Source organism: Daucus carota, chromosome 7 (genome assembly GCF_001625215.2).
Source record: "Daucus carota subsp. sativus chromosome 7, DH1 v3.0, whole genome shotgun sequence".
Classification (NCBI taxonomy): Eukaryota; Viridiplantae; Streptophyta; class Magnoliopsida; order Apiales; family Apiaceae; genus Daucus; species Daucus carota.
The window spans coordinates 27,803,042-27,875,130 of record NC_030387.2 but is presented as its reverse complement, the minus strand read 5'-3'; the positions used below and the strand labels follow the sequence as shown (position 1 = coordinate 27,875,130).

Sequence of the window (72,089 nt, the reverse complement as noted above, 5' to 3'; positions counted from 1 at the left end):
ATGTCAATGATATGTTATACATATTTTTTTTATCAAACTTGATGTCTTTTACTCAATATTTAGAATATGTTACATGATTTCCATTATAATATTACATTATAACAAGGTTATAACCCCTTTATCTTATATATCATTATGTGTAATAAGCCATTTGAATCGAATTTGGCAATAAAAATCATGTTAAACATAATTACAAGAAAAATGGCTAAAAGCCACCTTCATAAACCGGTGGATTCATACTTGCAAGAACAAAAAAGGGTTCTACAAAATAAATTAGTTCTTCACCATACCGAGAAGAATTTTATACAAAATAAGCTGTAATGTGCAACGCTCACATGTTGAATTCCGTATATGAGATAGATTCAATGGTTTGCCAAACATCTCACCAGGTTCACGATATGTGCCTTTAACTGTGTTAGAGCACAAAGAGTTCCATAAAGACTCTTCATTAGGGAAACCATCTATCTTCAATTGTGGGTTGAGATCTCATGCATTAGGGCACACATCTGACTGAGGGAGGAAGTAGTCCATCTCAAATAAATGCTCATACATGGACTGAAGTAGGTCCATGAGCTCTTCAACCTTACCTCTTAAGTGAACCGTGTTCACAATACCAAAGATCTCTCTCGCAGTGGAGTCTATATCGGAACGGATGTATATAGATTTGAAAAATAGAAAGGTGAAAGATGAAGGAAGATGAGTGGAGGCCAGAGAAGATAGAATACCAAGATTAAGTTGAACATCTTCCATCAAGAAAAGTTTCTGAGATGAGTTGAAGAAGAGTGACTGAACCACATTGTGCCCAACCGAATAACCAACAAAACCATGAAACTGATCACGTGTGACTTCCATGGGATGGTTGTGGAATCGGTATAAACGGTCCCAATCCAGCTTTTCCAGAACAAACTTGATCTGTGCAGAAGGTCGTTCCCTCTCCCAGATCATTAACAACTTGGCAAAACTGCTAAAATCAGAAGCATCGAGAATGAGATAAGAGAAAATCAAGCTGATCACTTCTGCATGCACGTTCATAAAACTCTGGTTATCCATCTCTCTTGATAAATATATTGATTAAAGTGTAAGGTTTAGTGAACAAGTTTAGCAGATTGGAATATCTGTGGGCTATTGGTATATGATGCAAATTCAATTTATATATGACAGTCCTGTCTATGAAAATAAAATGCAAGAGTCCCATCTGTGAAATTACTGAGTAAAATGTAAGGTTGCTTCTACTGGTAATGGAGAAGCGTGCAAGAGTCCCATCTGTTAAATTACTGTGTAAAATGTAAGGTTGCCTCTATTGGTGATGGAGAAGCGTGTGATTATTATATGTGTAATTGTTGAAGTAGAAAGAAATCAGGCAAAACTTATGATGTCTTCACTCTTGTCTTTTCTAGAAAAACAAAATTTTATGATTTGAATATAATCATTATTGGTCTTTAATTATTAATAGAATATGCGTGCGTCTATATTTAATTTACAACATCATGAATTTATATAAGAGTAAATGATCATCATTATAATTGTGAACAAAAGAAATTAGTTTTGAATGTGTTCTGAAAATTATATTATAAGTATTATTTTAAATTAATGTTGTTAAAATGTTAAATATTTCTAATTATACTTTGAATTGTCATTACTACATCTCTTCTTACAAGATGTATTCATGATTGCAATTTTAATATCTAATAAGAATTTCTTTTTTGTCAATTAATTAAATTTCAACTCAAGACATTGATAATTTTTTTTTGAAATAGTCTTTATGCATGATTAAAATTGCAGATCTATTTCGGTCAATGTAGAATTAAAAATAAAATGAAAAGATGAGGTACATTTATATTAATTCTAAGTCCTCTAATAGAAAAGCAAATTAAAATATAATTGAGAATGTACATAGGTTCTAAAATATCATAAAAATCTTATGAATTGTGCAGGCCATCTCATCCCATATACGGACTTTTATAATATTAATTTATGTCATTTAAAAAAAAAATTAAACTGAAATATATGTGTGGCAAATAATATAACGATTACTAGTATATTAAAATACAAAAACTATATAATGGGCATAGCATAGATTAGAACCAATAAAACCTCTGACGCAAAATGAGAGTTAATCATTTTCAAAATTTTAAAGTTCTCCACCATATATTAAACCAATCAGTATCCTAACCTATTGAATAAAATGGTGGTTCACTTGGAGATAAATCTTTTGCAAAATAGTATATGTCTCTTATGTCATCACCAATTTATGTCTTGACATAACACATGAAACACAAGTGCATGAACATGAAACATGTAATGTGCAACGCTCACATGTTGAATTCCAGATATGAGATAGATTCAATGGTTTGCCAAACATCTCACCAGGTTCACGATATGTGCCTTTAACTGTGTTAGAGCACAAAGAGTTCCATAAAGACTCTTCATTAGGGAAACCATCTATCTTCAATTGTGGGTTGAGATCTCCTGCATTAGGGCACACATTTGACTGAGGGAGCAAGTAGTCCATCTCAAATAAATGCTCATACATGGACTGAAGTAAGTCCATGAGCTCTTCAACCTTACCTCTTAAGTGAACCGTGTTCACAATACCAAAGATCTCTCTGGCAGTGGAGTCTATATCGGAACGGATGTATATAGATTTGAAAAATAGAAAAGTGAAAGATGAAGGAAGATGAGTGGAGGCCAGAGAAGATAGAATACCAAGATTAAGTTGAACATCTTCCATCAAGAAAAGTTTCTGAGATGAGTTGAAGAAGAGTGACTGAACCACATTGTGCCCAACCGAATAACCAACAAAACCATGAAACTGATCATGTGTGACTTCCATGGGATGGTTGTGGAATCGGTACAAACCGTCCCAATCCAGCTTTTCCAGAACAAACTTGATCTGTGCAGAAGGTCGTTCCCTCTCCCAGATCATTAACAACTTGGCAAAACTGCTAAAATCAGAAGCATCGAGAATGAGATAAGAGAAAATCAAGCTGATCACTTCTGCATGCACGTTCATAAAACTCTGGTTATCCATCTCTCTTGATAAATATATAGATTAAAGTGTAAGGTTTAGTGAACAAGTTTAGCAGATTGGAATATCTGTGGGCTATTGGTATATGATGCAAATTCAATTTATATATGACAGTCCTGTCTATGAAAATAAAATGCAAGAGTCCCATCTGTTAAATTACTGAGTAAAATGTAAGGTTGCTTCTACTGGTGATGGAGAAGCGTGCAAGAGTCTCATCTGTTAAATTACTGTGTAAAATGTAAGGTTGCCTCTATTGGTGATGGAGAAGCGTGTGATTATTATATGTGTAATTGTTGAAGTAGAAAGAAATCAGGCAAAACTTATGATGTCTTCACTCTTGTCTTTTCTCGAAAAACAAAATTTTATGATTTGAATATAATCATTATTGGTCTTTAATTATTAATAGAATATGCGTGCGTCTATATTTAATTTACAACATCATGAATTTATATAAGAGTAAATGATCATCATTTATAATTGTGAACAAAAGAAATTAGTTTTGAATGTGTTCTGAAAATTATATTATAAGTATTATTTTAAATTAATGCTGTTAAAATGTTAAATATTTCTAATTATACTTTGAATTGTCATTACTACATCTCTTCTTACAAGATGTATTCATGATTGCAATTTTAATATCTAATAAGAATTTCTTTTTTGTCAATTAATTAAATTTCAACTCATGACATTGATAATTTTTTTTTTGAAATACTCTTTATGCATGATTAAAATTGCAGATCTATTTCGGTCAATGTAGAATTAAAAATAAAATGAAAAGATGAGGTACATTTATATTAATTCTAAGTCCTGTATTAGAAAAGCAAATTAAAATATAATTGAGAATGTACATAGGTTCTAAAATATCATGAAAATCTTATGAATTGTGCAGGCCATCTCATCCCATATACGGACGTTTATAATATTAATTAATTATGTCATTTTAAAAAAAATTAAACTGAAATATATGTGTGGCAACTAATATAACGATTACTAGTATATTAAAATACAAAAACTATATAATGGGCATAGCATAGATTAGAACCAATAAAGCCTCTGACGCAAAATGAGAGTTAATCTTTTTCAAAATTTTAAAGTTCTCCACCATATATTAAACCAATTAGTATCCTAACCTATTGAATAAAATGGTGGTTCACTTGGAGATAAATCTTTTGCAAAATAGTATATGTCTCTTATGTCATCACCAATTTATGTCTTGACATAACACAGGAAACACAAGTGCATGAACATGACATGAGTTCTTAAATAATATCAAATCATAAGTTGAACTGTATTATTTTAAAGGTACCAAATACACGTAAGGATGTGATATGTAAAATTAATGTCCATGTTTATTATAATGGATCATTCCACTGCATATTCTTGAATGTCAATAAATCTTTGGGATAAGAGTTTGACTTTTAAAATTAACATAGATATTTGAGATATTTCATGATGCTAGAATTTGTAATGACATCAAGGCAGTATAAACTTAATCTTTAAAATATCGAAAGGTATATCTCTAAATAATTGAAAGAAGATAATTTCATATTTTTAGAATCTTTTTATGTCATCTATGACATTGACTCCCAAAGAATGATTTCTACTAAAAACTTTATTCACTACTTACTACAAATATATATAGTTATATAGTAACTTTGCATCACTGAGTGAAAAATCAAAAATTAAAATAAGACCCTTGTGACTTTGAATAAGCCCTTAGCACACCATTTTCTATATTAATGATCACATAGCATAAATATATAAAGTGTATTTAATATCACTCCTGCAAATATTACATTAGACTCTCAAAATTTTGACCTATATCATGGAGTGAAATGTTAAATTTATGACGGTAAAAAATCCTCTTTTAACTTATGTCAATGATATGTTATACATATTTTTTTTTTTATCAAACTTGATGTCTTTTACTCAATATTTAAAATATGTTACATGATTTCCATTATAATATTACATTATAACAAGGTTATAACCCCTTTATACTATATATCATTATGTGTAACAAGCCATTTGAATCGAATTTAGCAATAAAAATCATGTTAAACATAATTACAAGAAAAATGGCTAAAAGCCACCTTCATAAACAGGTGGATTCATACTTGCAAGAACAAAAAAGGGTTCTACAAAATAAATTAGTTCTTCACCAGAACGAGAAAAATTTTATACAAAATAAGCTGTAATGTGCAATGCTCACATGTTGAATTCCAGATATGAGATAGATTCAATGGTTTGCCAAACATCTCACCAGAACTGTGTTAGAGCACAAAGAGTTCCATAAAGACTCTTCATTAGGGAAACCATCTATCTTCAATTGTGGGTTGAGATCTCCTGCATTAGGGCACACCTTTGACTGAGGGAGCAAGTAGTCCATCTCAAATAAATGCTCATACATGGACTGAAGTAAGTCCATGAGCTCTTCAACCTTACCTCTTAAGTGAACCATGTTCACAATACCAAAGATCTCTCTCGCAGTGGAGTCTATATCGGAACCGATGTATATAGATTTGAAAAATAGAAAGGTGAAAGATGAAGGAAGATGAGTGGAGGCCAGAGAAGATAGAATACCAAGATTAAGTTGAACATCTTCCATCAAGAAAAGTTTCTGAGATGAGTTGAAGAAGAGTGACTGAACCACATTGTGCCCAACCGAATAACCTACAAAACCATGAAACTGATCACGTGTGACTTCCATGGGATGGTTGTGGAATCGGTACAAACGGTCCCAATCCAGCTTGTCCAGAACAAACTTGATCTGTGCAGAAGGTCGTTCCCTCTCCCAGATCATTAACAACTTGGCAAAACTGCTAAAATCAGAAGCATCGAGAATGAGATAAGGGAAAATCAAGCTGATCACTTCTGCATGCACGTTCATAAAACTCTGATTATCCATCTCTCTTGATAAATATATTGATTAAAGTGGAAGGTTTAGTAAACAAGTTTAGCAGATTGGAATATCTGTGGGCTATTGGTATATTATGCAAATTCAATTTATAAAATGCAAGAGTCCCATCAGTTGAATTACTGCGTAAAATGTAAGGCTGCGTCTACTGGTGATGCAGAAGCGTCTAATTATTACATGTGTAATTGTTGAAGTTGAAGCAGAAAGAAACCAGGCAAACATCCTGTAAAGGTGGAAAACCTATGTCTTCACTCCTGTGTCTTTTCTAGAAAAATAAAATTTTATGATTTAAATATAATCATTATTGGTCTTTAATAATTTATAGAATATGTGTGCATCTATATTTAATTTTCAACATAATGAATTTATATAAGAGTAAAAGATCATCATTATAATTGCGAACAAAAGAAATTAGTTTTGAATGTGTTCTGAGAATTATATCATACGAATTATTTTTAATTAATGTCGTCAAAATGTTAAATATTTCTAATTATACTATGAATTGTCATTACTATGTCTTTTTTTACAAGATGTATTCATGATAGCAATTTTAATATTCAATAAAAAATTCTTTTTCATCAATTGAAAAAATTTCAACACAAGACCTTAACATTTTTTTAAAAAAATATGCTTTTATGCATGATTAATTCTGGATATCAATGGAAGATCACTCATGATAAGGAGCCGGGCAAGAAGTGTCTAGTGGGGAAGGAAGGTAAATATGTAGAGTTAAAGCTCATGCTCCTTCAAACCATTATGTGAAGGAGTTGACCACAAAAATAAAACCTGACCTTCAACATGAACCGGAATCCAAGATGAAGGAGAAAGTACACAAGATTATGGCATGAGTCCTAAAACAGCGGGGACACACTAAGTACCGTCTTAAACTGAATATCGGAGACTTCTATCTAGCCTTGTCAGGTGAACAAGAAGACAATGGTACACCTATGACTCAAGATGGCACGATTTCGTAAAATTTTTTATATCTATCTATGTCTAGTATATGTATTTTTGGTAATTTGGTTTTATTTAATTAGATTGAGTATTTTGGTGTATAGATTTGATGACTAATAAGGTTTTATGATTGGGCGAGTAGATTTGTTGTGTATGCAAACAGTTGTTGGATTCCAGTTCGTATTTCGTGTTTGGCTAGTCTGATTGTTAGTGTAACGACTTGTTTAAATGTAGTTGATCTTTTTAAGAGGACTTGATCGATGTTACTTTGTATGGGATGGTGTACATAGTTATTGCGAAAAATTTATGAAAGTGTTGCCTTTATCTATAGCTCATTGTTATATTTATCTTTTTTTAGTGTTTAATTTTGAAAGTAATATTGCATTATCATATATAAAACCTGAAATTGCTTATAACATCTACAGAGTATGTACAATTGAAATACCGAATAAAATAAATTTACTCATAAGTTAAATTATTGATACTTGAATTTTTGCTAAAAGAGATAATTAAGGGAAATAAAAGGATATTAGTAGAAATGATACATTCGAAATTCTTGTCTCAAATCCTTCACATTTCAAGTTGTGATCTAGGTTCGGTAGTTGCTTGCTTTAGGGTGGAGCTATGTTACTCTATCTTAGTCATATGATATATTACAAATTAAATGTAATTAAGTAGTTGAGAGAATTTTTTTTAGCTTTATAACTTGTATAGTGAGTTAGGGTTTTGCCCACTTTTCCATTTTATAGAGTTATGAATGAACATGCCGAGTACAAAAATGGCATATGCAAATCATATTGACTGCATTAAACATATAAAGGTGAAACATATCATCAAAAATATACTTAATTGTAACTCACATCTCATAAAGTACCGGTGGATTCATACTTGCAAGAACAAAAAAGGGTTCAACAAAATAAATTAGTTCTTCACCAGAACAAGAAGAATTTTATACAAAAAAAGCTGTAATGTGCAACGCTCACATGTTGAATTCCATATATGAGATAGATTCAATGGTTTGCCAACATCTCACCAATCTCACCAGGTTCATATGTGCCTTTAACTGTGTTAGAGCACAAAGAGTTCCATAAAGACTCTTCATTAGGGAAACCATCTATCTTGAATTGTGGCTTGAGGTCTCTTGCATTAGGGCATAAATTTGATTAAAGGAGCAGGTATAGTCCATCTCAAATAAATGCTCATACATGGACTGAAGTAAGTCCATAAGCTCTTCAACCTTACCTCTTAAGTGAACCGTGTTCACAATACCAAACATCTCTCTCGCAGTGGAGTCTATATGGGAACGGATGAATATAGATTTGAAAAATAGAAAAGAAACCAGGCAAACTTTATGATGTCTTCACTACTGTCTTTTCTAGAAAAATAAATTGTAAAAATTAAATATAATCATTATTGGTCTTTAATTATTAATAGAATATGTGTGCATCTATATTTAATTTACAACATCATGAATTTATATAAGAGTAAATGATCATCATTATGATTGTGAAAAAAAAAAAATAGTTTTGAATGTGTTCTGAAAATTATATTATAAGTATTATTTTAAATTTAATGTCGTTAAAATGTTAAATATTTCTAATTATACTTTGAATTGTCATTACCATGTCTTTTTTTACAAGATGTATTCATGATTGCAATTTTAATATTCAATAAGAATTTCTTTTTTGTCAATTCAAAAAATTTCAACTCAGGACATTGATATTTTTTTTAAATAGTCTTTATGCTTGTATAAAATTAAAGATCTATTAATTAAAAATGAAATGAAAAGATGAGGTACACGTATATTATATTAATCGTAAGGCCCGTAATAGAAAAGCAAATAAAAATAAAATTGAGAATGTACTCAGGTTCTAAAATATCATCAAATATCTTATAAATTGTTCGCGTCATCTCATCCCAAATAATGACTTTTATCATATTTATGAGATTTAAAAAAAATTAAACTGAAATATATGTGTGGCAACTAATATAATGATTATTAGTATATTAAAATTCAAAAAACCTCTCACCCAAAATGAGAGCTAATCATTTTCAAAATTTCAAGGTTCTCCACCATATATCAAAAGTTAAAAAAAGTTATTCATGAATATATTTAGTAGAATCAGTATCCCTAACCTGTTAATTAGAATAAAATGGTGGTTCACTTGGAGTTAAATCTTTTGCAATATATATAGTATATGTCTCTTATGTTATCACCAATTTATGTCTTGATATAACATAGGAAACACAAGTGCATGAAGATGACATGAGTTCTTAAATGATATCAAATCATAAGTTGAACTTCATTATTTTAAAGTTACCAAATACACTCCATGTGGATGTGATATATAAAATAAATGTCCATGTTTTTGAATTTTGATAATGGATCATTCCACTGCATATCCTTGAATGTCAATGAATCTTTGAGGTAAGAGCTTGACTTTTTGAAATTAACATAGATATTTGAGATATTTGATGCCTTTCTCATAGAATTTGTAATGACATCAAGGCAGATATATAGCATATGTAATTTACAAAATTAATTATAACATAGTTATATAGTAACTTTCTATCACTGAGCGTAAATCAAAAATTTAAATAAGACCCTTATGACTTTGAATAAGCCCTTAGTCCACCATTTTATATATTAATGATGACATAACATAAAGGATAAAGTGTATTTAATATCACTCCTACAAATATTACATTAGACCCTCAAAAAAAATTGACCTATATCCTCGAGTCTAATGTTAAATGTATGGCGGTAAAAAATCCTCTTTTAACGGATGTCAATGATATATTATACATATTTTTCTTATCAAACTTGATGTCTTTTATTTAAAATTCATAATACGTTACATGATTTCCATTACAATATTACATTATAACAAGTTTTAAAACCCCTTTATCTTATATATCATTATGTATAGTAAGCATTTGAATGGTATTTAACAATAAAAATCATGTTCAACATAATTACAAGAAAAATGGCTAAAAGCCACCTTTAATATGTGGTTGCTTTTAGAGATAGTAGGTGATTGCTTTTGACTAAAAGTCGGTGAAACCACGTCGTAACTTATAATACTGTCACTTTTATCATTTCCGGTAGTTTTTATAAGAAAATAATCGTTTTTGGTCGCTTTTATAAAATTTTAGATTAATGATTTCAGTTTTATTTTTTAATGAAAATCTGAATCTCCAACTAAAAGACATTAAATTCTATTAATATCGGTTAAATTTGATAAGCGACCCTGGTTTCTTCATGTCGCTTTTATATGGCTAATTTAAAACAAAAATTTGTCTATTTTTTTGATACCTCCTGTTTATCGATCATCATACAATAAGGAAAGGGAATTATTAACAAAATAAAAGCACAACTAATAGCACGGATCGAAAGTAGGAATAGAATCAGACATGATTATTCAAACCTCAATCGAAATCCATATAAGCATGAAACCCTAAATCACCTTAAAACTCCAAATTAACGCCATATAGAGGATGATATCCCAAATTTAAGGATATAAATATAAATTAGCTGAAGAAAGAAAGCCGAAATGAGAGAATGAGAGAACGAATGTGCGAGAAAATGTTCAGAGAGAAGTTGAAGTGTGTTGGGGGAAACGAAAGTGGGAAATGGCACTGATTTTCGTTTGGGGAAAGAAGGCGGCCTGATTCTTTTACCTACTTTACAGAAATATCTTCTTATTTTCAAATTATTTATAAAAGTTTTAAATTATACATACAATTAATAAAAAATTGATTTTTTTATAAGAAAAAATGATGTGATTATATGCAATATAATAAAATTAATATATATTATATATTATATTACAAAATAAGGAGTAATAAAAATGCATCATACGTTCAACAAATTTTACATAATGTCTTAGAGAGTCCAATTTAGTCAAACTTTATAGCCAACCCCATTGGAGATACTCTAACCAGTACTTTCGCAACTTTGATTAATATAAAATTACAACATTGTTATTCCGTCACAGAGAACCATATTTCTTGCAGTGATAATTATAGGAAAAAATATAGATCAAAATACATCTAATTTTGGTATTAATTAAGAAGAAGAGGTTTCAAATGGTTGAAATTCTTAAAATCATTGAAGGAGACAAGAACAAACATCTTTGTTTTCATATTTATAAATATTATGGACACAACGGTACTCATGATTGTAGGAAGTTCAACAATATATTTAGACTATCGCTAATATGCCAAGGTATTGGTTTTTGATTAATAACTCACAAACTAAATATAAATAAAAGAAATTTATATCCTTATATCATTTAAAAGACATCTAAAACAAGAAAGATCGATATAATACATGTCATAAGAAACAAAATTACAAGAGTATATATAGTTGAATAGGTAGAGATGTTGGCCACACTTGTTCGTAATATCGTCTTCAGCCCACTTTTCTTTTAAGTGCTCTCAAAACTTATGTTATATTCAACCATAATAAATTGTATTATCAAAATTTATATATTTTTTTCAAATAATTTAACAAATTTGACATGTAATTTATCATATGTACTAATATATGAATATGCGTGGAACAAAAGAAAAAAGAAAATGGGGACTACAATAATGGGACGGTTGAGTATATTATCGTTGTTACTAATTTGTAGTTGTTGGTTTTTATATTAGTTTATATTGTTAGCATTTGTGATAACTTGATTGTGCAGACATTTGTGATGGCTGTTAGTGTAGATTAAGATGATTGTTAAGTTAGATTAAGATCTTTGTGATGGTTATTGACTTGGATGGTATTGATTTGCTACAAGATTTTAGTTTAGATTAATTATTTGCAAATGGTAGAAATTGGTAGGTACTAACTGTAGGGAAAAAAAAATTAATAAAGACTGATCTACAAGAATAATGACCATTACTTTTCCACAAAAACGAGAAAAAATAATCAATAACAACCATCTTCGTAGAATGCCAATTGTAAGTAATGATCGGTCGAGCCTATTAAACATAATTATTATCTAGCCCGATAACGATCGTCAGAACCAAGTGACCCAGTTATGATTGAGAAGACGATCACTATAGTGTTCGTAAGTCTGAAAAAATGAAAAACTATTTCATTTGTCAGGTGGTAGGACCCTCTCACGAGGCATTGACGTCTCAGCGTGGGGCCCCTACACGTGGTGATCAAATGTCAACGATGTGAGCCAAACATCGTGGAAAGGGTTTCTACTATCAACGCTAATAACGACCAATACAACTAATAAAAATAAGGGTTAATACGACTGAGTGAAATAGGTCTTTTTACAGTTTCCAGCCTGACTTTTCTTTTAACCCTCTCAAAACTTATGTTATATTCAATCATAATAGATTATGTTATCAAAATTTATACATTTTTTTCAAATAATTTAACATATTTAGCATGTAATTTATCATATGAACTCATATATGAATATCCGAGACAAAAACGATAATTAGAAAATGGATATTACGAAAATGAGACAGATAGAATACATTATTGTAAAATAATGAAAACTTAATTTTTGATTCAAAAAAACTAGGAGTAGCATAAATTTAATCAAAATATAAAATATTTGTTATTATCTGTTATCTATATCTCACACTTCCCCAAAATGATATGCTATCGAATTCTCGTCCTGCTCAATGCTTCGTAATATCACTTTGCTACCATTATTTATTCGAGTTTTTGTTGTTTCCGGCGGAGGTAAGTCTCGCAAAAAACAGCACCTGTGAAGAATAATATCAAAACAAATCGTCAAAGGATAAAAACCACATTACAGCTTTCCTATCCCTACCAAAAAGATGGGACCGCAGAAGTGTGGAAAAATTTGCAACTTTTTAGCCCTACGTTTAAATAATACTCCCTCCGTTTCTTTTTTCTTTTCTTGTTTATGATGTCGGTACTGTTCATAACATGAGACAAATTACTAATTTACATCTAATCTATAAAACTAAATATAGTCATGAGTGATCTTGTTAGATTCGTATTCACGAGTACTTTAATACGGTGAAATTTTTATATTTAATGCTACTACGAAATGAAAGATATTAACGATCAAAAATGTGTGTTGGCAAACGTGAAAAGTACAAACAGGAAAAGTATTTAGGGACGGAGGGAGTACACAACAATGTGACGGGACAACCTAAATAAACTTTACTCGTACATGCTACCAACAAGTGGAAAAAGAAACTGTGATTTCTATGTATTTCACTCGTACAAAATCTTGGCAAATCTCAACCTTTGTCCGTGGCTAAAAGGTATGGACCCGAACGAAGTACGCTACTCTCTAGTTTAACACGTGCATAGCACGTGGGTCTGCAACTTTCTGTGTCATATTTCCACCTGCAAAGCTTTGAAGAAGGGCATCTTCTTCGCTTATAAACAGTTACAGTTGGCGAGTAGTTTGCATGCATTAAAGATTTGGGCCCTCTGTAACTGTACATTTTCGTGTATAAATTTTTACGTATGGCGTGTGTTCTGCGGGTCCAATTTTATTCCAGATCAGACTATACAAAACATCTGTCTAGGACTCGAGTGTTGGGTGTGTTTTCATGAATTCTCTGAACCCAAATTTAATTTTCGAAGTAATCTTTTATTTAATTGTTACAAAGTTTATATATGTGTCGGATAGGTGTGAGAACAAGTCAATCGGGCTCTAAGATTTGAGAAATCCTGGCAGAAACCAAATTATGAAATTATGAGACATTTATAATTAAAAAAATTATAGAATATTCATCGAAAAGCACATACACTTACAAAAAAAAACACTTTATGTAAATTAATCGTATTAACTTATTTAAATATAACATGTCTTTCGTTTTTTGATGCAAAAAAAAAAACAATCAAATTTACATAATTAAGTTTTTCTATCATATCCTTTTCTATTATTAACATTTCTAAGTCACTAAGTCTTTCCTAAGAAATAATTGAACGGAGTTGGGATTTTATCGGCTTCAATTTTGAAAAACTTCATTCTGCATAAGGAACAATAAAAAATGTGGTTAAAAGATTCTTATTAACAATCCAAACATTTAGATAACTACCTTCCATCTCTTTGATGTATGTCAACATGCCTACTAGGGCTGAGCAAACGGTCGGTTCGATCAAAAACCGAACCGAACCGAAATAACCGAAAACCGAACTTTCATATTTTTGAAAACCGAACCGAACCGTAATAGTGTTTCAAACCGAACCGAACCGAACCGAAAATATTTCGGTTTTTTCGGTTCGGTTCGGTTAAAACCGAACTTTATTTTTTAAAAAAAAAGGCAATTTAGTGAAGTCTTCCAGAAAAAAGCAATATATTACCTTCTGAAAAAAAAGTCACATAGAAACAATTTTGTGTATATTTCAGTGACAACCCCAAATGCTTGCCGGTTGATCTGAAAACCACAATATGCACTGGACTTATAAAGTCTCTTTGTGCTTACACTTAGACAAACTTACCCTTAGACAACCAAATAAGCATAGACAATCAAACCAGTAGATCAGAGAAATCTAATATTTGGAGTTCAGAATTAAGATTGAAGAAACAGTACCCAGATTATTAGATATCAAATATGAAGGGTGAAGCTTGAATCAGATGTGAAGGGTGAAGCTTGGATCAGAACTCTGGAGAATGGAGTGGAAGGCGGAGGCGCAGTGGGTGGGTGTTGTCTGATTAGGATTAGGTTTAGTGATTCAGAGGACCGACGAGCTTTAACATTTACATATGCTACTTATGTATTATTTTATTATTATTATTATTATTATTATTAAGTATAAATATTATTAATATTATATATAAATATAATTTAAAAATATATATAAAAAAAACTTCGGTTATTTCGGTTAAACCGAAATTATACTTTTCAGAAACCGGACCGAACCGAACTTTTAGTTCGGTTAAAACCGAAAACCGAACTAACCGAAATTTTAAAAAATTCCAAACCGAACCGAACCGAATTTCGACGGTTCGGTTCGGTTATTTCGGTTCGGTTCGGTTTTGCTCAGCCCTAATGCCTACCGTGCTCTTTGATGTGTGTCAACACATATTGTTATATTTACAAGATTATTACAAAAGGTCTTCAATTTCTTCAAACTTTACAATTGATATACTAATGTATTAGTGATAAATCTCATAAGTTTAAAATAATTGAAGTATATATATGTGTTTGGTACCAAATGATAAAGTAGCTTGATCAATAATGCACGGAAAATAAATATGTGCATTATATCAATGACAACGTAAGGTTATTTTAATAAATCTTTGGCTTTAAAATAAGATATTTTTCTCCTCAACTAGTATATTTATGGACTAATTAGCACTTCACATCCTTATTTTTAGACCCTTTTGGGATTTAATTTCAAACTATGTTCTTGTCATATTATACGTCCCCGGATTCTAAACTCATTTTATTTTGCATCCGTTTAACCAAAATCTAGTCCAAATTAACTATTATCATTTGTATGAATTGTGGTAAAATATTACAAATTTATATCGTTATCATCTAAATTTAATAAATCTGACATGTTTACCTCTTTTCATGTTAAAAGTAAAAACAAATTTGTACATGATTTAGTCAAAATAGTATATGGTGAAGCGAGTTCAAAACATAGAGACCAAATCAAAAATGTGTACAAAAATAAAAGATGCAAAATACTAATTACTAATATATATGCGTGCCAAATAATAATGAACAAGAGTTGACGTGCGGATTTATTTTACCGGCTCAGGCTCAACTTCAAAATAAAAAAATTTATGACCGAATACTTAGAATATTGTACTTAGATTGCGCTCATTTAGATTGAATGAAATGAGAAAAGTATGGATGGAATAATATAAAATATGTAGAAATAAGAGAGTATAATAAAATAGTTGTCAAATATGAGTGAGTCTAAATTGTATATGATGAACATTATAGGAAAACATAATTTTAAGTGGAATAAACATTCTTTCTAAAATATGTGGATTAGATTTATTATTCAAATAATTTGGAATAGAATGGAATAAAAATAATTATATACATTTTTGTTAATAACCTCTGAATTAGAATACAAATTTCATTGTATTGCGTCTAAGTGAACCTCATCTTTTTCAAAATTTTACGGTAGGAAATAATTTTCTCCAACTAATTAATCGAGCATATGTATATTGGAAAAATTCTTAAAGTTAGGTATTCTTTGTTAACTACGTATGCTTCAAAAATATCTGACAAGGGTCCTAGAGAATTATACTGTGGGTAAGTCGAAAGCGACTCTTCCTCAACCTCTTTTCCATTGGGTACAACTTCAAGTCTGAAGGTTCGCGTCAAGCTTGATTCCACCTTCGCCAGCGATTTCATTAACAAGACGGCGTCAAGAGGGATAATTATGCCTAATTCCACAATATTTAGAAAAAACACAAACTATCTAAATCAGTACTTCCAACTTCAATGATGTAGAGCAAATAACTGAGCATTTCACTGCGTAAATGTTTTTCACGCACAAAACACTGTTTAGAATTTAATAAACACATTAATGTGCATAGTCTTCGGACTTAAAATCCTATGGCATCTCCTTGTCTAATTTATCCCCAATTCAACATTTATTTGAGCAAGTTGTTTTCTATTTTGCACAGGTTTATTAGGACTGTATTTATTTATACAATTTTAACAAATATAAAGAGTATAATAATAATTGGTTCAGTCCGATTTTTAACGGATGGTTCAGAATATATAACTAGACCTCCACCGTACATAATAATTTGGTTTATATGATATTTTAATATCTCAATTTATTTCTTCAATTTCTATCGATTTTACTTCAATTTTTGACATAAAATTTTTTTCCTCAATTTGATGAATATATGATTTCGGGAATGTACTCTATTTTTTATCTCATCCCCCATCTGATGATTGATTTAAACTTTGATCGGAAAAATATATATATATATATATATATATATATATATATATATATATATATATATATATATATATATGTTCTATGCAGACCATATATTTTTTGAGTATTGGAGTCTCAGATCTCCACCATTCATTTGATTGTAATCCGACGGTCCATTTGTTTTGATAGAAAGAGGTATAACGTGGAGTAAATGAAACCAACCAATATCCCGCCGACCCGTCAATAATACCGATTCACATCATCGACACTTTTTGTTCTCAATTGTTGGCGGTTGCAACTTGATCTCAAGTCATGTTAATTATGTTTTTGTTCTTCTCGCTCTTCTCCTTTTCTCCACTCTCTCTTTGAATGCTTCTGTTCTGCAATTTCTCTCCACTCTCTTTGTTGAATTGTTCAGCAGTTTCTCTCCGCTTTTCAGTCAAAATTTTACTCTCTTTGTTGAATTGTTCAGCAGTTTCTCTCCGTTCTTCCGTCTAAATGTTGTCAGATTTAATCTTTAGAAATATCCCACAAGCATCTGTACAAGTTAACTACATGCAGAACATTCATAGTGTTAACCTTTTGAATATAATCAAGAAACATATCTAAATTCATGTTCTGCGTCTTGCAAACTAGTCTTACTCAACTTCTTAAATCGATCGTCTTTGATTTTTGGCCAACAATGTTCTTGGTTTGCTAAGAAAATAAGTATGATTTTACTGTAATGTTTATCTAATTGAGCCCAGTAACGAAGTTAATTTGAAATATGTGGCGGGTATATTTTGGCGTATAGATTAGTTTATCAATTAAAAAAAAAACTATTTCAATCTACCTTTAATCCTGACCATTAATTGATATATTTGTTTAATGGTGGATCTTATGGTCTCCAAGGACTCCAAATTTTGGAGTCTCCCGACTAGTTGGATCGATTGGTTGCTTGCTGTTGATGGGCTGTATATCTCATTACTTACAATTTTCAGGTTTGATTCGAGAGCGAGTTGATGTGCATTGGATTTGGAGTTCGATAGTAGATTTGGAGAAGTTTGACATGTTGATTATAGATTGTTAGTCGCGCTTTTGTAATAGATATTTTTGTAACAAGATTTTGGATTAATACAATGTGTTGTAATTTAGTTTTTGATTTATTTTTAATATTCTGAAAATTCGGAATGTTATAGCCGTAATTATAAATAGTGGTAGGGAAACTGGTTTTTCGTTTATATTTCAGAGTTGGTTTGTGTTTGATCACTTGCCCATACATACACACATACATACATACATACATACATAGATACATACATATAAACTATACTTTATATACAACTTAACATAGGTGCCAAATAGATAAAACTGTGAAGTAAAATAAAAGTAAAGGAAGAAATAACTAATTATGGGGCCGTTTGAGCAAACCTAAAACAATGACTTTTTGCTTAAAGTAAATAAATGAATTAGAAGTGAGAAGTAAATAAGTTAATAAAGTGTTTGGAAAAGAGATAGTAGCTCTAATAGAAAAATTATAAGCATTCTCAACTTGTTAAAAATACTTCAACTTATTTAAACAAACCGGTCAAAGAACAGGAGAAACTAAAAGCAGATTCTACCTCTTCAAAACAAACACCCCCTATATATGTAGTTTTTAAAAACACTTTTATTCAGAAACACTAGAAAATAAAATGACATAAGTACCATCTTCTATTATTGCAGAGGAAAAAAAAAAGAATTTGCTTTTCAAACTTGTCCTACAACATAATTTTCCCTGACAAAAAAAGTCAATGAACACAGGGGCACTACTCGGACTAAGCTGTTGGGCCCCGTATACTTCCCCAACAGGCTAGGCCTTGCATAAGCTAAGTTGCTAACCTTCGAATACGGTACAGATAATTTGTTATTTTTCTTTGTCATAAAATAGGCATATTTTTAGCTGTTTCATCATTTATTTATATTTTGGAAATTACTTTATATCAAATAAAATATTACTCCCTCCGTTTCTTTATACTTTTCTCGTTTGATATGTAGGGACGGTTCATAGCATGAGACAAATTATTAATTTACGACTAATTTATAAGGTTAAATATAGTCATGAGTGATCTTGTTTGATTCGTATTCATAACTGCTTTAATACGATGAGGATTTTATATTTAATATTATTACGAAATTAAAAATATTAACGATTAAAAATATGTGTTGGCAAACGTGATAAAGACAAACAGGATAAGAAAATAGTTAAATGTATTTGTTAGATTAGAAAAATTAAAATATTTCTTGACATATACTTTCTAATGATATTAATTCTCCAAAATAACTTCTCTCATCGGTAAGAGGAGAATAAATTGGATATAAAAGTATTAACATCAAAATTAATTTAATATAAATAATATTTCTTAAACTCATGAGATAAATCTTATTTTTAACATTTTCATTAAAACTTATAAATGATTAAACTTTCAGGAAAGGAGTAGAGGCATTCAAAACTTTTTATAAATCCTGACTTTTTCTACAAACGAATCCAAAAAAATAAAATCCGACCTCCTTTAAAAAGAACCGGAAGTGGGTCTTGTCAAACAAACACGAGATCTTTTAAATTTTACCGTTGAAGCGTTTCCGCAAAAATTTGGTCACAAGGCTTGAAATTGGTAGATTCTCGCACTACACGGTTGCTGGTGTGATGAAACACAGCCAATCCAAACCAGCTGTTACCACATCAACATATCTTGAACATCTCTGTCACTCATTCATTCTCTCTCCTCTCCCCTCCTCTCATTATCTATATACTTGGGACAGATAGCTACCGTTCGATCTTTTTCTTTGTCATTCGCGGGACCGCAAGTAGTAATGATTAATGTTCGATCAAAAATAGCCTCCTTGCAGGAGACAGCTTTACTTTTCTACCTTCTTCTTCAATTTAGGAAATTTTCTTTCCATCTTGTCAAAATAATATCTCTTGCTACATCCTACATGTAAGGGTGGTTTGGGTGAACTTAAAATAAGTCTTTATTGCTTAAAATAAATGAGTGGAGTAGAATTTAGAAGCAAGATAAGACTTATAAGTGATTAAAGTGTTTGAGAAATAAGCAGAAGCCCTGAAACAAAAGCTACCATTCCTAGCTTTTTATAAGTACTTCTTGACTTATTACACAAACGGTACGAATAAGTGCTCATAACTTATAATCCAGAAACTGGACTTATAAGTCCTAAACAAACACCCACATAATAAGTAGAGTAGATCTGCTTATATTAAAACCTTTGATTGCTCCAGATTCATAATATATATGTTTGGAGTCATGATTGAGAAATAAAAATTGAAACTAATCGGTTAATTTGTCGATTCAAAATTTATTGAAGATTTTTTTGTTGAATCATATATTTTTAGTTAAATCAGAGGAAATTGGTAAAATATATTTTAAAAATTAATCAAGAATTTTTTAATGAATTGATATAAAAACTTGATCCAATTTTGGGGTTGTTTGGGTGAGCTCAAAATAAGTGTTTATTGCTTAAAGTAAAAAAGTAAAGTAGAAGTTAGAAACAAAAGTCATGAAACAAAAGTTAAAATTAGTATTCTCAGTTTTTATAAGTATTTTTTGACTTGTTACACAAACGGTACAAAATACATGCTTATAACTCATAGATCCATAAGTCGGGCTTAAAGGCTGGGCCAAACTCCCCTTTATTTTATTAATTTTTTTGACTAGAAGTCATTTGATGGCCATTTTCTCCTCATCCTAATTGCCAAGTATGTAATGTGTATAAAAATTTAAGTTCAATAAAATCAAAATGTTTGGACTAGATTCGAGCTCAATATAATTGAAAAAGTTAAGAAAAAAACTCCTGGTCAGCCTCTTCAAAGAATTTGAGTTAGTTAAAGAAAACATTTTTTGAACTGCAAAAGTTCAAAATCAGGGTACTCGTTCATAATTCAATGTTCAGGCTGTGTGCCAAATCAGCAAATATATATATTAGTGAAAGAAAGATTAATTACTAATTGATGATAAAATAGCTACATGCATGTTAAACTTGTTCCGTGCATACACCGATCGCTACAAGAACTTCTTGGTAGTAAAAGTAGTTTTGTCCTAGCAAACTTAAACAGAATGTTCGATTGATTGCAACTCGTACATAACTGAGAATAAAATCATTCATTTAGAAAGCGAGAGTTTGTTGAAGAACTCGAGCCTTGATAATTTAATCTCTGCCGGAACGAATCCAGTGAAATCCGTGGAGGGGAAATCGGCATTGTCACTGATGAAGATGATTGCAGACTGGAATCTGGGGGAGACCCTAAAAGCAGTTAACAAAAATCAATTAATAATTCAATTCAAAAAGGAATAAATTAATTCATTAGATAAAATGTAGAAATTGTAAATTCTATTTTACTTGTAAGGTTTTCAGATGATGAATTATGGGCATTTTCGAGCTGAGACTTGCTGCTCTGATCTTGGTTTGTTTGATGAGTTTTTCGCCTCCTGCGGTTGTGATCGGCTAGCCTCTTCCGGCAGCTTCGTTTTCCATTGTCGAATTCGGTCAAGAGATGAAATCTGTATTTATTTTTCATGAAAAAATTTCATTATTAGGACGAAAAGTTAATGAAACATTTTACAGGACCGATCTGCCCTTGGAATTAGCCTAGGTAAGAAACAAACTAAACTACTCATTAGCAAGACAATTCAGAGGGCATCATCGTCACATCAAAATGTAGAAACATGCTTAGATTCGATATCAGATGATTTAACTACCAATTATGCAAAATAATTTGAGATATGATTTAGTTTCAGATTTAGTGAAGCAAACGAATATTTGCATGGGAAGGGTTTATTTTTGTAAAGTGCACAAACGAACCGGCTACACTGTTGGCAGAACCGCTGAGTTAGACCGGAAGCAATGACGGTGGCGGCTTTGGAGTGAAACTCACAGACCTTATGGCGGCGGTGGTAGTGTTTGGCGTGGGTAAGATCAGCATTACATCCCTCAGCTTGACAGCGAGGAGCATTGACAGAACCAGTTTCAATTGCCCTAGACCGGCGGTACAACCGGTTCACAAAGTCATCCTCGGAGGACGAGAAATAAGTCCTGCCCCCCAAATTAAGTCCAATTCTGCTAGTGAACTCCGAACTGGCCGGTTCAGTCTTGGGCACTATAATGAACCCGGTCGGGTCATGGACCGGGTCAAACGATATCATTCTCGGATCCGGGTTTGGGTATGAGCCCGGATAAGAGTTGGGGTCATAGAAGGTTTGGAAATGGTTGGTTTGGATGGTTGAGTGGTGGGTGGGAGTTACATAGGCATTTTGATGGTGATTGTGATTAGGGTTTATGAGGGTTTGGTTAAAAGTTTGATGAGAGTAATGATTGTACAGTTGGGTATTTTGACCCGAATCTTGGGCGGGTGGGTCATCTCCGGTTACCATTAAGTTTGATGGGTTTCCCCATTCATAGTCCAACATTTGGGTAGATGAAAGTGGTAGGCTTGTGTTTATCTTTTTGTAGAAAATCTTATAGGTGAAGAAAGAGATCAGAGAAGTACTAGTGTATTTCCATCTTCAAGTGCTGCACTATCTGAAATCAAGAAATGAGACTCAAATCAAGACCCTGATGCATCCATATATATAATCAAAAATGTGAGTGTAGATTAGTATGTGCTGCAGAAAAGCTGCAAGAACTGAGCTATCTCACCAGTGGTGAGTGATCTTGTGTTAAAATCAACAAGAGAGAGGGAGAGGGACTGAGGAGTAGTGTGATTTGTGAATTTGAGAATGGTAAGATATGGTGAGTGTAAAAGAAAATGTGTGTGATGTGTATGTATAGTTACAACTCATGTAGATAGAGATAGTTTCTTGAATTTACACAACTTACCAAAACACTTGAGAATAGGTGATCAGCATGTAACAGCTACTTTACAGATCTACTAACTGGTTAACCATGTAGGTAGCTAGTGCCTAGTGGCTAGCCTACAACTACTTTCTTTTTCTTTGCTTTCTTTCATTCACTCTTTCAATCCCTAGTCTCTATATATAGCATGGCATCTCTTACATTCAGTCCCTCTCACAATAGACTCTATAGGTGGGAGCTGAGAAGGAACTGATTAATGATGCTGCTGTGGTCAGAGAAATAAGGTGCTTGTGTGTTTCACTATAAGTCACCTCAAGTTACCCTTTTACCCTGCCTGCACTCCATAATTACATCAAATTCTAAACTTTATTTTGATTACAGTAAAACACAGAGAAAATATTAGAAACAACACTGTAATACATTTGTTTTGTACTTGTAGATTTGATTTATCATAGAGACAATTCATGCAGAATGATTGAAGAAAAATTTTCATTTTATCTGGAAACTGTTTGCACCGACTAGGTGTTAACAAAATTCATACTCCATTGATTTACAATTAAGGGTACCGCTAACTATAAATTGCCTTATAGTTGAAATTTCTTTATGATGTTGATACTCGAACACTTTGATATAACTCTAGAAGACGTTCGGATTATGGGTGAAAATGAGAATCAAGAATGGAAGTGAGTATCACATGAACTGTGAAAGAAATGATTTACTCACTAAGTGAGAATGAGATCTCATAAATTTGGTAATCCAAACATGAACACATGTGTTTAAGATTCTAATTTCCGTTAACCAAGTTCATTATTCATGATCCAAACACACTCCCGGTATATTTGGCACTGTTGAAATTTGAAAAAGAAGATAAAAGTTGTTTAAGGATACTTCAGTACTTCACTTAACTAAAATCAAGAAAGTTCTCACAAAGGGTTGGATCTGTTTATCTTTTGGACAACACAAACATCTTGAGCTGCACTTGATCCAAGGATTAATGTTTGAGAAAAGGGGGGGAAACTCAAGCAGAGCCAAAGTTGGCACCATCGACAATTGACATGCATGTGGGATGGAAGAAAAGCTGATAAATTTGCTAACTGAATTGTACTTAGCTAGAGGCCAGCCAGCTGCTTCTCACTGTGATAATATTCAACACTTGGTAGTAGGTAAGGTTATGGCTATATGGTACACCAAAATTAATCTTCATCCCTCTACTTTTGTGGACTTACTGTTTCACATTTAGTAGTAGTTTTCTATGTTTTTCACTATTTTATTATAAGATTGCCATTATACCGATAACTGTACACTAAGATATACCAGATACGTCTGATTTAATTTGGATACACATAGATTTTTCCAGGCCAATTATGCAACCATGCATTTTTACAGCCTAGGCAATAGGCAGTACCTGTGTAATTAAGATGTAGCCTTAAATTGCATATCAACATAATCTAGTGTTTACTATCAGAACACTGATAATATATGCTGTGATAAAGGTACATTATTGTTAAAGAAGTATCTATTCTTGTTCAATTTTCATGTGCAATGTTCTTGTGTCTGCATGTACTTGGGTTCAAAAAGGTACAATACTTGTTAAGGTACACTAACAAAAAACAGAAGCCTGTAATCAAGTACCTCCCCCGTACTTATCCTCCAATTGCATCCTTCTAATATACTCTAAGTAACACATACTCATCGGCATAATCAGGATTAACAAAGGTTAAACATTTTTATCGTTAATTATAATACACACGCCTTTTGTAATTGTTTATCTAATAATCAAGATCCAACTTTTCTTATTTTTCTTTTATTTTGGAAGAATTGTTCGATTTAAAATTCAACAGAGGGATGGGAGGGGTTTTTTTACCTCAGTAAAGTCAATTTAACTGTTTACTGGAAAGAGATAAATTTGAATATTTTATGCAGATACGGATAAGGAGCGGTGGCAGAGGGTAGAAAAAGATTGGTCCGGAGAGTAAAATAAAAATTAAAGGACAGGAGAAGATAATGATCGTATCTTCAACGTACGATGAATCAGTTTGTATGAGGTACATACACAACATACTCTCGCGTCTATGATTTCTTCTTCTTACTCGCTCTTCGCACCAAAAACAACTTGTATACGGTGTAGCAAGAGCACTGGATAGACATGTATGGCAGTATCACATATTGCTGAGGAGTGAGGACTGTGGTCTCAATTTTGCCACCTATGTTAAAATATTTTTATACAATTATCAAATTATATTTTTATAAAATAAAATCAGATAAAAGTATTATGTGGGGAGGGGTCTCTGACCTCTCCTAGATTTGTGATTTTTTTTTCTGTCTATAGTGCGTTTTGAATCCAGGGGAAATTACACCAAAACTATATAATTTATATTTGTTTAATTATATTATGTATAAAGAAAACTGCATCATTTATTGTAAATTTTAATAATATGAAATGTCGAGTCGAGGAGACATTAGTAGTTTTGATGCACCTCGTATACTCTTTTTCTCTCAGTTCTCCATCATTGACGACAGCAATTAAATGATTAAATTTTTTGGTGGAATGGGAAGACAATAATTAAATTTTAAAATAAAAAAGGAACTAGATTTTTGTTGATGACGCTAGTATAAAATCTGATATATAATATTGAAACTAAAAATTGGCAGTTAAAATTTTATATTGAAAAATTAATTTCAATTACAACTCATCAAATTAAAACTTGCAATTACAATACAAAATAAAGAAAATGCATTTAAGAAATTGAGAAAATGATAACAAGCTTCTGCAACAAAATATGTTACAATACTGATGTTCAATATACAAGGTAATGAATACGAGGTGGAGGATCAGCCACACATGAATTCAATCACTTGGAATTCTTAAAAACAAGAGATCATTGAAATAATTAAGGGGTCGTTTGATTTTGGAATCATACATTTCATTTCAAATGATGTATCTCAAATGACAGGATTTGCGTTGTCATTTCAAATTTTCACATTTATATTACCTTTTGAATGTGTGGATTTCAAATCAAATCCAAATTCAAATTCCCAAACAAGTTGTTTGATCAAATTTAGAATTTGAAATGAAATCCTGATGCATAAACAGCCATTAAGAATTGCTAGCCCATATTTACTCCAAGGCCTAACCCGAACATCAATTGAAAGTATAATAGCAAGGTACTCATAATAAAGCAGGAAATTGGTATGTCAACTAACCGAAAAGATTATCCCAGCGTGAAGTATCTGCACGCTTGTACTAAGCTTAACTTCTAATGTCCAAATAATCTACAGTGACTAGTGAGCCTCTACACAAACTACTAATTTGCCAATCACATGTAGAGAGATTTATCATGCATGCATTATTTCTGAAAACGTTGTCCAAATAAAAAGTCTACTAGCTAGCTAGAATTATAGAAATGAGAAGCATGCAAAAGATAGGAAGTCATGTCCCAATATAATGCAACTCAGCAGACGACATGGTGCTTGGATACAATTAGAACCACTAGGTTTTTTTGATATAGTAGGTAATTTTCAACTAACTAGAATTATATTGTAGAATTACCTACCGTTTAGGATGAGACTGCTTCATTTTTAGTGAAGAGTTCTTCTTTAATTAGATAAAGATTGTTCAGTCGAAACAACATTTTGTCTCTTTTTTCTGCATGGAGATGAGCCTTATAACATATACAATATCTCTACTGCTGCCCATTTCAATAGGAATATCCCACAATTTTGCTTTATAAGTATATGATAATGATCGTAAAATGCATTTAGTATTTCATTAAACTTTCAAATGCTTGCATTTGTAAAATCAATACTATTCCCCAAATTAATATTAAGGCTTTCAACTTCATCTACACCGGTCCTCAGATTTAAAGCGGTTGCAAAACATAATCTTTACTGTATTTCCTTGTAATATTTTAAAATTTTGGTTCACATATGATATACAACAGTTTGTCAAGTATCACTATTATGGTAGCTTCCGGAAATTTCTGAAATCAAGTAAAATTCTTCTAAAACTAATTGAGTGGCATGATAATAAACATCAAGGAATTTTTTCGTTGACATGTAAAAACATGTAATTCTAAGCTAGTTGATATTTCATAACATCTCTTTGTTATGTTATGTTTTTATCTTGTGATGGATGGTAAAATAATAAACTACCCTTGACAATCAACGCATTTATATTGTATACGAGGTAAAGCACTCTAAAGGTGAAAACTGCAACGAATTCGAAACTTGCATACGCAATATGATTCATTTGATACTTAATATACAGAGTGCAATTCGTTCATTTCTAGGGGGATGAGTAATGCATTGACTTTAGAGTTTAAAAATGTCCAATAACAACCAACAGTTATGCAGAATTTAACTTGCAACCATTTTGTGTGGGCTCCTTGGACAATGCTGGAACCACGAGACCCACTCACCCCAGGCTCAAAAAATATTCGGGACCCAAATATTTAACAACATTTGATTGAAAGAAAAATATTAGTTAATACAAAGATTTTTGAAATTTATTCGGGGCTCAAAAAATTTCTTTATACCATTTACTGATTTTTTTTTGTGGCCGGCCCTCCCCCCAGTAATACAGGCTAGCTATGACATTCCTCTAGCACTCTACAATAAGATCCCACTAATTTTCTGATTAGAGCCCATCCATATCCCTGGAAATTCCTCGATCCCTAAGCACCTTCAGATGATTAAGTGCTTGAGTTTGTTTCAAGTCAAAACTATACCTATATATTTATATCGATATGCATGAGTCCTTTGACAACCAAAGTTGTAAACAACAGGATTTAATTAACTTACCAAGTAACAACCAAAACACTAACTGCACAGGGAACTACCACATATCTGCTCCAACAGCCCAGGGACGATTCTGCATTACATATAGACTAAATTCTTTGCGTTGTCAACATCATACCTGCATTATAATCCAGCCCCACCATTCAAACACTATGAAACTCAATTTGAAGTGCTTCTAAACATTTGGACCACGTTGTAACGCAGAGGCCGCGCAGCACAACAAAAAACTTTCAAATGGTCCCAAACTGATTTCATAATTGTCACAAAACCCTTTCTCCTATTGGCTACGCTACGTCGCAGCAAAGTTCAACCTCGAATTGCACATGGCGATATGCATTTAGTCCAAAATTTAATGTTCTCTGTACATGAATTGTTACTTTATATTTTCCTTTCCGAGTAATGCTAGGTGCACAAAAGTGTGTATAAAAAATTTGTACATAATGACATCACAATTGATGTGGTGAGTTTTAATTGGGGTTGTTGATGTAAATACAAGGAGCCCATTCCAATTAAAACCCACCACATGTCATCCATCATGTACAAAATTTTGTACACAATTATATGCACAAAGCATTTTCCTTTCCGACTCTATGAAGCTTCGCAGTGATCATCTCTAAAGTTTTCTATAGGACATGACATCATATAAGTTTTACAAGTTTATGCAGAAGACCGGAGAATTTCGATTACCAGAATACCAGAACCAGGGTGATATAGATATGTATATACACGCTAACATGCACCACATATCATCGACCCTTCTGCAATTATGAGCCTCCTATGTCCATCACCGCCACCTGTCACCACCTTATTTCATAGTTTACCACTATAGCTTGTCCCTTCCGTTTGCCTTCACTACTCGTCTCTATATCAACCACATAATTATGAGGAGAGTCTATAAACTTTGGGAAATAATTATATATCTTGTTAAGGATAAGTTGAGTGTTATACGGATATTTTATATGTTGATTCTCTGAGTCTTTATGATCCCGGACAGTCTACCATGTATGAATTGTAGTTTGTTTTCCTCGTTGGGGTATAGGAGCATACTATTGGGCTGGGCTTCTGGCTGATTCCAGAGGTCCCACACAGGCCTTGGACCACCGCTTTTGTTTCATGGGCAATGACGGGTGTGGAACCTTATTCTAGCAGATTTAAGTTTCTTGCTCCCTATTAAGTATGTGATCTGGATCATTATGAACAAAGGAGTTGGATGTTGAGAGCATGTGAAGCAACTAGAACCCGTTTTCATATTAGCCCCAAAAAATACACAAAATCACCGCCCTCTAGCAGATTTTTCAATAACAGACGACTGTAATATATCTTGTACGTTTCAGGTGATTAAAGCTTAAACTCAAAAGCTCTAGTCTACGAGGTACCTATAAATTCTGACATTCCTTTGACTGAAGTTAAAGTATTTTATAACAACTCTAATAATGAAGGTTTATTATATATTCTTCTTCCAACACCGGATTATGATGCCACTTACTAGACAAATAGGTATGCTACCATAACCCGGCCAACAAGTGAGGAAGATGCTACTCTAAGATTGCAGAGAGAAGGTCTTTCATATCACAATTTCATTTAAGAAGGCCCAAAATATCACAGCTCAAATAAAGGCCTTTTATGTCACTGAAAAACGAGTTATTATGCACGATCAAGCTTCTTTTAGTATGGTGATTGTGAGCTGATGCATATTTATATATAAATCCACAATATATTATTAAAACTAAACATGCAATAGTTTGATCGTTTGTTTGTAGTTTGGTACACTGAATTATAACTGTTAGATCACTTAAACCAAAATGATTATCTAAGGTTCGAATCCGTTCAATAACATATTAATTTAAATTACATAAGAAAATTATTAAATATCAAAAAGCTTCCGGAATCGAACGAGCTATAGACTAGTATATAAAATATATATTTTAGTGAAAAGTGTTGCAAATACTATACCGGTAGCGCCTAGTAGTGGACTCCATATATTTATTTATTTCTCCAACATGCTATTGAAATGAATATAATTTATTGTGTTCAGTAGTGTTATTTATTTATTCCTCCAACATGCTATTGAAATGAATATAATTTATTGTGTTCGGTAGTGTTACTGATCAAACATGTTATTTCTCTAGAATTTCTTGAGAATTCACGGAAATTTTCCATAATTGAAACCTTCCATAATAAATTTATTGATTTTGTTCCATTTTTGACCTAGTTAAGATTGAATTAATGGGACTTTAGTCCATCCAAGTTGATGTGGGATCAAGGTCGACTAATCAACCTTGAATGCGGTCAACTTAAGGCCATTAATTCCAATCCTGTTGAACCTGCAGGATGGAGATCTACCAATCGACTTGGAATAAGGTCGACTTAAGGCCCCCAAGCTTAACGAGGTTAAATCTAATTCGACTTAACTAGTTTTGTTTGAGCTAGGTCGATCTTTATTCGAGATCGATACATCCACGGTCCACCTAGTTTGAGGTTGAATATATTTGCTATTTTTCTTCTACATTCTTTTTTTAAGATGCTTTATAAATGTCACTTGAGGTCAATTTAAGGACCTACAATGCAACCAGGACGAATCAACTTTGAGCTATTTGTTGGACTTGAATAGAGACGATTTGAAAACTAAAATTCCATTATGGTCGTATTGAGTTTGAGATTTTCATTCAATCTAAGATCAGATTGACCGAAATTGAGCTTCAAATCAGATTTTAATTCGAGTCCCCTTACTTTTAGCTTGGACTGAGGCGGACAAACTTATACATGTGAACCCTTGTTAAGCCGCTTCTCATTTTAGACTTAAATGGGACTTGGTATGAAATCATTTTTAAACAACTTTAGATACTATATTATTTTTGTTACCCAATTACAATTTATAAAAATATATTATAAAAACTAAATTTCTAAATGAAAACATGATCAATGATTCAATAATATTTAATATCAAATTTAACTATATTATCATAGAATTTCTTATGAAAATATGATCCAACAATAACAAAACATTAATAACAAACCATTAATAAAATGAAGTTAAAACTGAATTGCAAGTAAGAAATTTGAAATTATATACTCCTGTTTTTACCGGTTTAAAGCTAGTATAGTTGATGTACCAAAAAAGAAAAAGGAAAACTGCACTTGGTAATTAATATTTTTACAGGGTTAAATGGCATTTTGGTCACTGAACTGACCGAAAACTTACAATTGGGTCATCCAACTCAAAATGCTTTCAGTCACATCATTATACTCTTAAAAATTTTCATTCAGGTCACTGGCCATTACACTCCGTTAAAAATTTGACGGAAATCTGACTAAGCGTCGTGATTTGGCTTAAACAAATCCACCGTGGCATGTACAGTCAGCTGAAGCGGCATTTTGGTCACTCAACTGACTACAAATTTGCAATCGGGTCATCAAACTCAAAAAACTTTCATTTAGGTCACTTATCGTAATATTCGTTATAAATTGAAAAAGAAAGAATTAAACGTTCTTATGCAACACCTTTTTTTCTCTCTTAAAGATTTCAAAACTTATTAACAAATGCACACATATAAAATCAATAGTTTCACCCACGAAAACTTAATCTTTTTTATCTCTTGTCGTTTTATATAACTTAATTCCATTTGAAAAAACTCATTAAATTTTTGATGGACTTCATTTGTAAACTTCATACTTATCAAAATTCGTGTGTGTATTTGTTTCATTTGTTAATAAGTTTCGAAATTTTTAAGAGAGAAAAAAAGGTGTTGCATTACAGCTTTTAATTCTTTTCTTTTTCAATTTTTAACGGATATTATGATAAGTGAACTAAATGAATTTTTTTTTAATTTGATGACCGGATTGCAAGTTTGTAGTCAGTTGAGTGACCAAAATGCCGCTTCAGCTGACTGTACATGCCACGATGGATTTATTTAAGCCAAGTCACGACGCTTAGTCAGCTTTCCGTCAAATTTTTAACGGAGTGTAACGGCCAGTGACCTGAATGAAATTTTTTAAAAGTATAATGATGTGATTGAAACCTTTTTGAGTTGGATGACCCAATTGCAAGTTTCCGGTCAGTTGAGTAATCAAAACGCCATTTAACCTTATTTTTACATGAGAAAGAATTAATGAAAAGAAAAGGAAAATCTATCGGATATTAATGAGATTTTTTTCTTGAAATCATTAATGAGATCTATTTTCATGGGCATATTAGGTGAAGATATTAGGTGAAGATTACAAAATTATGAAATCTTAATTAAGACATCTTCCAAATGGGTCATGTGTATATAAATATCATCTTGGCTGAGGAGCATCACATGTTGATATAAAAATTCTTTCTTCCATCACAAACTTTCACAATTTACTTCTTCCTTCAATATCATATTCCTAAGATATTTTAAATGGATGAACGGTATAGTGTACCACCGGTCGGGTTTCAGGTAGTTGTTTTTAATGGTGCATGAGCTCTTGACAATGTCTCATCCTATCCAGAAGGTGAGATAGCAGTATTTAGGGTGCCCTGGTAATTGTCTGTATGTATAATGATTAGATGTGGCTGGAGATAGGTTTCCTTTGGATCCTATCTCATACCACGTTGAGTCATTACAAGGACAGTTACTTAATTTAGCACTCTTCATCCTGGCATCACATCTTTGTTGAATGAACAAAGAAAGAGAGCTTGGCCTGCTTATAAACAACTCTGAAACCCGACCTCTAGTGCATTATATGGGTTTAATTATACAAACAAGTACAATGGAACGGATAGCCAGACACCCATCTGTGAGGTATCATCAAGTTAGGAAAAGAATATTTTATCGTAATATTATCGCATGTTGTAGAACCAATTGTTGATTAATTAGTTCCTTGTTAATTTGGCCTGGTGCAGAAGAGAAGATACATATACTGTATGTTGTTGCTGAGTTGTAGAATGGTTTATTTGGGTATTCAACCTCGTACTGTATAAAAAAAGTAGAAGGCCCACAAACATTCACCACCTTAAATGTGATAAATATCGGGCAGAGGAAGCTTGGGCTCATTTGTCTTTTTTAGATTTAACACCAGAAAAATAAAATATAATTTTATTGGTTTCTAAAATACATTACTAACACTTTTAAATAACACTTTTAAATGAAGAACCCAATTATTTTTTTATCTTCTATGATCAATTTCATATTTGACACATAGAATCAGGATGATAATATCATTTATGCAAAACACCGCCATATGTATATAAGGTCCGACTCCAATATAAACCAAGAAAATAAAAATAAAATAGAAACTAATGTAATGAAGTAGACATGGGAGAGTTGTGAGGCATCTCCGTCGTGGGCTTATATTGGGCCTCGTTGGGGTGTTGTAGTATAATGATGGGACCAAATTTTTAGTTATTTGGATCGGTGATGTAATATAGGGGTGAATAATCTCATTTAAGGATACACCTTTTAATTTTAATTGTGATTATTTGTATATAAGCAATGCGTGTGTATATATATATATAGGCCGTGATTCAGCTGAAAATATTTTGTTTATGACAACAATAAGAACAATTGTTATGCACTTCTTAGAAAGTGCAGAACAATTGTTTTGAATTTTTAACTTTTTGAATGTTGTATTGTTCTAATAGTGTTCTTAGTGTTCTCAGGTTAAAAACTGTTGTCAACTAAGCACGACCCTAAGGAGAGAGACGACAATCTTTTTATTATATATAAATATTTTTTTGTATAGTGTTGCACTTTAGAAATAACACCTTAAATTTAAATGAGAAACAACAATATCTCAATATTTCATTTTTCATAAAAATGATTAGTTGAGATTATATTATATATTAATTCACCAATTAAACTTAATCTATGAAATCTAACATCCAAATTATTAATATATATTATAGAATCCAAAATAGAATATATATATATATATATATATATATATATATATATATATATATATATATATATATATATATATATATATATATATATGGTAGCACTCCATAGCATACCCGGAGTTACGTGTATATATATATATATATATATATATATATATATATATATATATATATATATATATATATATATATATATAGGGTTGCACTCCACACAGAACACTTTAAAAAAAGAACAACACAGAACACTGTCATAACACTTCATTTTTCACAAATAATTATTTGTTAAGGTTATAACTACATAGCTAAACACTATTTAAACTTAATATATGAAATCTAACATTCAAACTCATCCAAATTATTGATATAAAATATTATAGAATCCAGAACATAATCCTGAATAGAATCCAGAATAGAATCATATAAATATATTTTTTGCACAATTATTTTACATAGAATCATGTTATTTTTAATAAATATTTATTATTAAACATGGTGGATACTATTATCATTCATAATAAAATGTTATTCAGCTTAAAATTTGAATTTAATTTAAGTTTTAGATGAGATTCTATATTTGATTCTAAAGTGTTCTGTGTTGTTCTTTTTTTAACAGTGTTCTGTTTTGAGCAATGCCCTATATATATATATATATATATATATATATATATATATATATATATATATATATATATATATATAGATATATATATGGGTAGCACTCCATAGCATACCCGGAGTTACGTAGCACACCATTATTATCATATACATAATATATATTCTATTATATTTTTTATGGAATATAATTACAAATGTTGATTATTAAACCAAAAACGAAGTTATACTATTTTTTTATTCCAAAAATCATGTAAAATTATGCAATATCTCAACATGATTCTATAACAGAATCATAATCATCTAGAATTATTCTGTTGTAGAAACAGTTTCAAATAATAAAATTTTAAGTGTTAAATTACTTAAATTAGATATATGTTATAGTATAATATATTAAAATCATGTTTTATATGAATTCTATAATAAAATTTATAATAAAATTGATGATTTATAGTGGTGTACTATGTAACTCCATATAAGGAGTACCTTCATGAAATGTTGGCATATATATATATATATATATATATATATATATATATATATATATATATATATATATGCCAACATTCTAGACAGGGACTCCTTATATGGAGTTACATAGTGCGCCACTATAAATCATCAATTTTATTATAAATTCTGTTATAGAATACATATAAATCGTGATTCTAATATAGAATAATATAAAATAAATCTATTTTAAGTAATTTAACACTTAAAATTTGATTAAAAAATTATATTTTCGAAACTGATTCTACAACAGAATAATTCTGGATGATTATTATTCTGTTATAGAATCATGTTGAGATATTGCATAAATTTAGATGATCTTTGGAATAAAAAAATTGTATAACTTCGTTTTCGGTTTAATAATCAAAATTTGAAATTATATTTCATAAAAAATATAATAGAATATATATTATGTATATTGTGCTACGTAACAGGGTATGCTATGGAGTGCTACCATATATATATATATATATATATATATATATATATATATATATATATATATATATATATATATATATATATATATATGGGTCGTGCTCAAGAGAGAACCGATGCTTAAATTAATGGAACCATACAACCACTAACGTTCTGTGCAGAACCCTATTTTTTATTAAGATTTTCAGGATCTAAATGTAAATACATGTTTTTTGCATCATTGTGTGTGTTCAAAAGTAATTTCAAAATATAATACATAGATAAGACAATTTTTTTCAACCCTGAATAATACTAGAATTAAGATAATGGTTGTAAGGGTTCTATGACTAATGGTTTTATGTGGAACATGACCATATATGTATGTAGAATAATATTGTTTTTAATCCATAATTGTTGCTTAACATGTGAGATACTATTACAATTCATAATAAAAAGTCAATTAGCTTAAAATTAAAATTTAATTCGAATTTTTGATATATATATATATATATATATATATATATATATATATAGAGAGAGAGAGAGAGAGAGAGTGTTAAGTTCTATTGAGTAAAAAAAAATTGGAGTATTGGAGTATAAAGTTTGATAAAATGTAATCTAGTCATCTAAATTTCAATTTTTTTTGTCCAATAATATTTGTAAATATTTGACAACCTGCACATTATGTTCAGCAACATAAACATCGTGATCAAATGGTAGAATAATTACTTTTATAAATCTTAGGACTCTATGTTCTGCAATATAACTAATAAGCAGAACAATAATCTTAATACTTGTTAAAGTTGAAAGATATTAATGATTGATTGACAATTATGTGCAAGAGAACTTATAAATGATAGATTATATCAAAATTTGGATAATCAAAGATATTATATAGGATCAAACCAACAAATTATGATTTGTACTCCAATACTTCATTGTTTTTATGTACTCCATAGAACTTAACTCTCTCTATATATATAGTCTTACTCAAATACAAACTACTACCTACAAACTTTAACGCGACCAGTTTTTAAAAATATGGGGAGGTATATGGCCCTGAGAAAAAATGGGGAGGTTTATGGCCCTGAGAATGGAGCCTGAGGTGGGCCTTGGCAAGGCATAGGTGGGGCCTAGTGGACGGGGGTGGGATAGAGTATTGTTTCTTGAGTTTGTCCGGAGCCTCACTGGGTCCTATCCGCAGCCTTGGTGAGGCTTTAGTGGGCCGAAGGTTGATTTAGTGCGGTCCGGAGTGGGTCTGAGATGAGTGATGACATCTAGGGGTGGGTGATGACATCTAAGGGCCGAGTGGGTGATGTCATATACTAGTTTCTCTTGGTTAAATTTTTGACTTTCACATTTAATGATTTGTATTTGATATTATAACCTATATATATATGTGTGCGCCCCACTATGTGTCAAAGAAAAACATTTAATCCTTAAGTATATGTAAACAAAGGAGACACCATTTTAGCCACCAAATAAATATAAAATTTATCATAAACATATCCAATTATTATTTTCCGATGTATGAAAAAAATTGTACTAAATGCGGACTCTACCTCTTACCCACCAATATACATTGTGTCATATTTTAATTTTCTTAAATAGGTTGATTTATAATATTGACATTAGTAGATTTAATTAAATCTAGTTAAGCAATCATAACACCATATTATTTTTCGGAACACTCGGACTATGTCGTCATAGACAACTAAAAATTGATTAAAGTATATATAAGGAAACGTCAAGTTTGAATGTTGGCCTTGATGTCAATATATGTTTCATTAAATTCAATTAGACCTAAATACCAACGCGGCCGGGATTGTTGCCATCTATTTAATCTAAGCAATGTATTATTTCAATATAATACATCTGGTTGGCAAACACATGTATAGGAGTTTTATGACAAAAGTTAGAGAGTTGTGTGAGGGAGACACAACAGAAGACTTTTGTTATCAAGTTGAGGCGTTTGTATTCAAGAGTGTTGAGTTAGGTGCGACTCCAATTTTGTAATACATTCATAGTTAGTAATTTGTGGTTTTACCCGCTCTTGAGCGATTTCCACCTTAATTGTTCGTATTCTTTACTTATGTGTTTGTTCATATATTATTAAATTGTTACACCTTGCTACTTTGCTTTCTTAATTGATTTTCCGAATATGGTTAGCCATAATCATCCCTCCCTATCTAATCTAAAACAATATTTGTAAATGATTTTATATTTCACTAATTCAAGCTCATTATTGGCCACTTATATTTTAATATATTAAAATACGATTTTTTTTTTCATTATAAAAAATATATTTTAAATATATGGTATGGCATTCAAGCGAACTTCTTGGTATTAGATACATTCAAGATGGTTATTAATAATTTTTTAAAATTTTATATATTACTTTCAAGAAATTAGAGTAATACGTTTTTAAATTTCATTTTAGAAGTAATGTTTAAAAAATATTTTTGCTCAAAGAGCAAAACTTTAAACCATTATTTTTATAAGAGAAGAGAAGGAAACATACAAGACAAGATGAGTACTAAATATTGATTGGGCTCTAGAGATATGCATTAATGAGGATTTTCTCTAAAATGTCCAATATTTACTCTTACAGATATTGGGTGGAAGACCACAAAATCCAAAATTTCTTGAGAAATCAGTTTGATCTATATAATTTCATATTATGGCATCACAATCCATCACAAAACATTGAAGTGCTCCCTTGAATCCATTTATTCTTCAACCCACCCTCTCCAAACAATTTTTCTGATCATGGATAAAATTGATTCTAGGCCTCACTCACCTGTTAATTCTCCCGAACCTAAAGGATATACACTCAATCCAAATGCAGATGAATGGGACCCTCGCACTTGTACAGCATCTGTAAGGAAGAGAACCAAATATATTACATTTTCTGTATTTGATCGGGTACCACAAGCAGATGAAATTTATACTCATTTGAACAGGTAAGTTTTCCAAAATTTGATAGCATATTGATCTGTATAGTAGAACAATAGTTGATGAAAATTGAGTTCTATTTCTATAAAGTTTTACTATTAAATTGCATATCATTTTTATCCCTATTAATAGTTCAATTAATCCCTTTTTCACTCGGTGGTGAATTAAACAGATTATTTGGAGATGTGGTACATGAGGCTTTTATCTTCGAAACAGCGGAAGAAAAGCCTCCAGCTGGTAAAATAATATTTAAATCATTCACAGTAGCATCCAATTTGCTATGCGAGAGACACTATGTGGATGTTCGTATGAATGGAACACAAATTCGGTCTCAAGAACGTGGCATAAGATAGAGATCTTTATGTGTTGGATATTGTGGTAATTTGAATGTGTAATTCGATTCGGTGCAACTTTTCTATGGAAAATTTGTTTAGGATGGATGTTGTGTTTGTCTTCTTACTAGCTAGTAATATATTTGGATTTGTACTTCTTAATTATTCTATGCAAAGATGTTCTTGTTAATATATTTGTTGGGCTCTGTCCTTGGACGGGGTTATTGGTTTTTGAGTAGTGCTAGATGCACATAATTGTTAATTGTTCTGTACATAAAATTTGTACATAATGACGTGGGAAGTGAGGTGGTGGGTTTTAATTTGGTTGTTGATGTAAATGCATGGGCCATCCCAACTAAAATCCACTATATGTCATTATGTACATATTTTTGTACACAATTATGTGCACCAAGCATTTTCCTTGGTTGTGGTTTGGCATGCATGTAAACGTATCCTATATAAATAAATATATTAGCTAAGCTTAGAAATAAAAGACTGCCCCAAGCTCCTAGTTGGAAGTGATTTCCTAGTGGAAGCTAGGTGTCATTTAACATTTTCCTCATATTTATTCATATCTTTTTAGATATCTATTAACTCAAAAACTTACATTTTCTACTTATTTTTCTTAAGATTTTTCAAATTTTGTTAACTATCACCTTTGCTCCCTTTCTAATATGAAAATAAATTCACCAAATTGACAAATGTGTTTTATATTTCACTAATTCAAGTCCACTACAAATAAAATGTTCAATATCATTGCATTATATACATGTTTACTTATATTTTAATATATTTAAATTTCAAATCCCTTTTCTTTCATTGTGTAAAAACATGTTCTAAATATTTGGCATGACACTCATGCAATTTTTTGGTATTAGATACATTCAAGATGGAAAATTTATTAATAAATTCTGAAAATTTAAATATTACTTTTAAGAAATTACAAATATAAGAATATCATTTTAAAATAAAGTGTTTGAAAAATATTTGGGCTCAAAGCAAAATTTTTAACCATTATTTTATAAGAGGCAAGATGAAAATGCAAATTAAATGATGAGTACTAAATATTGATTTGACCCGGTTAATGAAGATATATTTTACAATATCTTATGTCAAATGTAATACATAGTATGTGAAAGAGGATCACAAAATCTAGAATTCTTGAGAAATGAGATTTGTGTAGATAATAGTAATACCTTATTGTGGCTATCACAATCCATCATAAAATATCTCTTCAATCTTAAATTATTAAAGTTCATAAAATACATACTTGTGATTTTATATTAAACATTCATTCATCCAATTAAATTACCTTCTCTATGTTGAATCCCATACCAGGAGTCCATATAATATATTCTCATTTGAAGAGATAATTTATCTAATTTTGATTTTTTATTGATTTGTCTAATAGCACAAGACAACAGTTAGTTGTATTCCTATAAATTTTGTTATGGAATTGCATATCAATTTTTTTCCAACAGTTAGTTATATTCACAAAGATCTATATTTAAAGGGCTGAAATCCAATTTTTCTTTAATGGATTCGTGGAAAGGAGAACTCCCGATCCACGGATATTATAATATCCGCGGAAAGAGCAATCTCCGTTCCGCGGATATTTATAACGGATAGTTAAAATATAAAATTGGATCTAAGCCCTTGGAATATAGATCTAACGGCGTGTGTTAGATAACCCTTCAGTGACACGCAGTTGTTAGGGACCCACACTTAACAATCACATAAAAAATCAATTAATCTATCAGCAAAATCTAAATTACCGTTAAATGTAAAAACGTATATAAATTTGAAAAAACACTCATATATATATAAAATATTCTCATATAATATCTTTTCAATTCAAGATCTTATTATTAATGCATTCAAAAGATTTTACAATTTACTCATCAAGATATCTTTATTTTGATTATAAAACCAGGTGGGAGGAGGGGCAATATACCTTAGACATTTAGAAAACATTACAAAGACCAGTATTTGTGTGAACGCAGCGAAACAAAATGAATACAAGAAACTCTACATCCCCCCGTAGATCAAAGTTTCACCTGTGATTACTACCTAATTGATATGTACTCTCTTGTCCCATTTAACCCTACTCAACATTACCAGGCTAGTGGAATGAACACACCAGTGCCACCAGGTTTTGGTGGCACTGGTGTGTTCATCCTAATAGACAATTAAAAAATTAACTTAAAAGATTTTAATCATAATTAAATATTTAATAGTATAGAAAAATTAATCAAAAATATAATTTTTTACATAAAAGTGAGTATCCATATTATTTCTAACATGATTAAATTTGTTTAATTTCTTTTACAAAATTTATTACATTAACATATGCAATGATGGATAATTATAATTATGGATATTCTTAAATATCTTTATATTGTATAACATTTGCAGAAGCCAAACTAATAAAGATAGTGGAGAAAATGAACGTGCCAGGGATAACTAGGGACCAAGTAAAGAGTTATCTTCAGGTTTTGTCACTAAACTGTTTTTATTTCAAAAAAAATTCATCATCCTCTAAACCATTGGTTTTCGTGGCAGAAAATTAGAAAAAAGATGTTGTCTAGGGGATCTGCTGAGGAAATGGTTGGGGGGTCTGCTGAGGAAATGGTTGGCTCCAGTAAGTTTTCCATGCTCAATTTCTTCATAAATACATTTTCACTTTGTAGCAAGTATATGAAATAGCATACATATTTATAAAATAAATAGCATGTAATCATCGTTTGTTTATTCAACTATTTTATTGTTTAATATTTATGTCCTAGCCCATCAAGACAACACAACTACTCAGGCTCAGCAAGTCTCGGAAGGGGTGGAGGCATACACCAGCTTGAGGCCCAACTTTCAATCTCCCATTAATGTTCAAGAAGACAGGGTGCCGAGGACTATTGAGGTAGGTGACTTGCATGACAATATATATATATGTCTTTTTGGTTTATAATAGCTCGTGCATTCTCCCAAAGTTTAAATTTAATTGTGTGTATAAATATGCAGGCACCCAATCACAATGAGAGTGTTGCACTTGTAGAGGACCCTGCTACCAATTTCAGTTTTAAAGACTATGATTGGGCCCCCAACCACAATCAAGATTATTTTGAGGATTTTGATTTCCCAGCAATGATGTCGAGTCCATATGGCTATCAAAATGTGGGGACTGCATCCAGGAGTGATTATGCACCATTTTCCGACTTCAAGGATTCGGATTTTTCTTTTCCTGAACCCCATGAATAAGTTATATTCTATTTGCCAATTTAGGGGTTATAATAGTGAGAAGAAAAACCGTTTCTTTTTTAAATCAGATATAAAACTGTCATTGGCATTCTACTGATACAGTAGGCCATATTTTCAATACAGTGTGTGTTTGTATTTGAATATATATATATATATATCAGTTCTATTAAAACATGTCACAACAATAAAGTATGGAAGAGATTTTCTTTTTGTTTTAGGGGAGAGAATTATAAGGATTTCGTTTCAGGCAACCCATATATGCATCCAACAACTACCTGATATGCTAGAAACCTGGGATCCTCCTCATAGTTAGTTTCCTATGTTTGCTAAGAGATTTTATTTATATTACTAATTAAACTTTCCTATATTTTTAATTATATACATATTAATACTAAAAACATGAGGCCTTGAGCTAAGTTTCTTGTTGGATATAATTATAAGCTAAATGCTTCCCAAAGACAGTTTGTTTAAGGTTATATGTATTTGATCTATTATTGACTCATTAGTTTGTTGTATTTTCTTTACATATTTCTAAAACTAATGAAAATGTTCAGGGAAGCTTAGGTATTATTAGAATAATTATATAAAAAGGCAGGTTCACTTTGCAATATATCAATCAAATTAAGTGGTATAAGATCGAGCAAGCCATAATCAGTCAAGAAAGGAGTAAAAATATCTAAAAAAATCACCTTCCAACTAGAGCCCACCCCCGTTCACTAGGCTTCACCTAGGCCTTGCCAAGACCCACCTCGGAGTCCATTCTCGGGACCCACAAACCTCTCGATATTGTTAAAAGCATTGGTTTATGACTGAAAAGAAGTGCTAGATAGATGGAAGGTGGTTTACCACAATTCTAGCTATCACCGACTTCTTTTTATATGAATGAATACACACCAGTGAAACTACAGTACTCATTAACACTAATAGTTGTGTTGTGATTCTTGTGAAGTCTGCATTGCTATTTTAAAATCTCAATCCTAATCTAATAGGTTGGTGATAAATACTAAAATTTGTTATCTATTTGTTAATAAACTGGCATTTCACATTCAAGTAAAAAAGTGAAGGGGGGAACTACCCATAAATGAAGTTTCTTTGAAAATTACATGTTACGAAAGTACTCCACCCATATTGCTAAATAAAACTAAGACAAATACTTGATTGTGGTGTTTCATAGAAAGTTAATTTTCTCCCTCTCATTATGTGATAATGATGTCTTTCTTTGTTGGAGTCTGTAATAGGAGAATTTTGTAACTAGTTAGCTTGTATAAATTTCCTTAAAATCTATAAACCGATAAGTACTCAATATTTTACTCTTAAAGAAAATTTATTTTTAAAATAATGCCTTAAATATCTCATTATTTCATAAGTATTCTACTGATTTTTCGTGCTTCATAATGGGAAGGCCATTGCCCATGATGATGTAGATTATGCCAGAGCAAGGATGAGAGCATAATGTCCGACGGAGCTGGTGGAATGGATCTTTTGCCTCTAATAGTTAGGGGATGCATTTTTTGTTTGTGAACTTAATTAGGGCCTCTTATATATGGATATTTGAAAGTGGGTCAAAATTTGTGTATGATGATTTAGCATTTGCACTTGGACAAATATTGATTTAGTAAGTTATATATAAAACTAGGGTGTTTTTATAGTTGATTATAATTAGGTTGATGAATGTGTTTTTTTCAATAGTTTTAGATTACTCTATACATTGATCATAGATGTGAATGTGTACGAAATTAATAAAACAATTGAAGCAAATCTAAAAATCTAAATATATGCAGCACAAAGGCTACTCGGCATAAAAACTTGCCCTGAAACATTATGCCCTATTTTGGGTTTCCTAGAAATCATAACCATTGTTCATCATTGATATATCATGATAAGTTATTAACTTTTGATTGAAAATCTGTTAAAAAAATTTGGATCACTGTTAAAAAAATATTATATTGGATTTTATTTTGGAATGTGTTATAATTATTATATGACCCTCAACTTTGCATTTACCCTCATTGGTGTAGACAATCCTTGGCCTTTCACTTTCATTGAAACTCATGCCTACCTTGCATTTATAAAGGCTCACTTGTATTTGTTCTCAACATGAATAAGATGACATTCTCTCTTTGTTTTAGTTTTCTTAAATTTCTATTTATTATTATATTACACCTCATCAGCACCATCCTTATTACTTTACTTTTCTGGTCGTTAGAACAAGATTATGGCAAACTTGCTATATATACACAAAGGACAAGATCGGGAAAAGTTAAGCAATCAACACTTGAAGCTCTATCGTTGAAAACTCTTATGCTCATTCAGTATATAAGTACTACCATCATGTTATTTTCCATATATTTAACCCCATGCATGATTAAGCAATGATTCCCTCCCTACAAAAGATCTACTGTGGGCAAAGAAAATTCCAATCAACGAGCTCTGTCCTTTGTGCAATGAAGCCCCCGAATCAATACTGCATAGTACGTACTTTGGTGTTTGTCCGTATGCAAGCATGTGTCTGAGCAAACTGTCCCTTTCAACAATCATAGGAGAATTCTACTCTTTTTCGGAGTGGTTACAGTTATTATTTCAGCAGAAAAGCAAAGCTCAGATTCACAATACAGTCATGGTCTGTTGGATGGTGTGGAAGGGACGAAATGAGCTGGTATGGAATCAGCGTGGTATGGATCCTAATAATGTGGTTCAATCTGCGTATTCTGTTCTTAATCGGTGGACGAGTGCTCAAGACAAAACTTTCCATCGTTTTATTGGTCTTATGACTCAGGAGGACGGACATGAGCACTGGCAATTATCAAAAACAAACAGGATTAAGATAAACATAGATGCAGCCATATTTGAAGAGTCCAACTGCTACGGTGATGCCTTTGTGGTTTGTAACCAAAGCGGTGAGTTTATGGAAGCAGGGTCGAAGTGTTCACGTGGTACAATCAATGCAGAATTAGCCGAGGCCAAAGGCATTCGAGAGGCTTTGAGCTGGGTTAAACAGAAACAAGTAGAAGGAGCCGAGGTCAAAACTGATTGCCCACAAGTTGTCCAAGCCATTCGGAGCTCTGTGTCTAGCTTCTCTTATCTAGGGCGAGTCGTGGAGGAGTGCCGAAAGCTTCTTGCAAGTTTAAAAGATCAAGACATTTTGTTTAGGTCTGTTAAACGATCCGTGAATAGCGTAGCTCACTATCTTGCGAGGTATAGTTGTTCAGTAGCAGATCGTAAAGTAGCAGCAGATGGCGGGGGGAAGATGTTCACTCAGCTTTTCATTCTGTTTTGTTGAGTGGTTTGAAGTAATAAAATCTCTCTTTCTATGGCAAAAAAAAAAAAGTACTGTATAATTTACATGGAATGCCATTGGCCATTTTAGCTCCTCTTTACCGAATCTTTACGAGTCAATTTTCAGCTTGACAAATCAACCCAAAATACTTCAAATACTTCATATGCTTACTATATTTTGTTGATATTATCACTTGAATATTACACGTTTTGGCAGTTTCAACTATACCTGGAGAGTTTTGAATTTTGGGTTTGAGATAATTTAAATGTTATCATTGGACACCCAATTTCTTGCAAAAAGGTTGAATTGATAATTTTGTTAGTAAAAATGCTTGCACATAGAAAAGCATCACTCTTTTTCTACCAAATTGAGAATCTATTATCCTATATGGAAAAACCTTGCTGCATTTGGACTTATTTATCTTGAATTAGCTTTGTGTTCTTGTTAATATATTTTGTGGGATCGGTCTTTGCATTGGGGGTCATTTGTTTTTCTAGCCCTTTTTCATGTGATTTGGCCCGCCTATAAACTTTATATTCCACTTATTTGAACCGAATATAAATAAAATGTTTAATATGATTACATTATATTGGTAATAGTTATATTTTATCTTACTCATGAAATAGTAACCGTCTTTTCTTTCATCATATAAAATATGTTCAAAATGTGTAGTATTGCATTCAAGCAAACAACATACTACGTGCTTGGCATCAGATATATTCATGGTGGATAATCTATTAATAAATTTTGAAAAGTCAATATATTATATTTAATTAATACATTTAAGAAATTATGAATATAGGTTTAAAAATTTCATTTGAGAAATAAAGTGTTTAAAAAATATTTTGGCTCCATTATTTTTATAGAGAAAAGAAGAAAACAGAAAAAGAAGATATGAGTATTAAATATTCATTTGACTCTAGGTGCATGTATTAATAAGTATTTTTTTTATAATATCCAATGTTTACTCTTACAGAAATTAGGTGAGAGGAGATCACAAAATCCAAAAATTCATGAGATATCTGTTTACTATATACAATATCATATTAAGGCATCACAATCCATCACAAAATATCACAAAACTCTCATTCCAATCTATCCCTAAATTTCTTAGTTGATGCAGTACTCTAGATAGATATCCAGAGCATTCGTTTCTTCCCCTTTGAAATTACAACATCTCGGATCTGATTATGGATAAAAATGATGTAAGATCGCACTCACCCGTGGATTTTGCAGAACCCAATGGGTTTATACTTAATCAAAATGCTGAAGAATGGGATGCTCGTACTTGCAGGGCATCAGCAAGGAAACGAACGAAGTACATCACGTTTTCCATGTTTCATCCGATACCAGCACCCCATGAAATTTGTTTTCATTTGAATAGGTAATTTATCTAAAATTTGATCTCCTCTGTCTAGTAGAACAAAAGTTAATCGAAATTGAACTATATGTCTATAAAGTTTTGTTATTGAAATGCATATATATCATTTTATTTCCAATTGAAAGTTTTGTTAATCCCTGTTCTAATTTTTTGTTGGCCAAAAAATTAATATTCGCTTGCTTCTGCTTGAAATAGATTATTTGGAGACGTGGTACACGAGATTTTTCTCTTTGAAGGAGGTGAAGGAAAGCCTCCGGCCGGTAAAATAACATTTAAATCATTCACTGTGGCGTCCTACTTGCTATGCGAAAGACCATATGTGGATGTTCGGATGAATGGAACACAAATTCGTTTGAAGAACTTGGTATAAAATATCTCTAGATTTTCGTGTTGGATATTGTTATAATTTGAAATGTTAAAGTTAACAGCCTGCAACTTTTCTATTGAATAATTTGTTTAGGGATGATATTGTATTTGCCTTGGCACTGGTAATACAATTGGATTTGTACTTATGTTTAATTTATGTGCATATCCATTTATTTTGATGGTTGTGGCATGATATATTTTTTAAAATTTAAGGACAATTTGTTGTAAGAGCAATTTTTTATTATATACAAATACCTAATTTATAAGAAACTAGTTTTTTTTAGATATTTTCATAGGAAATTATTAACTTTGTACCTTTTAAACTTTCACTACAAGAAAACCCGGAATTGCTAACCAAATTTACCAACGGAAATGATTCCGTTCCAATTTACCAACGGAATGCCGACCAATTTTTGCAAGGAACAAGGTCAAACACCTAGCAACAGATTACCAACAGTTCACCTACCGAAGGTTACCAACGGAATACTCCGTTGGCAAAACGGGGCTTTAGCATCCGAATACCAACGGATTACCAACAGCGTGTTTAGCATCCGAATACCAACGGACTTGTTACGGATTTAGCAAAGGACATTCCGTTGGTAACTTGGATCTTAGTTCGTCACTATTTCCGTTGGTACTTCCGTTGCAAATCGGTCACGAAATAATAAGATAAGGGAGAAATCTCATATTAGTATTACCGTTGGTAATCCGTTGGTAAACTAGATCGGTTATAATATTATCCGTTGGTAAACCCGTTGCAAAATTAGATCGGTCAGATGTCATCCGTTGGGAAACCGTTGCTAAAGGAAATTAGATCTGTCAAATGCATTCCGTTGGGAAACCGTTGCTAAAGTAGATCGGTCAGATGTCATCCGTTGGGAAACCGTTGCTAAAGTAGATCGGTCATCATTTTGTCCGTTGGTAAACCGTTGGTAAAGTAGATCGGTCATTTTAATTCCGTTGGCAATCCGTTAGTAATTGTAACATATTAAAAGTTTTAGCAGACTGTATTCTTTCTCTTTCTTCGGTTTCTAAACTCTCTCCACCTTATTTTCTCTCTAAAAACACCCGAAAATAATCAAAATTGCACCTTAATTTTTACCATTTGTAGAGAAGATTTACTCCATTCATACAAATAAGGTTAGTGGCTCTTCATATCTATTTTAGTGTTAATTAATTACTAATTCGAATTGTATATTATTTATGTTGCTAATTTTAATAGTGTTGTAATATTGATTAATCATCTATGTTGATAGCATTATAACTGCTCATAATTAACGAAATTGATATATATGTGTTTGTGTATGGTGAAAATGGTAGTTTAAATATATTTAAACAATTATAATTGTTAAGAAGCATGTGTTTATATTTAATACGAAAATAATTAGAAAATATGAAAATAATTAGCTATTAATTCGAAGGAATCATTTAAATTAGCTTGAAGTAGTAATTTCTAAAATCATATAATTGTTGTTAATGAATTATTATATAGGTGGTCGTCTCCGAAAATGAATAATGATCGATCTTGGATGTATGAGAGGATTGATGATAGAGGATTCTTGAATTCTCAATTTATTGCCGGTGTGGAAGAATTTATGAATTATGTCATATCTCAGCCTACATCTATTGGTGGGACAAGTATACAATGTCCTTGTTCAAAGTGTAAGAATCGAAAATTTTGGAATGGAGATATGGTGAAGCTGCATCTATTGAAGAATGGATTTGTGAAAGATTATTATGTATGGAGTCGACATGGAGAGTCATACATTTATAATGAAAATGACGAACATCCTTCAGCAAATTATTCAAATATTTCGCGGGGCACGGATGGGAACAACTTAATGTACAATATGGTGATTGATGCAGCTGGTCCCAGTTTTGATCCGCATGGTTCAGAAGAGATGCCGAATGCAACGGCACAAAATATATATACACCATGTTAAAGTCTTCAGAACGAGAGTTATATGATGGTTGTGAAACTTCACAGTTGGCTGCCATGGCTCAAATGTTGAGTTTGAAATATGATCATCACTGGTCGGAGGCATGTTATGATCAGACATCACAATTCGTCAAAGGTATCTTGCCTGAAGACAATACATTTCTTGATAGCTTCTATAGCACAAAGAAACATATGGAAGGACTGGGTCTACCTTCCATTCATATCGATTGTTGTGTTAATGGATGCATGATATATTGGAACGAAGACATTGACATGGAGTCATGTAAATTTTGTTCTCAGCCGAGATACAAAATTAGAGTTAACAGATCTACAAGAGAGAGAAAGAAAGTAGCTGTTCAAAGGATGATATATTTTCCACTGGCCCCGAGATTGCAAAGGTTATATGCCTCAGCGACTACTGCAACTCATATGAGATGGCATGCTGATCATTATAAGGAAGATGGTGTGATGCATCACTGTTCAGATTCAGAGGAGTGGAAGCAATTTGATAGAGCACATCCATTATTTTCCTCAGAGGTAAGAAATGTGAGACTTGGACTTTCTGCTGATGGATTTCAGCCATTTGGTAGTTCAGGCAAGCAATATTCTTCTTGGCCAATTATTGTGACTCCATATAACTTACCTCCCTGGATGTGTTCAAAAGAAGAGTACATGTTTTTATCCGTACTTGTACCTGGTCCGAGAAATCCAAAGCAGAAGATAGATGTTTTTCTTCAACCATTGATTTCCGAGTTAAAAATGTTATGGGAAGTTGGCGTAGAGACATGGGATACTTCTTTGAAACAAAATTTCCAGATGCGAGCTGCATTGATGTGGACTATAAGTGACTTTCCTGCTTGTTCGATGTTATCAGGATGGAAAACTGCTGGTCATTTAGCTTGTCCTCATTGTGCTCATGAACATGATGCTTATAATCTCAAACATGGAGGAAAGACAACATGGTTCGATAATCATCGAAAATTCTTACCTGTAAATCATCCATTTCGAAAGAATAAAAACTGGTTTACCAAGGGGAAGGTCGTGTCTGAATTTCCTCCACCAATTCGGACAGGTGAAGATGTCTTACAAGAAATTGAGTCACTTGGTTTGATGAAACTTACTGAATTGGGAAGTGAGGAACACAATGCCAAAATCATTAAAACTTATAATTGTGGATGGAAAAAGCGAAGCATCTTTTGGGATTTGCCATATTGGAGGACATTATCAATTAGACATAACCTTGATGTTATGCACATTGAAAAGAATGTGTTTGAGAATATTTTTAACACTATTATGGCCAGCGAAGGTAAAACTAAAGATAATGCTAAAGCAAGAGCTGATATTGCACTTCTTTGTCGGAGGCCTGAGTTAGCAATCAATGAGTCAACACGGAAATATCCCAAAGCATGTTACAGCTTAGATAAAAAGGGTAAAGAAGCCGTGTGCAAATGGTTACAAGATCTTAAATTTCCAGATGGATATGTGTCAAATATGGGACGCTGCATCGATATGAAAAAATACAAGTTATTTGGAATGAAAAGTCATGACTGCCATGTGTTTATGCAAAGACTTCTACCAATTGCTTTTCGAGAATTTCTTCCGAATAATGTTTGGGAAGCTGTTACAGAGTTGAGCCTCTTTTTCAAGGATCTAGCTTCAGCCACTTTGAAAGTTAGTGATATGTGCATACTTGAAGAACAGATTCCAGTGATACTTTGCAAGTTAGAACGTATATTTCCACCAGCTTTGTTTGACTCAATGGAACATCTTTTGGTGCATTTATCGTATGAGGCACGTATAGCTGGTCCTGTACAGTATCGTTGGATGTACCCCTTTGAACGGTTCTTACGCCACTTAAAGAATAATATAAAAAACAAAGCTCGAGTGGAGGGTTCCATATGTAATGCTTACTTGGTGGAAGAAGCTTCAAAATTTTGTTCACATTACTTTGAACAACATGTTCAAACAAAACAAAAAAAAGTTCCTCGAAATGATTCCAGTGGAGGTGGAGAGAGCTTTGAGGGAGATTTTTCTATATTTTCTCATCCTGGACGAGCATCTGGTTGTGCTAATGTCCGCTATCTTGATGATCGAGAATATATGGCAGTCCACAATTATGTCTTGTTAAATTGTCCCGAGGTTGCGCCATATACTGAGTAAGTGTTGTTTTTGTTAAATCATATATGCATGTTCAAGTTCAATATATATTTTATTAATATTATTCAATTGTTTTAATGCAGGATTTTTATTAACATGGTTCGGGAGTACAATCCTCTATCTCAATCAATCTGTCCTTACCACACTACTAATTTTCTGTCTGATTTTTCTGTAGCTTTACTTTTGTCTTAAAGATGAGTGCTGCACGAAGACTTCGATTGTCAAATAGTCCCAATCCAGGGAACTCTAAGAACACACACCTGGATCACAGCGATCAGAGGCGGAGCACACACCTGGACAATCACCTGGACAATCAAGGGTGCTATCTTCAGCATCTGCAAATGAACCTGCCAATGAATCCGCAAATCCATATTGGGCTGTTGGCTCCATTCATGATGACGGGCGTATACGGATTGAAGTAATCAGTGGATTGTAAGTTCTGCATGATTCTGGTTATTCTATACTCATCTTAATTGTTCTCTTAATTTCTTGTGCATCTTAACCATAATAAAATCGCCAAAATCCAACCATGTACTAGCTTCAACAACTCTACAGTTACACTGTTATATATTTTGTTTCTTCATGTAATAAAACCAGAAGATTCTTGTGCTTGGATATATTGTGATTGGAAAATTAATCAAGTACCACTATTTTAATCAAAGAAAGTGTACGACATCACATGAGTTTAGGACCAGTTTCAAATTTAATGTGCACTAGAGAGTTTAATGTTTAGATTTGGTAATGTTAATTTTATAGTTTGATTCAGCTTATACTCTTCATTGAAGTACCTGGTACTTGTGTATATAACTAATTAATAAAGTTGAACTCTAAAATTATATGTGTGTTTATCCTCAGGTTAGAGCCTTCAGGTAGATGCTCGCGAGCGATTTCAGACTCTATTTCTGAGAGGCAGGATCCTACTGGGTTCAGCTGGAAGGCAGTGTCCGAGGAGGTTAAAGCATTTTATTTTGACGAGTTCAGGGTAAAAAACTCATATTTTCTTTGTGCCAAAACTGTTTGCTAATAAGAATGCTTGTATTTTCTTATTAATAAAATTTTATATATTTTTCTTGAACAGAAATCATTTGTTTGGAGACAAGATGACAAAATAATATATAAAGCATGGTCCAAGAAAGCGAGTCTCCGTTATTCAAGCTTTTGTAGTGATGCCCGGGCAAAATGGGAAAAAGGTCAGCAAGATAATAGAATTGCTATGCATGTATGGTTGCGTTGGGTTGAGTTTTGGAAAACCCCGGATTTTCAAGTTAAATCAACAACTCAAAAGAAGAATCGCAAGGGTGGGGCTGAAAAATACCCTCCTACTCACACAGGTGGTTCAGCCTCTTTAAGGACACATGCGGGTATGCTTGAATTTCAAACAATTAGAATATCATATATATGTTCTGTGGTGTTGCATTGGTTTGATAAAAACTGATTAAGTTTTATATTTCAGTGGCATGACTTACTGATAAAGTAATTAATGAGATATTGATGTTGTGAACCTGTGATCACTGTTGAGTGTGAACCCTTATATATGTGAATTCTGGATTTTGTTGTTTTCCTATTAATCACAATAGCAGATTTAGGCAATGATAATCATGTTTGTTTAACACTCAGTATGTACAATTCTTTTTAATTTAGTAAGTGGAGATCATAGATTATATTGAGTTGTTGGCTGTGTTGGAATTCCACTGCCTTTGTTAACTTTTAGCATACTTTTTTTTTCCTTCTAATTTTGCAAATCAAAACTTTTACTTTAGGCGGAGACTCAGGGTAAGGATCCAACTCCGGCTGATATTTATCTCCTTACACATACAGTGAAACAAGACAAAAAGACTTTTGTTACCAAGAAAGCGGAACAAGTCTATGTGAGTAATATTATGATATTGTTTCAAGCAGGATTGGCATTTATATTCTTGATGTATCATATTCTTTTTGCTTAAGAGTTTATTCACTAGGATGTATTATGTTTATTTTTACAGAAAAGGGTTGTGGAAATCCGGGAGGAACTTTCGGCACCTATTGAAGGTTCTGATGAACCTCGAGTTGTTGACGAAGACAAAATATTTCTTGAGGCTGCTGGTGGACTAGACAAGAAAAACAGAGTGTATGGCATGGGATCATTGCAAAGTGTCATTTATGGACCTGGAACTAGTGGCAGTGTTACCACTTCTCGTTACAGGGGCTCCAACTCCAACAATGAAGAATACCAACAAATGCAAGTTGAGTTACAAGACATGAAGAATCAAGTGAAGCAACTACAAGAGATGAGAAATCAAGAATTAGAAGAGATGAGAAAGCAAATGGAAGAGATGAAGAACCAACTTGCTATGGTATTTAATAATAGGAATGAAAATTAGATATTATGTATGGGACAAGCTAGCTTTTTATATGTTATGTATGACTTATGCCTTATAACTTCGGATGTTTGGATGTTAGTTTTGCTTTTAATTCATGACCTTTTCTTTTATCTAATGAAGCAATTTATTTTTATAATTGTATAATATAGGGATGTCAAAAAGATTTAATGTATCAATAAAAATAAAAAAAATATATTTTATAACTTTACCAACCGTTTACCAACGGAATTTAATTATAAACATTAAAAATTTAAACTTATTCTGGAGCATATTCTGTTGGCATTCCGTTGGTAAAGAGCTTTACCAACGGAATGTCATTCTGTTGGTAAAGTTCTTTACCAACGGAATGTCGGTTGGCAATTGTTGTTGGCACATTACCAACGTTCAATGTCCGTTGGCAAGTTACCAACGGAAAAGCCGTTGGCAAGTTACCAACAGAAAATCCGTTGGGATATTGGGTTTCTTTTAAAAGTCAACAGCCTCCCAGTCCGTTGGTAATCCGTTGTAACATTACCATCGGAATACATATTCCGTTGGGAAAACTTTAGCAACGAGGATTTTAGTGACAGTTTATTCCGTTGGTAATTCCGTTGCAATGCTCGATTGCCAACAGAATATCACTTTTACCAACGAAAAAATCCGTTGGTAATTCCGGATTTTCTTGTAGTGTTTAAGGGTCTCAAGTCATTACTTAATTGACTTAATAGAGACTATATAGCACACATACATATAATACATATAGCACCACAAATACTACCACCTACAATTTCATAACATTGTGTTCTATATTGGGCCCCCTTACTTTTTAATACTATATATTAAAAATGTATACATATATTAATAAATTTAAAGGCTAGAGCCTTAAATATTTATATATACTGCTAAGATTTCTTGGACAATGAGCTTCTAATAATCATTAATATCTATTGGTGTGGTTAGTTGTTAGTAAGTACCACTATAATGATTCAACTAATTACAAATGGTTGGTAAGTACACCTATAACTAATCATCTAATTATATTGATCATCTCATATATTTAAATTGAGTCACAACTTGCTTCATCTCGTCATTGCCAACTAACTTAGCTTTAGAACACACTTAAGTTTATGAGATTTATGTAGGCCTGATCACAATACAATTCATATAGGTTTTGGTATCATGTTATTGTCATGCCACCATGTCAAAGTATATTTAATGGTAGTTATTCAATTTTACAGAGCTAAACATATACACGGACATTAACAATCACAATAAAAATATTTTTATTATGTTTTTCATTTCAGACCATTTAATACATTGTTAACATATTCCTCATTTCTAACGTGATGGGCCAACTCTATTGATCTCTTCCAGACATATTCCTATTGATATTGTAGTAGAAAATGCTGCAACTTAGTAATGGTGGACTGGACATATTTTTATGAGAAGGATACAAAAATGAGTAATCATGAGACGAAACTCGAATGTATGGATGGTGCAAACTCTAGCAAAGGCAACACAATATTAGTCCACTTTTTTTCAATATTTTAGCTATTAAGATGTTGTGTGAAAGGTATTGTACAACAAATTTTGTCCCACAAATGTTTGGAGAATATAATTTTAGACAACACTTTTATTTTTCTTGCCTACTTATTTGTTGGTGTCTTAAACAACAATTTTATTCTTAACACTATGTTGTTTGTAGGTTCTGGGGCACCTTTTCATTTTATCTTTCTTTTGTGTGTTGTTATGTCATACAATGATCTTACATAACGCAATTAAACTAAGGTGAACTTTTTTATTAACAAACCAAATATTAGCAAATAAAACTTTTCATTAATTACCAATGAATAACCACCATTGCAACCAACCACATATATAAAAACTTAAGATCTAACAATGTTCCAATCTTAACTAAATAACGTTGGACTGAGATAAAGATTCAGCAAATTAAACTGCACGAAGCACATGTGAATGTTATTTATGACAAGCTTCCCTTCATTCTTTATATTTTTAAATTACCGAGTCAACAAAGTACCATGACTAGATGCCAAATTCTAATAAACATTCTCGAGATACTTATAAATAGCTTTCCATATGACTTTTATATTCGATACCATGATTCGCATATCCTCCTTTCACAAGCCTAATCTCGGCATCTGCACTTACATTCACCCTCATGTCAGCTAAACATACCATAACCACAACTTATGACTTGTAATACTGACCTTTTAGGAAGATAGTGCACTCCATACCATAACCATGGTAGAAAAAGAGCTAGCAGACCCTTTGGCTGAGAACTATAGGCAGCCATCCACAAGTAAAAATTTTCATATTTCTCAGAATTTATCATGTTCTCCTGTACATGATGATAACAAAATCAGTGAGTAACTAACTACAAACAATTAAATCTCGGTACTAAAGCCAATCTACACAATCATGCATATATACCTTGTCATATTAGTTTAAATTGTATGGCCTCCATACTTGTAATGATAGAACTCTAAAGAGTATAGATTATTATTATTAATAATAACATTACAACAACTACCTTCTCTCTTAAAGTCTTTAACTCCATAGCTATATCTTCTAATAATGTGTGCGGAATTTCCACATGTCTATAAATCTTGAGCTTCGGAGTTGATGTTGCAGTATACTCTGCCATCATATCTCAGAGTCGCTACTGCAGGCGAATACCTGAAACAAAAGCCGACATATTTTTGTAACTTGCTTGATGCATAATTGAATGAAGAAAATAAGGACACAGGTTTAGAACAGAGGTTACTTTTTGTAGGTAGCAGGTATGAGACCTACTTGTTCTCCCAAGAAAAATAAAACGTGAGTTTATCTATTCTTAAAATGATACATTTTAGAAAAGATACACTAGAGAATACAAAGACTTGCAATATCTGTCTTGAATGAGTATAACAAAAGGTTTAAGCAAACGAGGCTTTTCGCACCAGTATTGTATACAATAGCTACTCATGATCATTCATGGAAGTCTTAACACAAATATAGAGAGACACTGAACCAAAAAGCCACGACAATATAAAAGGAGGAAAAGAGAAAAATAAATATATCTAACCTTTAAATGTAATAGATTCTCAAGTTCACTAATTTGCTTCCATTAAAGAGTTTCATCACTTGATCCTAAATCTGAAAAAAGAAAGTTGAAACAAAAATAAACAGATAGATTAAGTATTTTATCCTCTGGAGTTGTCCAGGATCACTGACATTTAAGAACTTCGAAAGTAATTACATATATAGTATTGAAGTAAATGCTTGTGAACCTCTAGTGTTGGTAAGGGAAGCGGTCATCCCTAATATCCTAGGAAGCTGCAAGTTATTAGATTCCTTTCATGGGGTGTATTGTTAATATAAATAAGGCAGATATACAATGACATACAATTTAGATAACTATATCAAACAAGATAACATGGAATTATGTAACAAAATGGTAACATCAACAATGATCTTCTAATCACTACACATGCCTTATCAATCTGCTTACTCTTTTGAGGCATTATGAGAAGCTACCCTTTGAATACATCTATTGCAGTGAAAATACATCCATGGAAAGGGGAGGTTATATTCATTGTACTAAACAGGTACCACACAAAAAACAATTGTCTCATTACTACAATGATTTTAATTTGAACCTATTGTCTTAATTAAGGGATTTTCACACAATGCCACCGAAAATATTTACATGATATGAAGCATTACAAAATACCACTATGAAAATACTACTACTGATTTGATTTATTAGGCAATATTTTTTTAACCGTTGTGTGATACTAGTTTGAGACAACGGCTGTTTCAGGATGAAAATAAACTATTGTGTCTTTTTTTGGAACAAAACTTTTTCCTCTGCATGTTGTCTAATTAGTGTTGTGTGATGTTTTTCTTGTAGTGATTAGAGAGATAACAACCTTCATACATACGAACTCAAAGAAATTCAAAATACATATAAATCATCAATGAACCAACAGAAACAATTAAAGTGAAATCAAACTAAAAGTGAGTCGCAATTTCTAACCCATTAGAGATGGAGAGGACAATTTTAAACAATCCTAAGAATGGTCAAAGTGCCTAACAAAAATCCCATCATGGTTTGATATAAAAAAAATACAATCTGGTGAAAAAAAATCATGTAATTTCTCAAATAGCCTATACCCTACGCCCCAAAGTACGTGAAAAGATGATCTCGCCTAGAAGATTAGTTAATTGGAAAGTAAAAATGTAAGAAAACAAATAATCCCACTAAGTATGAAACATAATCAAGGATATAAAAATCTAAACTCAAAATAATAATTTGAGAATTTATGTTAAATTATTTGAACACATGACAATCACAATTAGCTAGAATCGAAAACAAAACAATTTAGTGATTAAAAAAAAGATAGACAACAAGGAGAGAAGGGAGAGGAGATAAGCCAACACAAGGTGACCATGGGTACAACCAAATTAACTTAACTCTTAATTTCTTTGTAAAGTCGAAAAGAAATGATAAAATTATTTTTGTTATAATTAACTTGTTATTAATTGCAATAAAAGAGAGGGGGAGTTAGTGAACATATATATAAGTAATTGTCAGGAAAGAAAAAATATTATTATTATTCAACTAACTCATAATACTAGAATAAAAAAGTAATATATATTTTAGCATCCCCTCAAACTCCTAAATCAAGACTTTTTCAAACAAAAAAGAAAATCACCTATGCAAATTATATTAATATAACTTGAAATAAATAAATCCTGTGAGTATCCCTTATTTCTAATCATATTCTTGCTTGTAACTCCTTGAAGTGATCCCCAAACTTAGCCACAGGCGTTATTTTTCATAGTTTGTTGAAGGTGTCCTGTATATTGCCATGATTCAGATTTTCAATGGGAGATACCATGTAGGTAGTTAATGTCTTTCAGCTAACGTTTCCTATTATTGACTGATAAAACGGGAGCCTGACCTCAAAGTGTAAACCCAACAGTTTCATCAGCAAACAATCCTCCACCAGCATAAAATCAAAGTATTATTACGCCCTTATTAGTACCTAACCTTTCAGGTCCTGTCGGTCAAACCTGGGATTTCAATTTTAGGATTTGGGTAAAAATAGAGTTGAGCTATAAAATTCTGGGTATATAGACTCGGAGAAGCACACCCATTAAATGGGGAAGCCTGTATCGGGGCTTAATATGTGTATAATACAAGTGATATCATGCTCTCAAACTATTCTCAAAAAAAAAAAAAAAAAAACACCAGCTCATGTTGTTCAAAAACCATCATACAAGAGCTTTCAAACAACTGCCTCAAAAGATAAAATATTGTTAGAAAGGTCATTACACAAGTGCGCTTGTGCTCTAAACCTGTTGTCCTATTCCAAATTTCGTTGTATGATCCTCTTACCAACAAGCTAACTACTAAAACAGTTGTGTGGCTAGTCTTACTAACAACACAAATTTGTAAAATGAATATTGTTATAAATCATTTATAACAATATTTTGTTTAATAATCCCGTCGTTATTTTTGGTATGACAAAACATTTTGTTAAATCTAAACTATTCTCTTGCTAAGTCGTACACAACAGTACACACTGTTGTCGGAAGCGTGTATCAAACGACGTCTCGATAGACCATAGTTTTGCAGGGGTTCAAACAACGGGCAAAAACCGTTCTTTAATGATAATTTTTTTGTAGTGTATTGTTTTTTCTTAGATATTGTTTTTTTTTCCGCTATTTATCATTTTTTTTGTTTTTCAAGTTTTGATCTCTAAGTTAATTTTTTTAACAAACAATGATTCTAGATAGTGAGTTTAGTATATAATTGCAAATTCATGACAATTGTATGTCATGACATACGATTAGGAGGGAAAAATCGATAGATGGATTAACCCTAATTCTTTTTATTCATATTATCATCGAGCATAAAACTAACCCATTAGTGGATTTCTATGGTCCGCCCTTTTCTTGGTATGGACAGATATGTTACAATAATCAATTAGTCCACCATCACCCTTTGTATATAGTTACATAATTATTATAATAGTTTTTATCACAATTAACTTTATTATTGTTTAGATGAAGACAATATAACCCCCTTTATTCAATTTTCTCTAATGAGAGATGTATGCCAAATATAATAAAATCATGTCCGCCCCCTACACTCCTATATATACTAAGTTCTTCCATCGACTATATATTTTACCTTTTCCTTTTAATAATTCTGGGCCTATACTATCGAATTTTATTTTTTAATATAAAAGGGTCTTAATAAAAATTAAATTATTTTATAAGAACATACACTAACTTTATTTCTATTTTTGAAAAGAACTTAGTACACTAATATTACTTCACGTGGTAGGAACAAAATAATAGCATGTGTGTAATGTTAAATTAGAGAAATTTTATTTTATTTTAACTTGTTCATGCATGTCTATTTTGTAGTTTTACTACTCTTGTTTGTAATATAGGACAAGGGTGTATGTATGCTGGTTCTCTCTTAGAAGCCGTTGGGGGCTTCTAGAATGTAACTGAAGAACCCAGTATGTTACTAAAGAGAGTATGTTACATCACGTAACGGTCCGAGATTCAAAATTGCAGCCACTATATGTATTAGAACCATGATATACCAATTTTCCTCACTACAGCTTGATCAGTAACAAAGTATTCTTGACTCAATCGACAAATTTTCTATGGCTCAAAATTACAATCTACATAACCAACCCCCAATATTTTTGTGTGAATTCTGCAATGAATCGTTATTAAGCTCCGTTAGCCTAACTCGTCATATGCGAAGAAACCACCTTCCTCTAGTAAGGTTCAGCACTGATGAAGAAGTGGCTGGTGAAGGAGTCTATCCTCAACAGCTACCTACACCTTTGGTTCGTGAGACTGATGTGGACAGCCCTAGGAGACAACTACCGGTTGAGGCTCGGCCACATCCATCAAGGATACCACGGCAACCTGGCCCTCCAGATACCATGGTGCACACCAGGGCTCCTTCTGACATTGTCTCTGAAGGAAGTAGCAAGAAAAGGTTTATAATAAAGTTGGCCAAAAGAAACCAGGCTGTTGAAGAGGGATCTGTGAGGGCACCATTGCGGACACTATCCCCTGAGGCACGGCATGAACAACCGGCAATGTTGCCACAAGGCGAGATTCAGGTGGACCGTGCCAGTGCTCGTCCACTACTGAATCGAAATAAACTTCCACGAGATAATGAGTAGGGATGATATGAAATTCCTTATTATTCATCGTATTGTTTCCCTTTTTTGATGAATTATTTCTATCGACCATGTTAAAACCGACCACCGTCGGTCGGTTCTAGCTATAAAACTGACCGTTTGTGAACCGACCATTTTCGGCCGTCGGTTTTGTCCTGTTTATTTGTAGTGTGGGTTATATTACTTATGAGATGGTGCATAACATTGAGTAGGGACATGAGATAATATACATGAGTAAAAGGAGTGAAGTGAGATCGAAGTATGGCGTGGAATGAAAATATTGCTTTAGTACTATGGATTTACTTTTATCTCTTCGTATCTTTCTTTATTAGGGATCTAATTTCAATACAATCGATTTCCCGTTCACATTTATTCTGTTCTTGAATTGTTTCGCAACTAGCTGCAAGAATTGGTAACCCATTATAAGTGATATCAAAGCATAAGTTTCTTGACAATGATGCAACTTAATGATGATGGTCCCACATATTTTCGGGAAAAGGGTACAAGGATGAGTAATCATGAGACAAAACTCACTGAGTTGAATATATGGTCACTATACCTGTGCAACTTAGATGGATATTTGGGATTGAAAATTATTTGAGTAAATTAAATTCTTACATTTGTAGTAGGAGCAAATCAAAAAGGTGCATAGCTAAAGGGTACATAGTTGAAGAATGCCTCATTTTTTATTCTAGATTTTTAACCCATGTTAGTAAAAGAACAACGTATTTGTGTGATGTCAAATGTCGGAAGTTGCATCGGTTCTAGGCAAAACAAAGATGAAAAAATCTAGACATTTGGCAGGAAAATTATAGATTAATGTTCATCGATACGTATTACTCAACTGTGGCAACATAAGAATAGAGAAGCTAATCGATCGAGTAATGTCTTCTCCCTAGTTTTTACTCAACTTTCTAAGTAGTTTATAATACAAGTATATTTGACTATTCTAAAATTGTTCTAATTGAAGGGAACCTCTTTCCTTATATGATAATCAAATGAAGTCAAAGTTGTATAAAAGGGAAAGAGACAACAAACACTACACCATAGATGGTCTAAAGCAATGGTCAATACTGTTGCATTAACGGTCATTTTCTGTTGCTAAATGCCCTTTTTTCAAAAAGGCAACGCTTTGAAACTGTTGCCTCTGCGAGCATGGCCTTAGACCCTTAATGCAATGCTTTTTCCGAAAAATGCAACAGCTAGTTGGTTGTTGCTTTAGAGATGTAATGCAACATCAGGTGAACAAAAAGGCAACAACAACATGTGTTGCATTATCCTTCCGGCTACAAGCATAGATTAGTGGGGCCCACATGGTTGCCCACGTGGCAGTGGTGTGGGTCCCATAGAGTGTCCACGTGGCATTGGTGACCCACATGTGGGGCCCACATAGATGTCCACGTGGCAGTTGTGGGACCCACATGTGGGGCCCACAATTAAATGCAACAGTAGATTTTCGATAATGGCAACACTGAAATGTTATATTGCAACAGTACAGAATATTTAATGTAACACTAAAAGGGTCATATGCAACACTAAAATTATAAAAATTTACAATGTCCAATCAGTAGTTACACGATTCCCATATAATCCCAAGCATCCAATACATCCAAAATCAACATCAACCCACTACTACATAAAAATTCATAATTCTACTACTGTTCTCCACAATAAATCAATTAATACATTTATCAAGAGTATCGAAACAACGGAGAATTGCTAAAGTACCAAAAGATGACAATAATCCACCAACAATAACTAAAGTACTAAGGTCGAAGTAACATGATGTAAACCATTCCTTCCCAACAAGCATCCTCGACCATTAAATTTGCCTTTCCAAAGTACATGGTCTGGACCTTTACCAAGGTTTCTTAATCATCTTTTGCAAGTATTATGCCTACAAAAAAGAAGAATGATATGGGTTAGTGAAAACTGAGCTTAAGTGTGAAAATATTCCAATCTAAAACTCTAACATAAAGCTCTTGAAATTGATTATTTTTCGCCTACGAAATTGATTATTTTTCGCCTGTATTTTGTGTAAATTCATTTCAAAATTAAATTCTAATAATAATTACAATTATTTTAATTGAAATCATATACTAAAAATTAATAAAATATATTAGTAAAATTTACATATAATACTATTAAATTATATTTTAAGTTTTAGGTGGATTTTTATCTATTCCGTTTTTGCGGAGTAAATTGTAAATGAACACAATTTTTATTGACATTTCAATTATTTTTTAAAACTTTTATATTTGTGTTTGGTATATTAAGAAATTATTTAATATTAAATATTTGATTTTCGAATAATATTAAAATATAATATTAATAGAATCACAATTCGTGCCAATCTACCTACTGGGAAGATCAGTTGACTAGTGTTTGACTATTATAAAATCAGATCAGACAAATCAGAAAATTTTGAAGAAAAATCACACAACACCAGAATCAATAGGTATCAGCATCTGTACGGTGCGATCGTTGGAAAAGAGTCACAAAAAAATAGAACACAATTCGTGCCAATCTGGCTACTAGGAAGCTCAGTTGACCAGTGTTTGACTATTATAAAATTAGATCAGACAAATCAGAAAATTTTGTAGAAAAACACACAACACCAGAATCAATAGGTATCAGCATCCGTACGGTCGGATCGTTTAAAAAGAGCCACAAAAAAATAGAATCATAATTCGTGCCAATCTGGCTACCGCGAAGCTCAGTTGACCAGTGTGTGACTATTATAAAATCAGGTAAGACAAATCAGAAAATTTTGAAGAAAAATACACAACACCAGAATCAATAGTTATCGGCATCCGTACGGTCGAATCGTTCAAAAAGAGTCACAAAAAAATAGAATCACAATTCTTGCCAATCTGGCTACTAGGAAGCTCAGTTGACAAGTGTTTGACTATTATAAAATTAGATCAGACAAATCAGAAAATTTTGAAGAAAAATCACACAACAACATAATCAATAGGTATCAGCATCCGTACGGTCGGATCGTTGAAAAAGAGTCGTAAAAAATTAAAAATAGCTAAAACTGTAAAGGCAACGCAAGTTGCGAACAAATGCAACACTAAGAAGCAAATGCAACACATGCCACGTCAGCATGCCACGCCAGCATTCCACATCAGCATGGTGGGACCCACTGTGGGGCCCACCTGCCACGTCAGCATGCCACGTCAGCATGGTGGGACCCTCTGTGGGGCCCACCTGCCACGTCAGACTTGTGGGGCCCACATGCCACATCAACTGATTAATGTTTAATATTTTAATTTATTATTAATACTAAAGCAACACTACATATAATAAAGCAACAGAATATTACTTGTTACATTAACGTGAGTCAATTGCAAAATTAGATATCTGTATAATGCAACACAGTTTGATCACTGTTGCAGTTATCCAAAAATATCATAGCTAAGGCAACGCTGTGAGAGCAACGCTTTCAAAAACCATTGCATAAGCCCATCTATGATGTAGTGAAAAAGGAATTCTACAACTGGTTGAAGCATGAGGTTGAAAAAAGGAGGAATGTTCATGTGAGTATTTATTTGATAGCCAGGACTACTAGTATTTCTGATACAAAATACAAAACCCCCGTAGTTGGAGATGTTAGTTACTCCGAGCATCAAAAATAAAACTTTCATATTTTTAAGTATTTTAATATAACAAATTAATTAATTAAGATATGATCAATCAATAATACATATAATTAAAAAAATATCGTTTAAGAATATAAAATAAATTTAACACAAGGTGAATTTATATCAATTAATTTATATAAAATTGGTTAAAGTATTTTAGACGAGCATTGGACGTGGCGTCGCCGACTCACCCTGACGTTCCACAACATCTCTTCTGCCCTCTCAGCCTTTGCTTTCCAAATTTCGGTCTGAGATTTGTAATGCGGTACCTGCTCTTCTAGTTCAATATTTTTCTTTTTACTGTTGTCCGAATCCGCTTTCTTGTGTTTAAGACCTCGTTTAGAGATCTTGTGAGAGCATTAGGATGTGCCCGTCCCCCAATGTAAACAACTGTGGGGGACGGAGGGAGTACATGACTTAAAGATGACTTCAAAAAAAACAGGCAGGTTTTTGTATTAAAAGCGGTGAAAACTTTCTGGTAGAATATAACATAAAATTACATGATCCAACCAAGATTGAGGACCACCCTAGCTAGTCTCCCTAAACGAGGACTGAGCTGTATCCTCCTTGTCTCGAGAGCAGCATTGGACGCGGCGTCGCGGACTCACAGTGACATTCCACAACATCTCCTCTGCCCTCTCCGCCTTTGCTTTCCAAATTTCGGACTGAGATTTGTAATGCGCTACCTGCTCTTCTAGTTTAATATTTTTCCTTTTACTGTCGTCCAATTCTGTGTTCTTGTTGTTTATGACCTCATTTAGAGATGCCAGCTTTTCTTGGAAAGAAGAAATCATACTCATCTCTTTCTCTTTATGTATTATGGAGGCTCGCTCTTCTGCGTGACTCAGTATATCATTGTATTTGTTACTCAAGTACCGGTTGCAAGTTTCTCTCGTTTGTTCATACTGCATGTATAATGTAACAATAACTCCGTGTTACAACATTATTGTGACAACAAGCATACATTGGTAAATTTTATTTGTACTATTAGCATACAACAACCATTAACAAAAATACATGCACAAATAATTAACGTGTGTATGTAATTGGTAAATTTTATTTGTACTATTAGCAATTTCTTGTTATTGCTAGGCCTAATGTGCCAACACAAAAGAAAAAATTAGTAACAATTTATACTTGAAAGAAACAAAAATTAAATTTAAATGGTGTGGTGTGTACATATTCTAGAAAAATATCATATTTAAGTAAAATATATTGAGCAAATATATATGTGTGTGTGTACACACCTGATATTTGAATAATCTCTCAAAGAGATCTTCACCTGGTAGTGACGGCTCGTTTAAGTCTGAATGACGGCTAATATGGGGGGCCGGCCATATCTCGCCTACATTGGCTGAGAAACACTCTGTTCGTTTTGATTCACAAGAGTGGGAAAGAGTTCAAGAATTGTTCTTTTGCTGCTACTGCCAACCTCCACATGTGTTGTTTCTCTTGCGAGATGCCAAAGGAGCGACATTGCGGGCTACATTGACAAAAATTATAGGAAAAATGTTAAATAAGAGACTTCAAATATATTTTGTATTATGTCACACAAATAATGTTAAATAAGAGACTTCAAATATATTTTGTATTATGTCACACAAATATAAATAACCATTATGTGTATTTATGTGCAATTTCGAATGTTACTGACCTCTGTTCTTGGTGGACTCCATTGATTACTGAAATGTTGGCGGAAGCACTTGCAAATATATGTTACGTGTGTGTGGCGAGCAGATAGTTGGATGATTGGTAAACCCGTTTAGATGTGTATATATATACATTTGAGTATGTGTGTAATAGTGTACATAAAGGAAATCACCTAAGAGACGCGATTTAATTTTAAGAGACGGGTCCACACTATTTTTGGGGTCATCACAATTTTATTAAAAAAAAATAACTATATCGGCTCGTAATCAATATAATATCACGACGATACTTAATAATATATTTTTTGATTAAAGAGTGATCAATACAAGGAATAGTCTTATTTCAATCATTATTTTTTGTGAGTGAAATATATGGTCTTCTTTCAAATATTGTTTTTAGGATGATATATAAGGATTTATATCTTACAAATACCAACAATACCACCATTAAATATAATCAGACTAAATGTTTAGAGTGGATTGCTCATTTAAAACTAAATTTTTATATTTTTTTAAGTAGTTTAATAGAACAAAGTAATTAAGATATGATTAATCAATAAATCAAAATTTAACCAAACATTATTGTTATTAATATAAAATAAATTTAAAACAAAAACAATATTTTTATCGATAAAATTGGATAAATTTTAAAAAAACATGGCATAAAAATCAATAATATGTGTCAGTATTACATTATAGGTACACCAATCATATTTGAATGATATTCCAATCAGTTCATGATCATACTTTTTGATCTATATTTGGATCAATATTTTACCACTAAGTGGACACGGTCAATTTAAAGATTGTCATACTAAGTCCACTCTGAGATCCACAAGAATTCATAAGAGATACCAAAAGTTTAACACAATAAGTGAATTTATATCAATTAATTTATATAAAATTGGATAAAGTTTAAAAAATCATGGCACAAAAATTAATATCATATGTTATTAACATTAAAATAAACTAATATAATCTTATGTCAATATCAACATTATAGGTGCACCAATCATGCATATTTGATTAATGATACTTGATCATTCTTTTTTATCTATATTTGGATTTATAATTTACTGCTAAGTGAATATGGTCAACTAAAAAATGGTCAAATTAAGTCCACTCAAGACCCACAAGAATTTAAAAGAATCACCAAAGGGTTAACTAGACATCTAAACCTAAAAGCATATTGACTGCTTAATTTAGAGGTGGCTTTAAAAATAAAAACAAGCTAGATAGATTTTGTATTAAAAATTCTCAAGACTTTCTAGTAGAATATAACATAAAGTTAGATTTAATCTAACTTTAAATAAAGTAAGATTTGTTAATAGGGCAGTTGCCATTAGCTAAAATTCTTAGATGAAAAACTAGAAAATTTGAGTGAAAACTAATAAATACATAAAGATGATCTATTCTAATAATCACAATATATGATGGCAAAATTTTTTAAGTATATCTTCTCATGTGATATAGAAGATATATATATATATATATGTATGTATGTATGTATGTTTTTTTTTTGTGTGAGAGAGAGAATTAAAAACCAATGAGTTTAATATGTTTTAGGTATAACTAAATATGTCAAATATATCCCCTAAACCCAGTGGGATCAAGATGAAGGAATGAGTATTGAATATAATGAAAATAGTTAAATCTCAAAGAATATTTTTAGTTGCATTAAACTTTTCACTTAAACTTTCTTTTTCAACTCTATTTGAATGTGGCATATCATCATTATGCATGTATAATGAGGGAGCTTACTATATTCACCTCTTTAATGGTGATTAATGTAGGCACAACTATGCATATACTTAGTTGGTATATGTACTTAGTTCTAACATGTGATTTTCGTGTTTTATTTAATTTTAATTCGTACTCTGTCCTAATTCGATTACTTCTTCATGATAAGGCGTGTTCACCAATTCAAAAAATATATATGGCACTACTAGAATTCTGTTGATTGACATCATCCATTAGACATCATTAGCTACCGATGTAAAAAAGTTCTATCAATATCGGTCCAAGTAAAATCGAGATCTATGAATATTCATAAACCACTTTTTAATTCATCCAATCTCCTTGTTTCACTACAAAAAAACAGGGCAAAACCGACCGCCAAAAACGGTCGGTTAATGTAAAAAAGGGTCGGTTTTACCACTAAAACCGACCGGAGACGCTGGTCGGTTGTAACCTGGTCGGTTATGAAGAATTGGTCGGGTTTAAAGACGAAAACCGACCGAAATGTCGGTCGGTTTTGCTCATTTAAGAAAGTCGCTACCCTGGACCCTGCAATGCCATCTGGAGCCACGTGGACGCCACAGCCACGTGTAAAGTTATAACCGACCAACGTCGGTTTAAATGTTTGACAAAAATATGGTCAATCGTTCTGAGAATAATATAACCGACCGGTAGTGGTCGGTTTTAATTGGTTGACCAAAAAAGTCAAATTTGTTGGGGGCACTAAAACCGACCGTCTGTGGTCAATTACAACATCTTGACCAAAAAAGTCAATTTTGTGGAGGGCAATAAAACCGACCGCCTATGGTCGGTTATAAATGTTTGACCAAAAAAGTCAAACAAAAAGAATGACCTTATAACCGACTGACCGCGGTCGGTTTCCCATAACCGACCGATCCTTTTGGTCGGTTAACGAGCAGACCGCTTGCAGGGCTTAAAACCGACCGTATATAACCGACCGGTCTCCCAAAGATAACCGACCGCGTTTTAAGCAATCGGTCGGTTTTCTGGCTTTTTTGAATGGTAACCGTGGTCGGTTATGTATTTAGCGGTCGGTTTTGTCTGTGAATTGAATGGTAACAGCGGTCGGTTTTGTCTGTAGTCGGTCGGTTTTCTGGGTTTTCTATCAAAAAAAAAATTCCTGCTGTTTCTATATACTGCCATACCTGCTACCAACAACCAACAATCAACAATATCCAAAATAACATAAACCACAACACCATGTATAACAACAACAAAATATACCATAACTACAATCCCAAACATCAAACATATAATTGTCTACAAGGGCAAACCAAAAGCCCTTCACAAGCATTAACCAAATTTCAAATCCAACTTAAACACAATATTCAAAACATAATATTCAAAAGCCAAACTAATCTAATGTAACATCTGAATCAGAAGCAGCTCCATCCGCAGCGGCACTAGCACCCGCTCCGGTAGCAGCACTAGCATCCGCTCCCGAAGCAGCACTAGCATTGGCACCCGCATCAGCACCGGCTTCGGGTCCTCCACCTTCCTCCTCCGACAGCTCCTCTGGATCAGTATAATCCTTCTCCGCTGCGAGTCTGCGTTCCTTTCCATTTTGAGGAGTATATCCTCGACCATCGACCCCACAATGTGTACCATCTCCCCACCAATCATAGAATTCCATTGAACCCTTGTACTTGGATCGGTAGCTGGATCGGAGGCCTCTAGTGCGGTCTTTGTAAAATTCGCGATCTCTTCTTCAGACATTTGTCGCTGAAATTGAAGGGGGTTCGCACGGACCTCATTGAGCACATTGCGCACGACCGAGAGGTACACATTATCGGGTGTTAGGTCCAATCAGACGTAGAAGGGGGGGGGGTTGAATACGTCTTACCAATTTCTTCGATTTAATTTAATTGCGGATAATTCTGTTTCAGTCCATGTTAAATCAATCGTAAATAAATAACTCCAGCAAGTCGGGGAATATTCTTGTATTAGAAATAATCCTCGGGTGCTACAAATTCCAACACAAGTGTCGGCTGCAGAGACTACAATCACTCTATTACAAACTCTCGATAAAAACGATATTCTAATTTAACTCTCGAGAATGTGTATAGTGTGTGCACTTACAAAGTGTGTAGTTGTTTTCAAATGAAAACATCAACCTCTATTTATAGGCTTTCCAACAACTAACCATGGTTAACGAGTCCGTCCTGGACGACTTGAGTTCGTTCGGGACGAATTCGATTTATAAAAATAAATCTAACTCCAAAATACCAAAGCTGCGCCTGTAAGTGGGTGGTCAAAGTTGGCGCCCCCTTCAGTCAAACCTTGCGCTACAGTGTTCCATAGTTCACAGTAGAGAAAAGAATACTTAGAACAATTTCTAAGTATTCAACTGAGTAGAGGAAGTCAAAGATGGCGCTTCCTTTAGTCAAACCCTGCGCCATACACTGTACCACTGTATGGTGACTTAGAAGAATTATAAAAAAGTCAATTGTTGCGCCTTCTTCTCGGTCAAACATGGCGTGGCATCAGTGGTAACAGATATTGAGACTTAGAATAATTTCTTCTAAGTTAAATCACTGTGTCATTGTCACTTGGAGTCGCAACCTTTGACTTAGTCAAAGTTTGCGCTCCAAGTTGAGCTAGTATGGACACATTGATTTGTACTTAGAAATAAAACTAAGTATGTTTACTGAGGTTGACCTTGGTCAAACATTGCGCTGTGTACCTCTGTAGTGTGTCTAGTGACTTAGACAAAACTCAATGTCTTTCCATTTTGCACAAGAATTAAATATACATATATATATAATTAATTGTGTTTAATTAATTACTTGAATTATTTAAATTCAAATAATTCACAATTAATATATATATATATATATATATATATATATATATATATATAATTAATAAGTTCTTTGGCAATATATTCTGGAGCAGCTCGATTGACTTGATCAATTAATTCGTTGATCTAATCCACTGAATACTTTCATACGTTCTGACGTCCTGTGCACTGGTCTGGTTCACGAACGACTCGAACTGAAATGATTCCTTGAATCCTTTGTTTGATAATATACTTGATCAGTCATTCCGGGTTAGATGTTGCTTCGATAAATTTGATTATAAATAATCAAATTAAATATACTGGAATCTTCTGGTCTTTGATACTTGATCTTCAGGCAATCTTAATAGCAGAAACTGATTGTGATTTATTCTTCACTGAGGCTTGAACATGTTAATGAACTTCTTCCAGTGGACGGATGCTTGTCTCAGATATCTTGATTGTCTTTGTCTGTTCGTATCGAATCTCCAACCTGTAGATTCCTGTATAATACTTACGTATTGTTTCCTGTCTTTCGTTGTGTTGAGTTATCGTAATTACATTTATGTTACATTATGCTTTACAATCTCCCCCTATTTGATTGTTATAGTTCGACAAGCAAATCCTTTAAGAGGATAACTCAACTGACACAATGAAAAAGCATACTAATTTAAACAGGAAATAATACTAAGTATAGTCTGGATTATATCTTACAATTTCCAGAAATCAAAAGTAAATACAAGCAGCCATTGTTCCTCTAGCCTGAACTAATCTTTCCTTGGCTTCTTGGCTCTTGCATTCATCAGATTAAGCTCAGCTCTCCTCTTTGCAGCTTCCTCTACTCTCTTCTGAGTGAGTTTATTCTCAATTTCTTCAATCCTTGCAGTTATGGTACTCAGTGCCACTTGCTCCAGTGTATTCTCAGGTGGAGGTTGCTCCAGATTTTTCTTCATCTTCTCTAAAGTTTGTAGATGGACCATCTTCTTCAGCTTCTTAAAAGTGATATTCAGCTCCATTCCTTCAATTTTCATGATGACTCTTGATGGATGAGCACGAACCCTTGAAGTGTTGTGAACAGTCTCTACAGCTTTCCTTATCTCCAGAAGATCAATCACATCTTTGAGCACACTCTTGTCTTCTTTTACTACTGACCACTTAACAGCAGCAACTGCACGAATAATTCTTTTGGAGGAGAATTTTCCAATCTCTGTAAGTGGTATAGCAATGGCCTCAGAGTCTTTCTTCTTTTTGAATATAATGGATGTTGGATTGTAAGTGACAACAGGAGCATTTGGATTCTCAGGTACTTCAGGGTTGAGTGGAGGCAATGGATATGGTGGTTGACGATTGATGGCTGATAAGTCCAAGTCTCTAAGAGCAGCAAAGTTTAGACGATAAGCATATAGCAATTCAGCAGTTAGTCTTCCCTTGCTTGTCCTTGAGCACTTTTCTCTAACTTGAGCTTCCAGATATTTCAGTATACGAGGATTGTAAGTTGACAATGCTTCATCAGTGAGTCCAATACTCTGAATCATACCATCCTTGAAATACTTGATAACTGAAGGCTTGTCATGAATTTCCAGTCCAGTATCAGTAATCCATTCTTCCACCATATCTCTGAATATTTCATTGTGCTTCTTTCCTGTTGAGATGACCTTATTCCTTACCACAAACAACTCAGTCAGAGAGAGATCTCTGAGAAATTGACTTGAAACATGTTTGAGTCCATGGCCTTCTTTCTGTAGTTCAAATGATATGTTGACCATCCATCCTCTTCTTGGAAGAACAGCAACTAACACAGTAGAAATGATATCATTTAACACCTCGTGATAATCATGTAAATCCTTGTAGTTGTTCCTAAAGGAGTCAAAGATATCTTTTACTTCGTCATCATTATCATCTTGAGTGACCTCTGGAAAATCAAACACAGATCTAGCAATATCCCATTCATCTCCATCTTTGTGTAAGTTGGCAAGTCTCCTTTCCCTACGAATCCGTCTTTGATTTTCTAACTTCTCCCTCGCTCTCCTTAGCTCAGCAAAATCTCTAGAAACATCAGCAATATCTTGAGGATTTGCAATTTCATACTCTTCAGGAGGGAAGATGTCATTGTGATATGCAAGTTCATCAGCAAAGACTTCCTTGTCTGGGATTTCACCTTCTTCCAGATCATCATCATCAGCACCAACCATCCTTATCACTCTGTCATCAACAAACTCAGGGATGTATTCATCATGACTGTAACTGAATTGACC

The 72,089-nt window shown here is 32.6% G+C and overlaps 3 protein-coding genes and 1 long non-coding RNA gene across 7 annotated transcripts; 2 read left to right on the top strand and 2 right to left on the bottom strand.

Moving 5' to 3' along the window:
* Positions 1–20,717: 20,717 nt before the first annotated feature.
* LOC108194191 (squamosa promoter-binding-like protein 8) lies at positions 20,718–22,876 on the bottom strand. Of its 3 annotated transcripts, none has more exons than XM_017361110.2 (4): positions 22,612–22,876; positions 21,598–22,314; positions 21,136–21,296; positions 20,718–21,039 (listed from the first exon to the last, which is right to left on the bottom strand). In XM_017361110.2, exons 2-4 carry the CDS (start codon positions 22,200–22,202, stop codon positions 20,894–20,896), a joined length of 912 nt encoding a protein of 303 aa, XP_017216599.1. In that variant the 5' UTR covers positions 22,203–22,314; positions 22,612–22,876; the 3' UTR covers positions 20,718–20,893. The 3 variants fall into 3 exon arrangements, with proteins under 3 accessions (XP_017216599.1, XP_017216600.1, XP_017216598.1); XM_017361111.2 differs by lacking the exon at positions 22,612–22,876 and adding an exon at positions 22,432–22,594; XM_017361109.2 differs by lacking the exon at positions 22,612–22,876 and having other exon boundaries at positions 21,598–22,595.
* A 24,454-nt stretch (positions 22,877–47,330) lies between these two features.
* On the top strand, positions 47,331–52,915 carry LOC108196498 (uncharacterized). Of its 2 annotated transcripts, XM_064081722.1 has the most exons (7): positions 47,331–47,489; positions 47,842–50,444; positions 50,621–50,877; positions 51,301–51,427; positions 51,524–51,806; positions 52,206–52,313; positions 52,428–52,915. In XM_064081722.1, exons 2-3 carry the CDS (start codon positions 48,286–48,288, stop codon positions 50,865–50,867), a joined length of 2,406 nt encoding a protein of 801 aa, XP_063937792.1. In that variant the 5' UTR covers positions 47,331–47,489; positions 47,842–48,285; the 3' UTR covers positions 50,868–50,877; positions 51,301–51,427; positions 51,524–51,806; positions 52,206–52,313; positions 52,428–52,915. The 2 variants fall into 2 exon arrangements, with proteins under 2 accessions (XP_063937792.1, XP_063937794.1); XM_064081724.1 differs by lacking the exons at positions 51,301–51,427; positions 51,524–51,806; positions 52,206–52,313; positions 52,428–52,915 and having other exon boundaries at positions 50,529–50,780.
* LOC108194834 (uncharacterized) lies at positions 51,801–52,805 on the top strand. Its single transcript, XM_017361770.1, has 3 exons — positions 51,801–51,806; positions 52,206–52,313; positions 52,428–52,805. Exons 1-3 carry the CDS (start codon positions 51,801–51,803, stop codon positions 52,803–52,805), a joined length of 492 nt encoding a protein of 163 aa, XP_017217259.1.
* A 1,833-nt stretch (positions 52,916–54,748) lies between the features above and the next one.
* LOC135147759 (uncharacterized) lies at positions 54,749–56,007 on the bottom strand. The gene is made up of 3 exons (XR_010285556.1): positions 55,870–56,007; positions 55,336–55,481; positions 54,749–55,143 (listed from the first exon to the last, which is right to left on the bottom strand). It is a non-coding gene; the product is annotated as an uncharacterized LOC135147759 (long non-coding RNA).
* Between the last annotated feature and the right edge of the window lie 16,082 nt (positions 56,008–72,089).

Excerpts from the sequence above, each read along its gene's own strand:
- LOC108194191 (XM_017361110.2), bottom strand. The coding sequence starts at position 22,202 with ATGTTGGACTATGAATGGGGAAACCCATCAAACTTAATGGTAACCGGA. Across the intron at positions 21,297-21,597 it reads TTCTGCCAACAGTGTAGCCG|ATTTCATCTCTTGACCGAAT; the intron begins GTTCGTTTGTGC and ends AAATAAATACAG. Across the intron at positions 21,040-21,135 it reads ATCATCTGAAAACCTTACAA|GGTCTCCCCCAGATTCCAGT; the intron begins GTAAAATAGAAT and ends AACTGCTTTTAG.
- LOC108196498 (XM_064081722.1), top strand. The coding sequence starts at position 48,286 with ATGTTAAAGTCTTCAGAACGAGAGTTATATGATGGTTGTGAAACTTCA. Across the intron at positions 50,445-50,620 it reads GAGGTTGCGCCATATACTGA|CTTTACTTTTGTCTTAAAGA; the intron begins GTAAGTGTTGTT and ends ATTTTTCTGTAG.
- LOC108194834 (XM_017361770.1), top strand. Across the intron at positions 52,314-52,427 it reads AGAAAGCGGAACAAGTCTAT|AAAAGGGTTGTGGAAATCCG; the intron begins GTGAGTAATATT and ends TTATTTTTACAG.